We start from the raw sequence: 72089 nt of genomic DNA on the forward strand, positions 1-72089 counted from the left end.
ATAGCTTTGGCATGTAGAATTAAGGAGAACCCAAAGGGTTTTTACAAATATATTAAGGACAAAAGGGTAACTAGGGAGAGAATAGGGCCCCTCAAAGATTAGCAAGGCAGCTCATGTAAGGAACCACAGTGATGAACCAGCTCATGTAAGGAACCACAGTCCTGGCAGTGATGAACTCTATTGTGCATCAACTGGATCATTGTTTCTAAACAAATCATGTTCATGTTTGTTGGCTTTAAGTTTTGTCTTTGTACAATAGATACAATTGACCACAGTCAGTTCAGGGTTCTCTCATTCTCAAACGCGTTGACTTCAAAAATAACAGACGGCCAGACTGGTTAAGGCAAAGTCTCTGAAAACCTTTAGCATTTGATGTTCACAGATAAATTCCAAAATCCGCAAGATGACTAAAGAAATTGAGGGATTGGTTAAGAAAAAGAAGGAAGCATATGTCACGTATAGACAGAGTAGAACGAGTGAATCCTCAGAGTATAAAGGCAGTAGGAGTATACTTAAGATGGAAATCAGGAGGGCAAAAAGGTGACATGAGATAGCTTTGGCAAATAGAGTTAAGAAGAATCCAAAGGGTTTTTACAAATACATTAAGGACAAAAGGGTAACTGGAGAGAGAAAAGGGTTCCTCAAAGATCAGCAAGGCAGCCTTTGTGTGAAGCCACAAGAGGCGGGGGGAGATACTAAATGAGTATTTTGCATTAGTATTTACAGTGGAAAAGGACATGAAAGGTACAGAATGTAAGGAAATTGATGGTAACATCTTGAAAAATGTCCACATTACAGAGGACAAAGTGCTGGATGTCTTGAAACGTATAAAAGTGGATAAATCCCCAGGACCTCATCAGGTGCACCCTCGAACTCTGTGGGAAGCTACGGAAGTGATTGCTGGGCCTCTTGCTGAGATATTTCGAGTGATAGAGTCATAGAGGTGTACAGCATGGAAAAAGACCCTTCGGTCCAACTCGTCCATGACAACCAGATATCCCAACCTAATACAGTTCCACCTGCCAGCACCTGGACCATCTCCCTCCAAACCGTTCTTATTCATATACCCATCCAGATGCCTTTTAAATGTCATCGATAGTCACAGATGAGGTGCCGGAAGACTGAAGGTTGGCTAATGTGGTGCCACTGTTTAAGAAAGGTGGTAAGGACAAGCCAGGGAACTATAGACCAGTGTGCCTGACGTTGGTGATGGGCAAGTTGTTGGAGGGAATCCTGAGGGACACGATGTAGGTGTATTTGGAAATGCAAGGACTGATTGGGCATTGTTAACATGACTTTGTGCGTGGGAAATGATATCTCACAAACTTGTTTGAGTTTTTGAAGAAGTAACAAAGAGGATTGATGAGGGAAAAGCAGTGGACATGATCTATATGGACTTCAGTAAGGCATTTGACAAGGTTCCCCATGGGAGACTGGTGAGCAACGTTACATTTCATGGAATACAGGGAGAACTCACCATTTGGATACAGAACTGGTTCAAAGGTAGAAGACAGAGGGTGGTGGCGGAGGGTTGGTTTTCAAATTGGAAGCCTGTGACTAGTGGAGTGCCACAAGGATCGGTGCTGGGTCCTCTACTTTTCTTCATTTATATAAATGATTTGGATGTGAGCATAAGATGTATAGTTAGTAAGTTTGCTGATGCCACCAAATTTGGAGCTATAGTGGACAGCGAAGAAGGTTACCTCCGATTACAATGGTATCTTGATCAGATGGGTCAATGGGCTGAGAAGTGGCAGGTGGAGTTTAATTTAAATAAATGTGAGGTGCTTCATTTTGGGAAAGCAAATCTTAGCAGGACTAATACACTTAATGGTAAGGTCCACGGGAGTGTTGCTGAACAAAGAGACCTTGCAGTGCAGATTCATAGCTCCTTGAAAGCGAGTCGCAGGTTGATAGGATAGTGAAGAAGGCATTTGGTATGCTTGGAATACTGTTTGAATACTGCATGCAATTGTGGTCTCCTGCCTATTGGAAAGATGTTGAAAGGATGCAGAAAAGATTTACAAGGATGTTGCCAGTGTTGGAGAATTTGAGCTCTCAGGAGAGGTTGAATAGGCTAGGGCTGTTTTCCCTAGAGCGTCGGAGGCTAAGGGGGTGACCTTAAATGTCTAAAAAATCATGACGGGCATGGATAGGATAAATAGAGAAAGTCTTTTCCCTGGGTTGGTAAAGTCTAGAACTAGAGGGCATAGGCTTAGGTTGAGAAGGGAAGATACAAAAGAGACCTAAGAGGCAACTTTGTCACGCAGAGGGTGGTGTGTGTATGGAATGAGCTGCCAGAGGAACTGGTGGAGGCTGGTACAATTGCAACATTCAAAAGGCATCTGGATGGGTATATGAATAGGAAGGGTTTGGAGGGATATGGGCCAGGTGCCTGCAGGTGAGACTAGATTGGGTTAGGATATCTACTCATCATGGAAAAGTTGGACCGAAGGGTCTGTTTCCATGCTGTACATCTCTATGACTCTAAATAATTCAAAAGATTAGCACTGCTGCATCACAGTACCAGGCCCTGGGTTCGTTTCCCGCCTGTCTGTGTGGAGTTTGTACAATCTCCCCGTGTCTGCGTGGGTTTCCTCCGGGTGCTTTGGATTCCTCCCACGATCCAAAGATGTGCAGGTTAGGTGAATTGGCCATGCTAAATTGCCCACAGTGTTAGGCGTGTTAGTCAGGAGTAAATATAGAGTAGGGGAATGGGTTTGGGTGGGTTTCTCTTCAGAGGGGCGGTGTGGACATGTTGGGCCGAAGGGCCTGTTTCCACACTGTAGAGAATCTAATCTGGAAAAAAATGCAATGTTTGCCTTTATTGTAAACTCAGGAATAAGGTATATTGAATGTTCTCAACAAATAAAATTACTCATCAGGCCTCACATTCCTGTGAGCATAAAGCTTGCTGAAAACCTTTGACTCTGCTGGTACTGGGATAATCCCTTTCAGTATTGGAATTATAGCAATTCCTCTTATTAAGATCTTTGGGACTGCAGTGAATTCATAGACACTCATTTTGCTTCTCTTTCATCATGATAGAATTTACCAAATCTGAGATTCTGGGGATCAGTTTCTATTCTTTCAACTGTTTCAAGCTTTCCTTTTAATTCTATTGGCACGTTGTGAGGAATGATTCACTTTTTTTAAAAATAAGTAGTAATGTTACAGTCAAAACCTGCAAAGCATCCATCGATGTCCTCAAAACACTGGATAATTTGGACCAGGATTTTCTTGCTTCTGATGGAAAAGTGACTTTATTCAGTGTACTTCCTTCACTCCGCGGTTCATCATAGACAATAGGTGCAGGAGTAGGCCATTCTGCTCTTCGAGCCTGCACCACCATTCAATTTAATCATGGCTGATCATCCTTAATCAGTATCCTGTTCCTGCCTTATCTCCATAACCCTTGATTCCACTATCCTTGAAAGCTCTATCCAACTCTTTCTTAAATGAATCCAGAGACTGGGCCTCCACTGCCCTCTGGGGCAGAGCATTCCACACACCCACCACTCTCTGGGTGAAGAAGTTTCTCCTCTTCTCTGTCCTAAATGGTCTACCCCGTATTTTTAAGCTGTGTCCTCTGGTTCGGCACTCACCCATCAGCGGAAACATGTTTCCTGCCTCCAGAATGTCCAATCCTTTAATAATCTTATATGTCTCAATCAGATCCCCTCTCAGTCTTCTAAACTCAAGAGTATACAAACCCAGTCGCTCCAGTCTTTCAGCGTAAGGTAGTCCTGCCATTCCAGGAATTGACCTCATGAACCTACGCTGCACTCCCTCAATAGCCAGAATGTCTTTCCTCAAATTTGGAGACCAGAACTGCACACAATACTCCAGGTGTGGTCTCACCAGGGCCCTGTACAGCTGAAGAAGAACCTCTTTGCTTCTATACTCAATCCCTCTTGTTATGAAGGCCAGCATGCTATTAACCGTCTTCACTACCTGCTGTACCTGCATGCTTACCTTCATTGACTGCTGTACAAGAACACCCAGATCTCTTTGTACTGCCCCTTTACCTAAATTGATTCCATTTAGGTAGTAATCTGCCTTCCTCTTCTTGCCACCAAAGTGGATAACCATTCATTTATCCACATTAAACTGCATCTGCCATGCATCTGACCACTCACCTAACCTGTCCAGGTCACCCTGTAATCTCCTAACATCCACCTCACATTTCACCCTGCCACCCAGCTTAGTATCATTAGCAAATTTGCTAATGTTATTATTAATATCATCTTCTATATCATTAATATATATTGTAAAAAGCTGCAATCCCAGCACTGATCCCTGTGGTACCTCACTGGTCACTGCCTGCCATTCCGAAATGGAGCCGTTTATCACTACTCTTTGTTTCCTGTCAACCAACCAACTTTCAATCCAAGTTAGTACTTTGCCCCCAATACCATGCACCCTAATTTTGCTCACTAACCTCCTATGTGGGAGGTTATCAAAAGCTTTCTGAAAGTCCAGGTACACTACATCTACTGGATCTCCCTCGTCCATCTTCAGAGTTACATCCTCAAAAAATTCCAGAAGATTAGTCAAGCATAATTTCCCCTTCATAAATCCATGCTGACTCTGACCTATCCTGTTACTACTATCCAAATGTGTCGTAATTTCATCCTTTATATAGACTCCAGCATCTTTCCCATCACTGAAGTCAGACTAACTGGTCTATAATTTCCTGCTTTCTCTCTCCCACCTTTCTTAAAAAGTGGTACAACATTAGCCACCCTCTGATCCACAGGAACTGATCCCGAATCTATCGAACTCTGGAAAATAATCACCAACGCATCCACGATTTCTCGAACCACCTCCTTCAGTACCCTGGGATGTAGACCATCAGGCCCCGGGGACTTATCAACCTTTAGACCTAACAGTCTCTCCAACACCAATTCCTGGCAAATATAAATTCCCTTAAGTTCAGGTCCTTCAGCCACTGTTAGCTCAGGGAGATTGATTGTGTCTTCTCCAGTGAACACAGATCTGAAGTACCAATTCAATTCTTCTGCCATTTCTTTGTTCCCCGTAATATATTCCCCTGTTTCTGTCTTCAAGGGCCCAATTTTAATCTTAACCTTTTTTTTGCCTTTCACATACCTAAAAAAGCTTTTACTATCCTCCTTTATATTTTTGGCCAGTTTACCTTCGTACCTCATTTACTGAGATCAGTTGTAACTACACAACCTTTAGAGAGCAGAACCCTCTGTTTCTGTGACACAGAACATTCAATAAACATGTATATCCTTCTGATGGAGGTTGTTCCTAGCTATGAAATCTAATTTTCTCTGTATGCAATTACTTGGTTTCTAAATATCATTCCTCATGAAAGTGTTTTCCTTTAAATTTTCAGGTAAGATTATCTGAGTAGAGTGATGTTAATCCTTCTTATAAATCTAAAAAGTAAGTTTGATATTATAATTTAGAATCTTATTAGTCATGTCCTCCCTCGCTGAAAGGTTGTTTACATTTCTTTGAAAACTATTGATCCTGAAACGTTATGCAATCATATGGTTCTCATGTCTTCTTTGTCATTTTAGAGGTTATGCATGTTTTTGGTGGTTTATTTTAGTTTCATTCAAAATTTGCTCTTGCTGTCATCTGCCAGCACACCGCAGGTGTGGGGAGAGATTGAGAAGGAGTTTCCACCTTAACTTCAAACAGTGCGAGAACTGAACCCGTATTACACTGTTTCACAGATCAATCAGCCACCCAACTGAGCTAAACCGGCCCCATTTCAAATTCGAATGCAAGACCTTTGTTGAACATACGAGATAACACCAGTGTGGCTGATTTAGTTCCGCACAAAAGCTATTGTCATGTAATGAGTAATGTAGCTAGTTAGATGCTTGCATACAAACATGAATATAAGCTTCTTAAATTACAACTGAAAATGTAGCAGACATCATTCGCCATCCATATCATGTACAGTGTTTGTTGGTGAAATATTGGTCATCTTATTTCTGCACAATTCATGCAGACTTTAGCGCTAAATCAGTATTAATTCTGCTTTTAAAACATTTTAACTTACAGACATCTTTTTATCACCATGTTGTGTCTTGTGGTTCCCAAAAAATTGAAACAACCACATTTGCAGGCAAAAATACTGAACTTCCTTAAAATTTATCCCACCATGTGCTGCAGAGTATGGTCCTGGAATGAGATATGTGCAGACGCATATCAAAATAGTTTTTAAATCGAACAATAATTTACTGAATAATTTAACGAAATTGATCAAAGAAAATAACTGAATCCATCGGTGTTATTGCCATTTTTGTTTCAACTCTCAGTCCTACAGAAAGTTAATACTAGATTCCTCGAGACCTGGATCGCTGGCAAACACTAGTTCCTTTCGTGCAAAATCATATCAGCAGCAAGACTAAGTGTGCTTTTAAAATATTGACAGTGGTTCAGAAATGGACCAGCCAGCGGGTTCAGCATTGCAATATTGAAGAACCATGCATGCTGCCGGAACTCCTATCATCTGCTCAATTGTTCCATCGGAGTAAATAGATCGTTGCCCGCTCTCTGCGACTCAGGTTCTGTATTTCCGGTCTGTCGTTTGTGACAGAGGAGATGTTACGTTCATTGATCCGGACACGGGCCTTACTCCAGGTAACCATGGCAGCACGGCAGGAGAACGGGCAGCGAATGTTTCGAGGTGCCAGGCGCTGACGGTTTATCATCTCCCTCGCGCAGGTTCCAGTGGTTCCGCCTTATCCTCGTGCCCCAAGCCCGTGGAGGTTAATGGTGGGGGAGGGGGAGGGGAAGGAGAACATTAATATCAGTTCTTGGTCGTGGTGGGCGTTTAGGAAATGTGGTCAGTTCAGAGGGTTTTAGAGTCAGTTTGTGGGATGGTGGCGAGAAGCACTAGAATGGCGATCGAGCCGACCCGTAAGTCATGGGTAATTCATGTAAAGCAACAGATCTGATTCAGGATGGGATGTTAGCTCCTTGGTGCTAGGGTCAAGGATGTTGTGGTAGAACTGTAGAGCATCATCCCGGGTGCTCGCAGTCTTGGACGATGTTAGTACAAAAGTTAGAAAGAGGACGTGGTCCTGAAGTCAGAATTCATGGAGCTGGTTAGAAACTTATAAAAAAGAACCTCAAAAGTTGTAATCTTTGGATGATACTTGGTGCTTTTGGCAAAGGATCAAACAAATAATGTACTTGAAGAATTGATGTAGGAGGGAGGACTTTAGATTCTTTGAACTTTGTAAGTGGTTCTGGGGGAAATGGGAGCTGTATTTGCCAAGCAGTTTGCTCCTGAACAAAGCCATTGAGAAGAATTTTGTTGTTTCAATTGGGGAGGGTCTCAATATAGCATATGGAATGATATCAGCAGAGTGCAATGAAAAAAACTAATGGATGACATTAGGATAGAGTAATGGGGAAAGTAAATCTAAATTGGAGTTACTCTGCATAGAGTCAGAAAGATGTACAGGAAACAGACCCTTCAGTCCATCTCGTCCAATTGACCAGACATCTCAACATAGATTAGAGTGGTGCTGGAAAAGCATAGCAGGTCAGGCAGCATCCAAGGAGCAGGAAAATTGACGTTTTGGGCAAAATTCCTTCATCAGGAATAAAGGCAGAGAGCCTCTGGGGTGGAGAGATAAATAGAACATAGAACATAGAAGAATACAGCGCAGTACAGGCCCTTGGGCCCTCGATGTTGCGCCGATCCAAGCCCACCTAAACTACACTAACCCACTATCCTCCATATACCTATCCAATGCCCTCTTAAATGCCCATAAAGAGGGAGAGTCCACCACTGTTACTGGCAGAGCATTCCATGAACTAACGACTCGCTGAGTGAAGAACCTACCCCTAACATCAGTCCTATATCTACCCCCCCTTAATTTAAAGCTATGCCCCCTTGTAATACCCGACTCAATACGCGGGAAAAGGTTCATACTGTCGACCCTATCTAACCCCCTAATCATCTTGTACACCTCAATCAAGTCACCCCTAAACCTTCTTTTCTCTAGTGAAAACAGCCCCAAGTGCCTCAGTCTTTCCTCATACGATTTTCCTTCCATACCAGGCAACATCCTGGTAAACCTCCTCTGCACCCGTTCCAATGCCTCCACATCCTTCCTATAGTATGGCGACCAAAACTGCACACAATATTCCAGATGCGGCCGTACCAGAGTCTTATACAACTGCATCATGACCTCAGGACTCCGGAACTCAATTCCTCTACCAATAAAAGCCAGTACGCCATATGCCTTCCTCACCGCACTATTTACCTGGGTGGCAACTTTCAGAGATCTGTGTACATGGACACCAAGATCCCTCTGCTCATCCACACTACCAAGTATCCGACCATTAGCCCAGTACCCCATCTTTTTGTTATTCTTCCCAAAGTGAATCACCTCGCACTTAGCTACATTGAATTCCATCTGCCACCTTTCTGCCCAGCTCTGCAGCTTCTCTATATCCTGCTGTAACCTGCCACATGCTTCCTCACTGTCAACAACTCCTCCGACTTTCGTGTCATCCGCAAACTTGCTCACCCAACCTTCTAACCCCTCTTCCAGGTCATTTATAAAAATGACAAACAGCAATGGTCCCAAAACAGATCCTTGCGGAACACCACTAGTGACGGCACTCCATGAAGAAACTTTGCCATCAACTACTACCCTCTGTCTTCTTCCATCCAGCCAATTCCTAATCCAAACCTCCAACTCACCCTCAATGCCATATCTCCGTATTTTCTGCAGTAGCCTACCATGGGGAACCTTATCAAACGCCTTACTAAAATCCATATATACCACATCTACCGCTTTCCCCTCATCAACCTCCTTCGTCACCTTTTCAAAGAATTCAATAAGGTTTGTGAGGCACGACTTGCCCTTCACAAAGCCATGCTGACTATCCTTGATCACATTATTCCTATCTAGATGTGCATAAATCCTATCCCTTACAATTCTCTCTAAGACTTTGCCCACAACAGAAGTGAGACTCACCGGCCTATAGTTACTAGGGCTATCCCTACTCCCCTTTTTGAACAAGGGAACCACATTTGCTATCCTCCAGTCTTCTGGGACTACTCCTGTAGACAAAGAGGACATAAAAATCAAGGCCAATGGCTCTGCAATCTCCTCCCTTGCTTCCCAGAGAATCCTAGGATAAATGCCATCAGGCCCAGGGGACTTATCTATTTTCACCTTTTCCAGGATTTCCAACACCTCTTCTCTACATACCTCAAAGCCATCCATTCTACTTATTTGTGCCTCAGTATTCTCATCGACAACAATGCCCTGTTCCTGAGTGAATACTGAAGAAAAGTATTCATTCAGTGTCTCTCCAATCTCTTCCGCCTCCACACGCAACTTCCCCCTACTATCCTTGACTGGACCTATTCCTACCCTAGTCATTCTTTTATTCCTAACATACCTATAGAAAGCCTTAGGGTTTTCCCTAATCCTATCTACTAAGGACCTTTCATGTCCCCTCCTTGCTGCTTTTAGCTCTCTCTTCAGGTCCTTCCTGGCTACCCTATAACTCTCAATCGCCCCAATTGAACCTTCACGTCTCATCTTGAGATAGGCCGCCCTCTTCCATTTAACAAGGGATTCCAATTCCTTATTAAACCACGGCTCCCTCGCACGACCCTTTCCTACCTGCCTGACAGGTACATAATTATCAAGGACACTCAATAGTTGCCCCTTGAACAAGTTCCACATATCATTTACACTCTTGCCTTGGAGTCTACTTTTCCAAGCCACACATCCTAAGTCATGCCTCACCGCATCATAATTTCCCTTACCCCAGCTATAATTCTTGCCCTGTAGTACACACTTATCCCTCTCCATCACGAGTGTAAAAATCACCGAATTATGGTCACTATCCCCAAAGTGCTCACCTACCTCTAATTCTAACACCTGGCCTGGTTCGTTACCCAGAACCAAATCCAGTATGGCCTCACCTCTTGTTGGCCTGTCTACATATTGTGTCAGGAAACTCTCCTGCACACATTGAACAAACACTGACCCATCTAACGAACTTGAGCTATAGCTTTCCCAATCAATATCAGGAAAGTTAAAGTCCCCCATAACAACCACCCTATTACTGTCACTCATCTCCTGAATCACCTTCCCAATCCTTTCTTCAATGATTCTAGGACTATTAGGAGGCCTGTAAAAGACTCCTAACAGGGTGACCTCACCTTTCCTATTCCTAACCTCAGCCCAAACTACCTCAGATGGCAAGTCCTCATCCATCGTCCTTTCCACCGCTGTAATACTATCTTTGACAAGCAATGCCACACCTCCCCCTCTTTTACCCCCACCTCTAAACCTACTAAAACATTTAAATCCCGGAACCTGCAACAGCCAATCCTGTCCCTGTTCTAGCCATGTCTCCGTAATAGCCACAACATCGAAGTCCCAGGTACCAACCAACGCTGCAAGTTCACCTACCTTATTTCGTATACTTCTTGCATTGAAGTATACACACTTCAAGCCACTTCCCTGTTTACAGGCACCCTCCTTGGAAATTGATGCCATGTTCCTCACCTCCCTACACTCCAGGCCCTGCACCCTGAAGCTACAATCTGGGTTCCCATGCCCCTGCCGAGTTAGTTTAAACCCCCCCCAAGAGCACTAGCAAACCTCCCCCCAAGGATACTGGTTCCCCTCAGGTTCAGGTGTAGACCATCCTGTTTATAGAGGTCCCACCGTCCCCAGAAAGAACCCCAGTTATCCAAAAACTGGAACCCCTCCCTCCTGCACCATCCCTGAAGCCACGCATTTAATTGTTCTCTCTCCCTATTCCTCGAATCTCTATCACGTGGCACGGGTAACAAACCAGAGACAACAACTCTGTTTGTTCTAACTCCAAGCTTCCAACCTAGCTCCCTGAAAGCCTGTCTAACATCCTCAGCACTCCTACCTATGTCGTTGGTGCCAATGTGGACCACGACTTCGGGTTGCTCCCCCTCCCCCTCCAGGACCCGGAAAACACGATCAGAGACATCACGTACCCTTGCACCTGGGAGGCAACATACCAAACGTGAGTCTCTCTCGTTCCCACAAAACCGCCTATCTGTGCCACGAACTATCGAGTCCCCAATTACTACTGCTCTGCTCTTCTTCACCCTTCCCTTCTGAGTAACGGGGACAGGCTCCGTGCCAGAGACCTGAGCCCCGTTACTTACCCCTGGTAAGTCATCCCCCCCACAAGTATCCAAAACGGTATACTTGTTCTTGAGGGGAATGGCCGCAGGAGGTCCCTGCACTGGCTGCTTCCTCCCAGTCCCCCTCACTGTAACCCATCTATCTGCCATCTTTGGAGTTACTACTTCCCTATAACTCTGATCTATGACCCCCTCTGCCTCCCGAATGATCCGAAGTTCATCCAACTCCAGCTCCAGTTCCCTAACACGGTCTTGGAGGAGCTGGAGATGGGTGCACTTCCTGCAAGTGTAATCGGCAGGGACGTCGATGGCATCCCTCACCTCATACATGTTGCAGGAGGAACATTGCACTGCCTTCACTGCCATCCCTCTAAAGCTAACTGTTTAAACAAAAACTGTGTCTAAATAATACAAGCAAAATTCAGCACTTACCTGCTTGCCACAACAGATGTTATTATTAGGTTAGAGGAGGAGGGCGGGTGGGAGGCACTACCCGTGTAGTGCCTCGGGTTCCTCTCCTTCACGCTTTTAAAGGGGGAAAAAACTAACCCAGCTAAGCTTACACTAACTACACTAAATAGGGGGGGAGGGTGCGGTGGCTGGGGAGATGGGAGCCAAGAGTACAGTAGGTGGATGGAGGTGGGGATGAAGGTGATAGGTCGGAGAGGAGGGTGGAGCAGATAGGTGGGAAGGAAGTTTGGCAGGTAGGACAGGTCATGAGGATGGTGCTGAGCTGGAAGGTTGGAACTGGGGTAAGGTGTGGGGAGGGGAAATAAGGCCTAACCAATGTCCTGTATAGCCACAACATGACCTCTCAAGTCCAATACTCAATGCTCTGACCAAAAAATGAAAGCATACCAAACGCCGCCTTCACTACCCTATCTACCTGCGACTTTACTTCAAGGAACTATGAACCTGCACTCCAAGATCTCTTTGTATTTGAATGCAAACTGGTAAATAAGATCAATGAGTTGAAGCATGGATTGCCAAATTAAAATGTGATGGTGTGGTTATAGTGAGACCTGGTTCAAGGATTAGAAAGACTGGGTGTTAAATATTCCTGGACATAAGATTTTCACGAAAGATAGGAAGGGAAAAAAAAAGGGGGGAGTAGCTGTATTAATTAAGGAGAACATTTCAGTGCTGAAGAATGCAGATGTTTCAGAAAGGTCAAGGAGAGAATTGATTTGGCTAGAGGTAAAGAACAAAATGTATAATTACTTTGCTCAATATATTCTACATGTCAACAATTAGTGGGAGGGATGTAAAAGAAGGAATTTTCAAAATGTTAGAATATCCAAGTTTAAAGGACAGAGAGCAATGAGAGTTCCTAGAGTGTGCTCTCGAAACATTTCTGCCATTTTATGTTTGCAGTTTGAAAGCGAAGGAGGGACTAGATTTGGGAATGAGTTGCGATAAGGAGAATAAGTCCGTGGAGAGAACGTAGAACAGTACCATACAGTACATGTCTTTCAGCCCACAATGTTGTGCCAAGCATTTATCTAAATTGAAGATCAACCCTAACCTACACACCCCTCAATTTGCTGCCGTCCATGTGCTTGTCCAGCAATTGCTGAAATGCCCCTAATGTCTCTGACTCTACTACTGCAACTGGCAGTGCATTCCACACACCCACCACTCTCTGCGTAAAGAACCTACCTCTGACATCTCCCCTACACCTCCCTCCAATCACCTTAAAATTATGACCCCTCGTGACAGCCATTTCTGTCCTGGGGAAAAGTCCCTGGCTATCTATCTATGCCTCTCATTACCTTGTACACCTCTATCAAGTCACCTCTCTTCCTTCTTCTCTCCAGTCTGAAAAGCCCTAGCTCACTCAACCTCTCTTCATAAGACAAGGCCTCCAATCCTGGCAGCATCCTGATAAATCTCCTCTGCACCCTCTCTAAAGTATCTCTATCTTTCCTATAATGAGGCGACCAGAACTGGACACAATATTCCAATGTTGTCTAACCAGGGTTTTGTCGAGCTGCAGCAAAACCTTGCAGCTCTTAAACTCAGTCCTTCTGTAAGTGAAAGCCAAAACACCATACACCTTCTTAACAACCCTATCAACTTGGGTGGCAACTTTGAGGGACCTATGTGCATGGACCCCAAGATCCCGCAGTTTCTCCACACTAGCAAGAATCCTGTCTTTAACCCTGTATTCAGCATTCAAATTTGACTTTCCAAAATGAATCAGTTCGCATTTATCCAGGTTGAACTCCACCTGCCACATCTCAGCCCAGCTCCGCGTCCTGTCAATGTCTTGTTGCCTGCAACAGCCCTCGACACTACCTACAACACCACTGACATTTGTGTCTTCAGCAAGCATATTGATCCACCTTTCCACCACCTCATCCAAGTCAGTTATAAAAACTACAAGAGCAGAGGCCCAAGAACAGATCCCTGCGGGACACCACTGGTCACTGGTCACCGGCCTCCAGGTGGAATACTTTCCATCCACAACCACTCGCTATTTTCTTTTGGCCAGCCAATTCTGTATCCGGACAACCAAATTTCCCTGTATTCCATACCTCCTAACTTTCTGAATGAGCCTACAGTGGGGAGCTAAATCAAATGCCTTACTGAAATCCATTTACACCACATCCACTGCTCAACCTTCATCAACATGTCTCAAAACATCCTCAAAGAACTCAATAAGGCTTGTAAGGCATGATCTACCCCTCAGAAAGCCTTGCTGACTATCATTAATCAAACTATCTTTTTCCAAATAGTCATAAATCCGATCTCTCAGAATCCTTTCCGGTACCTTGCTTACCACAAACTTCAGACTGACTGGACTGTAATTTCCAGGGATTTCCCTATTCCCTTTCTTGAGCAAGCACAACATTCACCTCCCTCCAATCAGCTGGTACTACTCTGTGGAGAGTGAGGAGGCAAAGATTATTGCCAAAGGCACAGCAATCTCATTCCCAGAATAACCTTGGATATATCTGGTCTGGCTCTGGGGATTTATCTATTGTGATGCTTCCCAGAATTTCCAGCACATTGACCTCCTTAGCGTCAATCTGTTCAAGCCTATTAAACTAGTCCGTGGTGTTCTCACTGTGAACAAGGTCCCTCTCTCTCGTGAATACTGAAGCAAAAAACTCATTGAGGGCCTCCCATATCTCTTCAGTCTCCAGGCACAAGTTCCCTCCACTATCCATGATCGGCCCTACCCTCTCTCTGATCATCCTCTTGTTCCTCACGTAGATGTAGAACGCCTTTGGGTTTTCCCTAATCCTTCCCTTCAAGGCTTTTTTGTCATCCTCCTGGCTCTCCATTTTTGAGTTCTTTCCTAGCTACTCTGTAATCTTCTTAAGTTGCGCCAGATCCTTGCTTCCTCAACCTTAAGTAAGCTTCCTTTTTCCTCTTGACTGTTTTCTTGTCATCCAATGCTCCTTCACCTTATCATTCCTTGCCTGTCTCAGTGAGACAAAGTTATCCAACACTTGCAACAATTGCTCCTTAAACAGCCTCCACATTTCAGTTGTGCATTTCCCATAGAACAGTTTTTCCGAATTTATACTCCACAGCTCCTGTCTATTTGCAGTATAATTTCCCCTCCCCCAGTTAAATACTGTTACTATCCCTCTGCATAGCTATGGTAAAGGTGAGGCAGTTGTGGTCACTGTCACTGAAGTTTTCTCCCACCAAGAGAGCTGACACCTGGCTTGTTGCCAAGCACCAAAATCCAGTATCGCCTCCCCCTTAGTCGGCCTATCTACAGAGGACCTAGAATTTCGGATTATCCAAAGAAGATCGCAAGGTCCCGATGCTTGGCTAAACTATGTTATCCGGCATTTGATTATCTGGCATTCAGTTAACCAAGCGAAATACTCTCTACCCATGTCCTTCGGATAACCGAGGTTCCTCTGCAAATATTGAATCAGGAATCCTTCCGAGACACATCTGACAAAATTGGTTCCATCCAGACATTCTGCACTCAGGACGTTCCAATCAATATTGGAGAAGTTGAAGTCACCCATAACAATAAGCCTGTTACATCTGAACCTTTCCAAGATCTGCTGTCCAATCTGTTCTTCCATGTCTATGCTGTTATTGGGAGGTCTATAGAAAACCCCCAATAAAGAACGTTTAGGGGAGAGTGATCACTGCATCAAAAGATTTTTGGTGGCTATAGAAAAGGGCAAAGAACAGTCCAGAATTAGAAAGATTAACTGGGAGTAAGCCAACTTCGTGGGGAAAGAATAGATTTAGGTTAAAGAAATTAAAGGTTGGCAGAAAAAATGGTAGCTGAATAATGAGAGACTTTCAGAGGTGAGGTGTATTGCTTCCAAATAGGAAAGTAGGACACAAATCCAGATCTCCCTAGAATACAGAGGTAAAAACTAAGATAAAGTGTGGCTATGACAGAACCGGGCTAAATTTGGAAGGTTCACAGGTCCCTATAAATAATCATTTCCCTAGATCTACAGGATTGTGCTGTGAAATTTTTTTGGTGAATCTGACAGATTGGTAGTTCGCCATTTTTTTGTGCATAAATGATGAACATTATTGCTTAGCTGTCAGTGACCATTGAATTGAGAGACGTCACCTTGGTACGCTGCTGCAGATCCAAGTATATTCAATTTCCAGCTTAACAGAGCTGTTGAAACAAGTAATTGGAAAGAATTAGATGCTATTTACATAAAAAGAGAAATTAGAGGAGGTTAGCCAAGAGCAAAAAAGCTATTAAATGTTGGTGTTCAAAAATGGCAGATGACTGAATATAAACAACAATGATTTATATTTATACGTAGATCCTTGTAATGAAGCATCCTAAGGTGCTTCATAGGAGCATTCTAACATAAAGTATGACACTAAGCCAGATAACCTCACATTAGGTAAGATCACTTCTCATGCGTTGTCAAAGAGAGAAGTTTTAAGGATCACCTTAAAGGAAGGAATAAAAGTAAAGAGGCTCAGAGGTATTGGGAGGAAATTCCAGAGCTTGTCTCAATCACTCAAGACATGGCCACCAATGGTAAAGCAATTATTACTGAGAATGTACAAGAGGACACAAACAAAAGAACAAAGGTATCTCAGAGGTTTGTTGGCTGAAAGAAATTGGAGGCAGGGAGGGGCAAAATAATTTGAAAGCCAACATGAGAATTTTAAGCCAACAAATAGCCAATCACTGCAGGGCAATAGGGGAACAGAATTTGTTGCAAGTTAATACATTGCTAACTGACCTTACGTTTATGAATGATAGAATATGGAAGATCAACAAGAAGTGATTTAGAATAGTTGAAACCAGAGATAATGAGGACAAAAATGAGAGTTTTAGTTCTGTTGAGGCAGACCGTTAATTCTTAATTTATTGTCATTATAATTTTTTTGTATACTCAAGATAAATTAGCAAATGCTGTCCACTTGTGGAAATACTTCTCATGCTGGACACTTTCTGTTGTGAGCTTTATAAACACAGGATGGTTGGATGCAGTCACTGTCTTATTCTGAACAAGGTCAGATGTCACATAGGTTATAGTCCAACAAATTTATTTGAAATCACAAGCTTTCTGAGTGCTGTCTCTTCATCAGGTGAATGTTCTGAACACCCAAAGCAATATGCTGTTTGATTTAATCTGCCAGTCTTTAGTTTAAATCTACATATCTATTGTCACGTTGGCAAATTACAGTCAAGCCCACAGTGTGGAGCACTTGCATGTACTGAAAGCTAAACATCTTAAAATTCAGGGTCCTGTTCTTTGCAGAGAAAATGCACATGCGATCCTTATTTCAACTCAACAAAATAGATGACAGCCATTCTGTGCTTCATTTCCCAGGACAATGCTGTAACCATAGAATCATACTTCTAGATTCATAGCAGCATACAGCATGGAAACAGGCTCTTTCGTCCAACTGATCCATGCTGACCAGGTTTCCTAAACTGAACTAGTCCCTTTTGCTTGTGTTTGGTCCATATTCTTGTAAACATTTCCTGTCTATGTGCCCGTTCAATGTCTTTTAAATGTGGTAATTGCATCTGTCTCTACCACTTCCTCTGGCAGTTTGTTCCATCTACGCCCCACCTACTATGAAAAGTTGCCCCTCAGGTCCCTTTTAAATCTTCTCCTCTCTCATCTTAAACCACACCAGTGCCCCACAAGGATACGTACTCAGCCCCTTACTGTACTCCCTGTACAGTCATGACTGTGTGGCCAAATTTTGTCTGAACTCCAACTACACTGATGACACCACCGTTGTAGGCTGGATATCAAACAATGACATGACAGAATACAGGAAAGAGAGAGTGTGCTTGGTGGCATGATGTAAACAGAACAATCTCTGCTTCAATATCAGCAAAACTAAAGGGCTGATCATCGCCTTTAGGAAGAAAGGAGGAGAACATGCTCCCATCTACATTAGTGGAGCTGAGGTGGAAATGGTCAAGAGAGTCAAGTTCTTAGGAGTGATAATCACCAATAATCTGTTCTAGACCATCCATGTTGATGTGACAATCAAGAAGGCTCAACAACACCTCTCCTTCCTCAGGAATCTTAAGGAAATTCGGCATGTCCACAAGGATTTTCACCAACTTTTATAGATGCACCATAGAAAGCACCCTTTCTGGATGCATCATGGCTTGGTCGGGTAGCTGCTCTTCCCATGACCGTAAGAAACTACAGAGAGTTGTGAACGCAGCCCAGTCCATCTTGCAAGCCACCCTTCCATTCATTGACTCCATCTACATTTTTTGCTGTCTCGGAAAGGCAGCCAGTATCTTCAAAGATCCCTCCCACCCTGTTAAGCAAAGTTGTTTAGGTAAAACAGGAAGGTTTTGTTTCTAAGAAAAATGGAAATTGATTTTGGTGGAGATGGACAATGGGGGTAGTTGTCAGGTGTTCATTGTCCAGAAAAGATTCAACAAATGATTGTTGCACAGTAGATGGCCAATCCTAAAAGTAAGAATTATCAACAAGTGCTCTGAGTCAAAGAAGGGGGAGCATGTTAGATGGATGGTGGACTAGAATAGATGAGGGAAGACGCTGGGAGTATCTTCTTTTGCATCACCAACTAATGTATCATACCTAAGCAGCTACACCTTAAACTCAATAAGCTATCTGAAAATTTCTTGAGAATAGTCAACTGCCTACATGGGTAACTGTGGTCCTGAACTTCCCAAATCCAACAGTGAAGGATCATGACGTGAAACAATTTCTCTATTTTCACACATGATTTCTGACCTGAATTTACAGCATTTTCTATTTTTATTCAGTTTCTAGGTCTTACCACTATCACTTCAGCCTTCAGACCTTTAAGCTCCATTCCTAGTCACTTCCCAACCCAAAACCACATTGAGCTCAGTTTCTGATCAAATACCCACCTTCACTGGGTTTTTGATCTCGTGTCTCAATTCTGAGGTCCCATGCAAAGACTTTGGAGCATAATTCCTCCAACATAATCAAAATAACTTCATAGGAACAAACTGAAAGAGGTTTTCTAAAGGTTTCATGAACTGGATTATCATTTTAGGAAAAGGTGTGAAATATGCTGATGGATGCCCTATGAAGCATTTCGATGCAAAACGTGACAGAGATAGCAAGAAAGCAAAAGGAAATCCTGCTAGGAATGCAGGTAGCTTCAGGACATGTGCACGATTTATGAAACTTATTCTGGAATAAAGTGACCCACATATGCTTAGATTATCCACTGCGCCTGAAATTGGTGATTAAGAGCTGTGCCCCATCGTACACATTGTCTTACTTATAGGGTGAATGCTTCTATTTCATTTGAGAGTAAGTGGCAAATGATACGACGTCCACGAATGTATTACTCATATCCAGGAGTAAAAATTGACAATAAATTTTTTCTGAGCTTTACCTGATTATCTTCATCATGGTAAATTTTAACTGAAAGGATGGAGTGAGTGTCTTTGGGCGGATACAGAGATTTACCAGAATGGTTCCTTCAATAAAGAATTTTAGCTCTAAGGTTGGTTAAAAAAGCTGGGTTATTAAAGTGCTCCTGTAGTTTACTGTAGTCTTTCTCAGTTGTGACTTCCCCCGCCTGTTGAAATCAGGGTTGACTCTTCGTTTTTTTTTCCTGAGTCCGAGATGTTCTTTTGTTCAGTTTGCACCTGATATTTACAATAGGTCTGACTAGCCCTAGTAGGCCTGCAAATGATTATTACAATATTTGTAAAGAATTTGTTCATGAAGAAATACTGAGAGAGAGAGTTTTTTTTCTAATTTCTCCTTAATGGCAGATTCTTTGGATTGAAAAACAACTTTCAATCTCCTTGATAACTGAGATGCCTGTTTAAGGGCTGCAATTATTCAATGACCTTGTTGCATTCTCAGACACCTTTGTCAATCACATCTGCTCACTGGCATTGATTCGTTGATCTGTGATAATCTGACATTGGATCACCTCTGGTCAACAGCTGATCTCTCAATTACAGTCATTTATCAATATCATGATATACAGTCTTTCTTAGGCTGTTGGTTGTACAGTATGAGATAGGTCTGATCAGTTAATACAGAGGATTGGTTTGTAATCATTAAGAAAAGAAATTTATCGAAACTAAGCTGCTAGTTGTATTATCAAAGTGTGCTTTTCTGGTCTTGTGTTTTTAATCATGCAATAAATGTTTCTAGCATTCTATGGTAGAAGTTAAAATCACCAGAGACAAAGAAGATTTGTAAAAATCGAGAGAACTGCAGATGTTGGAAATCAGAGACAAAAACGGAAATTACTGGAAAAACTCAGCAGATCTGGCAGCACCTGTGGAGAGAAATCAGTGTTAAAGTTTTCGGTCTGTAGTTTTGAAGAAGTGTCACTGAATTGTTAACTCTGATTTTTGGGCTTTAAATAAGTGACTAGGCTATGACCAGAGTAAAACGGGATTAATCGGAAACTCAACTGGACTTCCCACATAAAAACACTGTCTACATCACGTTGCTCAGTGGCAGCAGTGTGTAATATTCAAAAGGTGCAAGCAGAAATCCACCAAAGGTTCTTAAACAGCACCTTCCAAACCCACGACCACTTCCTTTTGGAAGGACAAGGGCAGCAGATATTTGGGAACACCACCACCTTTAAATTCCTCTCCAAGCCACTCACCACACTGTCTTGGAAATATATCGCCATTCCTTCACTGTTACTGGGTAATATCCTGGAATTCACTCTCGAGTGGCATTTTGGGTCTATATGAACCAAATGGACTGCAACAATTCAAGAAGGCAGCTCACTATCTCAAGAACCTCCAACGATGGTTATAAATGCTGGTCCAGCCAGTGACTTGTCTGTGAATGAGCAAAATAAATTTTGCTCCAATTATTTTGAATGTGCTGATAACCCTGCTAAGACTTGGAATTATTAACCTTCAGACAAATAGAGTCTTCATTACTTGTTACTGTTAACAGCTGTTAGTAATTATTTTACCTCAATAAATAATAGTTAACAAATTATTGCAGAAACTAAAACAGACTTGATGAATTGACAGAATTTTAGAACTCTGATAACTTGAAATGAAGTACAGTATTATAACTAGTGATAGGTTGAATGCATAAATTTTTAAAAATCCTTTATACAGGTAACCTCTGCTTTTCGAATGTTCGCTTTTACACCAATTCGCTTTTACAAAATGCCAATTTTAGTACCTGTTTTCGCCAACTAAAAGAGGATTCTTGCTTTATCAACAAAGCGTGCGCAGCGAGAATGGCTCTGTCAAGCGCTTTACCTGGGAACTACACTCAGCATAAAGTGGCCATAGCTTTGAACGGTGTCTGCTAGCATCTGTGCTTTCTCTCGATTTATTTTGTGCATCCATTAGCAAGATGTGTTCTAAGGATTCAGAAAAGCTTAAGAGAGCTCATAAGACTGTTACGCTTAGCGTAAAACTGGGTATAATGACGCATTTCAATCGTGGTCAATGAAATAAAGACATTGTGTATGCATTTAACCTGCTTGTGTCCACCATTTGTAGTATTTGCACCCAGAGAAAAAGAATCTTGAAAGCTGCCGAAGTTACCATTGGTCCTGCTAAGTAGCAAAGATGGTCTGTTTTAGTGGCATCAGTAATAAATAAAATGGAAAGTCTGTTGCTTGACTGGATTGATGGGTGGTGTTCCATTAAGTTACCTTATACTTAAGGAGGAATCAGTCTTAATAAGCTGAAACACAAAACACTGGGTGATGGTGATAAAAGTGTTGCGAAAGTGGAATTTAAAGGTCATAGGTGGTTTGATCAGTTTTGTTAATGTTAGTTTAGGTGTTATGTGTTATTTGGTATGATTTGGTAGGTTATTTTTTGGGTCGGGGAACATTCAAAAATTTTTCCCATTTAATCCCTCAAAGAATTCTAATAAATTTGTCAGGTATGGTTTCCCCTTTGTGAAGCCATGCTGACTCTGCTTGATCATATTATTCTGAATGCTTAGTTACATCTTTTGGTAGAGGGCATAGATTTAGAGTGAGAGAGAAAAGCTATAAAAGGGACCTAAGAGGCAACATTTTCACATAAAGGGTGGTGCGTGTATGGATTGAGTGCCACAGGAAGTGGTGGAGGTGGGTACAATTACAACATTTAAAAGGCATCTGGATGGGTATATGAATAGGAAGGGTTTAGAGGGATATGGGCCACATGCTGGCAAATGGGAATAGATTAATGTAGGATAATTTGGTCGGCATAGACTAGTTGGGTCTGTCTCTGTGCTGTATAGCTCTATGACTCTAAATTAATGGTAATGGCTTCTTCACTTAACACCATTTTGGCTAATGAACGTTTTCATAGGAACTCTCAACTTTTGGATAGCTGGGAAAGCATGTAATAATACTTTAACCTTCTCACTTGGGGTATCCTAGTTATGACAGTTCCTGTCCCTTGTTATCAACTGGCAGTTGAGCTTGAAGAAAGAAAATTCATCTGTGAAAGACTTCCTTAGGCTATATTTGTGCCTCCTGGAGAAACAGTAGTGGCTTCAGTGAATTTGGCATCGATCTAGCTTACTAATATGAGTCAGGAGGAGTGTCATAGAAGCTTTATGCTGCTTGATTAGAAACAGTAAATTGCCAAATCAGTCAAACACTGACTTACATTTCATGAATTTTCACCAGTGTTGTTTTTTGTTTGGTAATTGGTATTTTATAGACTATATGATAGCAATTGCTAATTGAAATCTTTTTTTTAGAATATTTAGTGATCTGGATAAGAAAATGATCGCTGGGCTGCAGATTTCAGGTTCTTTTGAAGAAGCATGTAAATAACAGCCAAGTCCTTTCCTATATGAGGATGTAAAAGTCAGAGGGATAATCAAAAACTGCCTGAAGAGTAATGAATATAGATGAGAAATATTGGAAGGATATTCGATGGAGCATAAAGAATAGTATGAAATGCTTGGCCCTGTTCCTGGACTAGAAATCCTATGTAATTATTTCAATAACTGCCTAGTTAATCACTAGCTTTGGCTGAAGCCATATATAATAGGATGTTCAGCATTCTCTCTGTCAACTCTCTGGCAGTTCTTCACCAGTTTAAGGAAATATGCCTGGCCCTAAATGTTTATAATAGCTTCAGAATGTACTCGTTGGAATTAAAAGCAGAATGGAAGCAAATTGTTTTATTGTTCTGTTCAAAAAAGAGCCACAAAAACAAATGAATTTACTGATTAACTGTGCTAGTATCACATTGATAATGTTGAATATAATAACTTCATAAAAATGCTGATTTAATTTCTATTGTTCGAAGGAGAAACAAAGTTGAAACTTTTCATCTTACACTCATCAGGACTGAAACTCGAGACACACAGCAGTGTGGATGACTTGTAACCGTACTTTGGGCAATGAGAAATGGTCAATAAATAGCATCCACAATGAAAGGAAAATGCCATTTTTTGCAGTATAGGAAGAGGGTGCTAATTGGCTGGACCATGGTTAGTCTGGAGGTACAGTAGGATCTATTCAGATATCTGTTAGCTGGTTGATTGACCCAATCTAGCCATATACACTCTGGTCAGGGCATTGTCATGCGTAAGGCAGCAGAGACTGTCAATCTCCAAAACTCTTTCTCAATTAAAAAGTGTACACCATATGCACAGAATAAGTGTGAATGTATGTAGTTTCTAGCACAAGCAAATAAAATGCATTGCAAACCCAACTGATGATATCAAGTTGGCTTCTACTGTATATCTTAACACCGCCTGAATTATTTAGTCAATATTCACCAATAGCGAATTATATCTGCTGCCGGAACCAGTGTTGCCCACGTTTGAGCAGGATTAAAATGCTGGTTGCTATGAACTGTAAAGTGGTATGATCTGCCAGTCATTGAGACACATGGCCTACATACATTGGCACAGTCTGGTCTGAGTAAATCACGAGCTAAGATTGACAGTTAAGATGTTCATCCGTAGCTCTGTGCCAACCAATCAGCACCATTTTCTCGTGCTGTATAAATAATTTTTCCCTTTCAAAGTTTGGTTTCTTGCATTCCAGTCCTGCTGAATTCTAAACAAGAAGCTTCAACCTTGTGCCTCTTCTTAGCAATGTTTTAGTTATTTTTTCAATTTGTTGATTTGATGCTGTGCAGCATAGTATTTTGTACAGAAGGATAAAATAAAAGAATTATCTGAACAGCATTCATTTGTGGAAAGCTCCTTCTGGCTTGATGTGATATTTCTTTTGTTCTTTGATTTTTGGAAAGTTGTTTATTTGGTATATTTTTGTGGTTTAGGAAGGGGATACTGTTGTGCTAAGTATATTTCAAATATTCATTAACAGTTGACTGGAAGAAACAAATGGCCCTGAGTTTGACAAAACTGTTTTCTTGAGCCCGTTGATGGCTTAACAAAGAAAGGTATTGGGAATCCGTACAGATTAAAAAGGTCTTGAGATACTGTCATTAGGCCAGCTGAATGTGTTGATTTCAACCATACAGCAATCATGTTGCTGCAAATTGGTTTCAGTAACTCTACGGAAAACCCTATGAATTTCATTGTACGGTGACCATTGATGTAAAAGAAGTGGACTCTCAGCTATAATCAAAGTCAGCTTGGCAACTGAGGTGGCCACACAGTCAAAAATAAGTTTGTAACCACTCCCTAAGCAGAACCACACCAACAGTTTAGCCATTTAAGTAAGTTAATAGAGGGACATTGATGTAAATCGTGTTCTACTACCACTTGAGTCAATATATTTAGGACAAAATTAGATGGCTTTTATTATTATTGAAGTAGTTTCTCATTTTCTATTTGAATTTTACTTCAGCATTCCAGAAGAGGAATACCACAGACCTGGTTAGTAACGACACAGCATCGATGGGCATCGAACCTTCCTATGAACACAGTTGTGCTGTTTGTACCACAGCAGGAAGCATGGGTGGTAGAAAGAATGGGTCGTTTTCATAGAATACTGGATCCAGTAAGTAGTATCTTTGTTTATTTTCAACAATGAATGTTAAGAAGGTGTTTTGCAGTTACCATGGGTTGTAGCTATGATTCTTGACTTTAAATATCAAGTTTGTTGTCTTTCTCATATATTTTCGGAAATTATTATTAAGTGAAACCATTTCCCTGTTCATACTACTGTAAATGTGTCTGCTAATGACATGCATGATGTTCAGTCGTGGCAATTTTTCCATATTGCTTACCTCAGTGGTTTGTAGTAGATAGCATGCCTTGGAGCTGCCTGACTCTGTAAAGCATAGAATCAGCTTGGCAGTACTTTGAGCTGATCTGCAAATCAAACTTTAAAGGTTGCGTAGCTACAGGTTGACTCCAAAGTTTTTCTAGCATTCTGGCTAAATATTACTCAGCATGGAGGTGTTAAAAAATTCAGACCTTGATTTTTCATTCTTCAGAAAACCTGCTAGTGGGAGAAATCCTAAATAGTGCAAGGCACAAACTTACATATCAACCATATTTATTTACTCTTTTTTTCCAGATGGGGCTGGAAAAGTATTTTGAATAGAAAATAATTGAACCTAGACTTCACAAAACGTAATGAGCCCTTTTTAACAGTTACTATCTCATGGAGATTTGCATTTGATGATTCAATTTATTGTGCTGTGCAATTTTAACTATATTTTTACAAGATCTACTGACCTGTAGAATATATTGGAAAAATTTGACTGCTGCTTGGTAGAGTTATCATTTATCAGGATTTTTTTTGTTTGAATGCATTAGGAATTTGTTTTTCATAAAAACCATACGAATCTTGAACAGGAGTTGGCTGTTTTCCCTTTTGTAATTCATTTGTGGGATGTTGGCATCACTGGCTGGCCAGCATTTTTATTGTCCATCACTAGTTGTCCTGAGAGGTGGTGGTGAACTGCCTTCTTGAACCACTGCAGTCCACGTGTTGCAGGTTGACCCTGAATGCTCTTGGTGGGTGGCAAATCCAGGATTTTGACCAGTGATAGTGAAGAAACAATGATATATTTCTAACTCAAGATGATGAGTGGCTTGAAGAGCAACTTTCAGGTGGTTGTGTTTTCATTTATCTGCCAGGGCTGATCCATGGCTTGATGGTAATGGTTGCGGATTGTGCTGGAATACAATTCAGATGTTGGTGGCTCACAGCACTTCATAGATGCCTTGTCCTGAGTTGGTAGATCTGTCCTCAGTCTGTCGCATTTCGCATTATGATAGCACTACAGAACACATTGGAGGTATTCTCAATGTGAAGGCGGGCTTTCATCTCACAAGAAATGTATAGTGGTCACTCTTACTGAGACTGTCATGATCAGATGAATTTGCAGCAGGGAGATCGTCAGCTTTCGGACCTGGTCAGCTTGACCAGTAATGCTGCCGAGCCATTCTTGGTGGTGGGCATTGAAATTTCCCCATCTAGAGTACATTTTGCACCCTTGCCAGCCTCTGTGCTTCCTCCAAGTGTTGCTTAACATTGAAAAGTACTGATTCATCAGTGGAGAGAGGACTGCATTTGGTAATCAGCAGGAGGATTTCTTGACCATGTTTATCCCGAAGCCATGAGACTTCATGGGGTCCGGGGTCAATGTTGAAGACTGTCAGAGGAACTTCCTCCCATAGTGCCTATAGTTAAGACCAATGGACATAGGAGTGGAAGTAAGGCTATTCGGCCCATCAAGAACACTCCGCCATTTAATCATGGCAGATGGGCATTTCAACTTCACTTACCCACACTCTCCCTGTAGCCCTTAATTCCTAGCAAGATCAAGAGTTCATCGATCTCTGATTTGAAGACGTTTAATGTTCCACCTCCATTGCGCACCATGGCAATAAATTCCACAATAGTAAGTCCTATCCTGCCAGTAGGGCAGGACATAGTCAGGGGTGTTGATGGTGGTGCCTGGGACATTGTTTGTCAGGAATGACTCTGCGAGTATGACTATGTCAGGCTGTTTCTTGATGAGGCTGAGACAGCTCTCCCAATTTTGACAACACACCCCAGCTGTTAGTAAGGAGAACTTTTCAGGGTTGACAGGACTTTTTCTGCTGTTGTCTTCTCCTGTGCACAGGTCGATGCCATGTGGTCTGTTCAGTTTCATTACTTTCTTGAGACTTTGTAGCGATTGATACAATTGAGTGACTACCTCGGCCATTTCAAAGAGCAGTTGAGAGTCAACAACATGACTGTGGCTCTGGAGTCGCTTGTAAGTCAGACCAAGTGAGGATGGCAGATTTATTTCCTTGAAGGACATCAGTGAGCCTGTCTGACTATCGATAAGGGTTTCATGGTCATCAGGACCTTCTGAATTTCAGATACTTTTTTTCTTGAATTCAAATTCCATTCTTGGTGGAATTAGGATTGATTGAGTTTCTGGATTAATAGTCTAGTGATAATACCATCAGGCCATTGCTTCCCCTTGAGTCTGCTCCTATATTTGGTAGAGTCATGATTAATCTGGTTGTGACCTCTATTTGCCTGTGCTGGAAATATGATTTTGGTTTCTCACTATAATCCCTGCAAATAGTCTCCAAGACATTCATCATCCTGACTTGAAAATATATCACCGTTCCTTCACTATCACTGGGTCAAATCCTGGAATGCCTTCCATAATGGCATTGTGTATCAACCCACAGCAGGTGGACTGCAGCGATGCAAGAAGGCAGCTCACCACCCCCGTCTCAAAGGCAAATAAGGACAGGCAATAAATGCTGGCCAGTCAGTGATGCCCACATCCCACAAAATGAGTGAAAAAACAAAGCATCAGTCACAAATGATATTAAAAATTTAGATCTAATATTCAAACTTGTTCTATTGGTTATGACTTTGAATTAAGACTAAGCTTTTTCTGTCATCCTTGGGCTTTTTTAATGACACCAGCAAACATATTCTATCTATTTGTCTCAAATTAATATTGTTGTTTTACATAGGGCTTGAATTTCTTGATTCCAGTTGTTGATCGGATAAGATATGTGCAGAGCTTAAAGGAGATAGTTATTGATATTCCAGAACAATCTGCTGTTTCATTAGGTAAGTGCTATAATATGTTTGGGATAAATATTTAATTTTGAGTTTTCTTCACAAAATTGTCAGAATTTGCATGTTATATACTTTCGACAGCAAATGCAATACTTGTGTAGTGTGAAGTAATTGGAACTGTGGCATGTTTTTGTGTAACTCACCATCAGTCAATATGCTTATTCATCAAATATGTTAATCCTTTTGGGTGAGGTTGCTGTGGTAACTACTTGTCTGGGTGCTTCAGTTTCTTACATTAAAGCTCAGGATTCAGTTTTCAGAGAAGCAGCTCGCTGACTGTATGACATAACCAATTTATTTCTAGATCAAAATGTGAAGATACATCAATGATGACAAGAATTTTGGAATTGTGTACTGCGAGACAGAGAATCAGCTAATCACATTCCTGCGTCTGTGGGCATTAAGTTGCCACACCTGACTACTTAATCAGGGATAATTCCAAATGCAGTATATTGTACAGGCGTAGCATCTTTAAAATAATAAAACATTCCAAGGCACTTTGCAAGAGTATTGTGAAGCAAAATTTGACATTGAGCTGTGTAAAACAGTATTAGGGTAGATGGTCAAAGACATCAGTTTTCAGGAGCGTTTTTAAATAGGACACAAGTGTAGAGAGGAAATTCAAGGGCAGCTAAAGGGGTGGCCATCAGTGGTTGTGCAATTAAAGAAAAGGTTGTTCAAGAGGTCTAAATAAGTGGTACTGATATCTTGAAGGGTTATTGGGGTTGGACGAGCTTACAAAGATAGGTGGTAGGGATGAAGCCATCAAGGGATTTGAAAACAAGGATGAGGATTGCAAAATCACTGTTCAGTCAAGGCATCGGAAGGGAATTAGTTGTTTTTTGTAAAAATCAAACAATATGTAGGATTACAGGTAGAAGTGCAATTCTCTTGCATATGTGAGATATTCATTTAAGACCAAATGGCCTCCTTCAGCACTAATAATTTTGTGGTTAAGGTGCAGCTTAACTTGGAGCTAACATCGGAGTGAGTGTTTGGATCATGAGTGTATGTGTCGAAAGTTTCAACACAGACAGCAGAATTTTAAAAAGTTTATGAAGAATAAAACTTTAGTCAAATGATGTTTGGAATAAAGGTAAGCTTAGAGGTAATTAAGAAATGGCTAGGGGTTCTACAACCGATGAATTAATAGTGCATTACAGCTTGGTGTTGCCAACTGTATGTGTAAACTATGGTGTTTGCTTAAAAGACGTTATCATAGTGTTAGCAGATCAATGAGAAGTGGGAGAGGTAAAATATAGATGCTGGAAGACACCAGGAAAAATGATGCAGGAGCAGAAATCATTGCTGCAGTAAAATAGGTAAGAATGGAACTAAGTGATTGCATTCCCATTTAGCTGGATAACAATAGAGAGGTTTTGGAGGAAGATGATTTGGTCAAACATGTCAAAGCCTGCAAACAGGTCAGGAAGGATGGTTTGCATTTGTCACAATCACACTAGATGTTATTTGTGACGGATGACAGCTGTTTCAGCACCACGTCAGGGTAACAACCTGTTGGCAAAATTGGCAAGGACAATTTTGCATTGACAAAATTTCAGCTGCATAGGCAATTCACATGTTTTCATGGAGTCATAGAAACCTGTAACCCAGTAGAAGTCCTTGCTTGTGCTGACTGTTTGAAAGAGCTGTCCAGTTTAGTCCCGCACCCCAGATTTTTCCTTCTAATTAGTCCATCTCAAGTACATTTCCAATGACCTTTCAAAACATCCTCTGCAATCTGATTCCACCACTCTTTCAAATAGTATGCCCAGAACTTTGCAATCTTTGTATGAAGAAAATGTCTCCATTTCCCCTCAAGTTCTTTTTTCAAAGATGTTGTTTGATTATTGTAAATCTATAACCTCTGTTTCTCAACTGCTTGCCTTTCACCTTCTCTGTCCTTGGGTGACTTTCCAATCTCTCCATTTAATTGAAATCCCTGTTCCTGGTTTCTTTGGTTTAACCTGCTCTACACCCACTCCAAGACCCAGAAGCATAATGCCCATAATTACAGGCAGTACTCCAGCTGAGGCCTAACCAGAAATGTATAAAGACTTAACATGACTTCCTTGTGTTTGTGTTCAATGCCCCTATTTAGAAAGCAAAGTATTTCATGAAGTTCTAATCAGCTGGTGATTCCAATTCCAAATATTTATGAACAAGTATCCCAGTCCCTCTATTCTATCATCCCCCTCAAAATTATATAAATTAGATAAAACTGCCTCTGCATATCGTTACTCCCAAGTTACATAGTTTATACATAAGCTGCATTAAATTACATCCGGCATGTGCCTGCCCATTTCACTGGTCTATCCTGCTAACTATCTTGAGTATTATTAAGTTTTACATTGGACACAAACCTACAAATTGTGCTCAGTACCGAAGTCCAAAACAACCATATTTTCGCTAACAGCTGTAGGACTATTACAGACCACTCACTATATCCACCTGTAAAGTCAGGTAATCTTCCTCTTCACCTCCACTGTCCTGTAACCAATTATTACAGGGATGGACATCAAGAAATTTTGAGTTTTAAATTAATAGATTTTAAAGTTTAAAGATTTTGTTTTTATATATACAATCACCCATGATCCTTTTAATCACGACTGCATTCATAGATTAATAGTTGTGAAATACCCTGGTTTAGTTTTGGGCAACAAATAAGATACTAATCAGTACCATTAGTAGCATTAACAAATGTGTTGAATAAACTGTGTGAAATTAACACCTCTTCAATTACCGTTACAGATAACGTAACTTTGCAGATTGATGGTGTACTATATTTACGAATAGTTGACCCATACAAGGTAGGGGAAGTGATGCTTGTAATATTTTGTCATTGTTTGCAAACTATCTCTTTTGATAAACTTGGCTGTTTTTATAAATTTTGGTATCCTTGCACATTTGTGTCATAGAAGTAACTAGTTAGTATTTGTGTTAAAACATAAAATGAATCCAGAAACTAAGAATTAGGAATATGGAAGTTGGATAGAATTAATGACTAAATAAGAGAATTTAGAATACAAAAGAAAGTTATTCAGAAACATAAAATCAAACTAAGAATTTGTACAAATATTTAAAAAGGAAAAGGGTGACTAAAACATGTATGGATTCGAGAGAGAGTGTCTGGGGAATTCCTTAAGGAAATCAAAAAATGGCAGAAGCATTGAATAGGTATTTTGTGTTTGCTTTCACTATAGAAGATTTAGAAAACTTGCCAAAGAATCTTGAAGATCAAGGCAACAGGGAGGAACTTAAAATAATCACCATCACCCAGAAAAAGGTACTGGAAGGGGCGGCTCAGTGGCTAGCACTGCTGCCTCACGGCACCAGGGACCCAGGTTCGATTCCAGCCCCGGGCGACGGTCTGTGTGGAGTTTGCACGTCCTCCCTGTGTCTGCGTGGGTTTCCTCTGGGTGCTCTGGTTTCCTCCCACAGTCCAAAGATGTGCAGATCAGGTGAATTGGCCACGCTAAATTCCCCATAGCATTAGTGCATTAATCAGAGGAAATGGGTCTGGGTGGGTTGCTCTTCGGAGGGACTGTGTGGACTTGTGGGCTGAAGGGTCTCTCCCCAACACTGTAGAGGAATCTAATCTAATCTAATCTAAGAACTATTAAACTTCCCAGCACCTGATCATCTGCATTTCCAAGCTCTGCAAAGGAGTAGTTACAAAAATAACAAAGCAAAGTTCCTTAGAATCAGGAAGGGTCCAAATGAATTGCAAAGTAATAAAGCCGACACCTTAAATCAAGAAAGAAAGTCGACGCAAGCTATCGGCCAACTATCCTAACATCTGGGACGGTGGTCTAGCTAGAATCTATTATTAAGGGGGGTTCCAGCGAGAATATTGGAAAATGAAAATATGATCAGGCAGTCGTCATAGTTTTGTGAAAAGGCAATTGTATTTAACTAACTTTTTTGAGGAAATGACAAATAAAGGAAACCTATTAATCTAGTGCATTTAATTTCCGAAAGGCATTTGACATTTGTAAAGGCCTCTTCTGGAGTACTATGTCCAGTTGTGGTCTCCCTGTTATAGGAAGGATATTATTAAAGCTGGGGAGAGTTCAGAAGAGATGTACCAGGATGTTGCCAGGAATAGAAGGTTTGAGTTATGAGGAGAAGCTGGATAGGCTCATATTTTTTCACTGGATCGTAGGAGGTTGAGAGGTGACCTTATAGAGGTTTATAAAATAATGAGGGGTATAGATGAGGTGAATGGCAGGTGTCTTTTCTCTCTGGTGGGCGATTTCAAGACTATTGGGCATATTTTTAAGGTAAGAGGAGAAAGATTTAATAAAGTCATAAGGGGCAGTTTTTTAACACAGTGTGTTTGTGTGTGAAATGAACATCCAGATGAAGTAGTGGCTACAGGTGCAGTTACAATGTTTAAAAGACTTTAGATAAGTGCATGAATAAGAAATATTTGAAGAGATATGGGCCAAGAGCAGACAGGTGGGACTAGTTTAGTTTGGGATTATGGTTGGCATGGACTGGTTGGGCCAAAGAGTCTGTTTCTGTACGTTTTGATTCTTTGACAAGATATCAGAATCAAAAATTACTACACATTACATCACATCCTAGCACATTGTCATGGCTAAAGGATAGTTGGCAAACAGGAAACAAAGATTAGCGTTAACTGGATCATTTTTGAATGAGGAAGCTGTAAGTAGTGGATTGCCAAAAGGATTATTGCAGGAGGGTCAACTATTTACAGTCCACTTATGGCTTGGACAAAGGATTTAAATGTAAGATAATTAATTTGTTGACAACAACTAGATGGGTAGAAAACTAGATGGGGCGGCACAGCGGCTCAGTGGTTAGCACTGCTGCCTCACAGCACCAGGGTACCAGGTTCAAGTCCAGCATCGGGTGACTGTCTGTGTGGAGTTTGCACATTCTCCCTGTGTCTGCGTGGGTTTCCTCCGGGTGCTCTGGTTTCCTCCCACAGTCCAAAGATGTACAGATCAGGTGAATTGGCCATGCTAAATTGCCCCATAGTGTTAGGTCAATTAGTCAGAGGGAAATGGGTCAGTGTGGACTGGTTGGGTCGAAGGGCTTGTTTCCACAGTGTAGAGAACCTAATCTAATCTAAAATTATGTTATCAAGAGGAGGCACAAGTGTGATGGGAAAACAGCATTGATACACATTAAGACCCATCATGAAGGCTGACTATGAGAGGTTATGGGAATATTCAGTCAAGAAATGTTGAGGATTTCAGCCGGACATGAGTGAGGAAGTGTTGGTGTCGGGTTATGCCTTAGAATTGCAAAAATAGACAGTCTTAGTGAAGGAGCAGCTACCATGTGTGTCCAGAGGTTCTTTCGATGCTTGGCTACAGGTAATGACTTTCCATTCTGTGTTGGATAATGAGGGACCAGTCTGATAATTTAGAAACAATGGAAGAATCAACAAAGGTGAAGATGAGGAAGAATTAGGTATTATTAGAGTCATTACAGCGCAGAGGAGGCCATTCAGCTTAATAGGCTACACTAATACTCATGATGCCGGTGTTGGACTGGGGTGGACAAAGTTAAAAATCACACAACACCAGGTTATAGTCCAACAGGTTTAATTGGAAGCACTAGCTTTCGGAGCGCCGCTCCTTCATCAGGTGGTCTCCTTGTTATAGGAAGGATATTATTAAAGTTGGGGAGAGTTCATATCCAGCTTCTCCTCATAACTCAAACCTTCTATTCCTGGCAACATCCTGGTACATCTCTTCTGAACTCTCCCCAGCTTTAATAATATCCTTCCTATTACAAGGAGACTACCTGATGAAGGAGCAGTGCTCCAAAAGCTAGTGCTTCCAATTAAACCTGTTGGACTATAACCTGGTGTTGTGTGATTTTTAACTTTGCACACTGTGCAACCTCAACTTCCACCCAAACTTTTAATTAAAATCTCTCACTTATGGAATCATTCTGGTAAATCTCCTCTACACCATCTCAAACTGTGGTGACCAGAACTAGATGTAGGATGCCAGTTGTAGTCTTAAGAGCTTTGTACAGATTCTGCTTTTGTACTCTGCCTCTATTTATGAGGCTCAAGATCTGACATGTTTCTTTTCAAATATGTAGTGATGAATTGATGTGGATAATGAAAATTTTAATTTTTCTCTTCTTCTTTCAGGCAAGCTATGGAGTTGAAGATCCTGAGTATGCGGTAACTCAGCTGGCCCAAACAACCATGAGATCTGAACTTGGGAAGCTCACATTGGACAGTGTTTTTAGGGTAAAGTAATTTGAAATTCAGTGTGTCCAATGCTTTTTCAAGATTATGAAAGCAAAATATTGTGAATGCAGAAAATCCGAAACAGAAGTACAAATGCTGGAAATTCTTGGTAGATCTCCGAGCATCCAGTGACCAAGAAACTATGAGCATTTCATTGAAATACAAAAGCTGATGGTTGGTTTTAAAGTTGTATTTTTGCTGTTTTATTTATTTCATTGTTAACTATTCAAATATTTGATTTGAAAAAGGAAGGCAAAGTATACAAATTAGAACACTAGATAGAAAAGCTGTTTTTATGCAGTGCTCAGGAGGGATGTCCAAGAAGTTAACCTAACAAAGGTGAAATCTTAAACCAGAACAGAAGTTACTGGAAAAGATCAGCAGGTCTGGCAGCATCTGTGAAGGAAAATTAAAGTTAATGTTTCCAGTCCGGTGATCCTTCCTCAGACTTGATGGTAGCTAGGAAAATGTTGATTTATATTGTAGAAGATAGGGTGGGGGGGGAGGGGTAAAAATTAAATGAGGTGGGGATAGAGCCCAAAGAGAGCCTATTCAACTGTTTTCTCTCTCTTTTCTTCTGTTTTTGTTCCTGATTTATAGCATCCGCATTTAATTTTTTAAAAAAATTTATTGAAAAATTTTTCTTTACAAAATTAGAAAGCTACATAAATATGAAAATATAGCATCATAACATCAAAAACAACAATAACCCATGAACCAACTACTAAACTACTCTACAAAAGAAGTCAAAACTACATTTATTACGATCAATCAATAAATAACTAACACCGCTCAGCGTAACAAGACCATCGCTTTCAATCTTTGAAAGCATCAATTATTAAGCCCATATCTGTTCAAAATTCTTCCTCCAATGGTATTAAGTTTATCAGACCAAACCATCATGCCTAGCCAAAAGCCCTAATCAAAATGGCAGGCAGATCTGCTTCCAAATAATTCAAAAAGGGCTGCCATGTCTTGTAAATGTTGTCCATTTTCTGGTGCACCATATTTGTAAGAAAGTCTAAAGGATGTGTTCCATAATTAATTTATGCCACCCCGACAGACCCAGGGGGTTTTAAGATACCCAGCACATCAGAATATTCTTCCTCACACAAAAAGTGAGAATGTTACAAAGCTTTTTCCCATGTATATCTAAGGGAGGTAAATTCGGCAAACCCAGGAACAAAGAGACAGAGTCCACCTTGACTTCTGTCCCCAAGACCCTCTCTATTACTCCTGCCGCAGTGTTCCAATGGCACGGAACCTGTGGCAGGACCACAGAAAATAAGTGAGGGTACCTGTGTTTATTTTACAATTGGGGCACATTGAAGATGCTCCCTGCTTAAATTTTGCTAGACGATCTGGGGCCAGATGAGCCCTATGAAGGATTTTTAACTGCATAGCATGGGTCCTATTACATATCGAAATCCTCCTCACATTCTCACAAATGTCCTCCCATATTTCTGAAGTGATCTCAACTCCTAACTCTCTATTCCAGACCTCACATAGAGCTCGGTATCACCCGAGGAACTACCCCCTCCCCCCCCCCCCCACCCCCAACAGATAATAGACATAGACATTACTCACTGAAAGAGTGCTCTTAGCCTGAAGAGCCCTCTTTTCTGTATCAGGTCTATAACCCTCAGTCAAGAGTGTGGTCTCCTTTCGGATAAAATCTCTAATTTGAAAGAAACAGAAGAAGTCCCTACTCGACAGTTGATATTCCCGAGTTATTTGATCAAATGACATCAACATTTCACCCTCAAACAGATCACCCAAACAAGAGACTCTCCTATCCACCCAAAATTTAAACCCGGGATCCATCGACCCTGGCCAGAAACCCGGCATGCCAACTATGGGAGTAAGTAAAGATGTTTTAGACATATTACCCTCCATCTACCTCATTGCCATCCATGCTTTGACTGTGTTTGTATCTATTGGATTATAGTAATGTTCAGCACCTGTCCTCATTTTGTTTAAAAACAACAGGTTGATAAGAGGAGGTGTTGTCTGGGAAGCCTCAATGTCCAAACATATTGACACCATGTCCCCACAGGCCCAGTCACTTACAAAAGTTAGGAGGGATCTCAGTTGATATCTTCTAATGTCCAGGGGCTCCACTCCCCCCTGTCCCTGGGGCAGTTGCAGTTTTGCAGGCTTAATAAGGGGCCGCTTGTAGCGCCAAATAAAAGAACTAAACCAGTCATTCAATTTCCAAAATGTTTGCCCAGGAAAGAACAAAGGGAGCATCCGCAAAGGATACAATTAGCAAGGAAGAAAATTCATGTTAATAAGAGCAACTCGACCCAACCATGATATTGGAAGGGCCCCCCCCGACTTTGAAGGTATTGTTTAATCTTGTCAAACAAATGAACAGCATTAGCCTTGAATAACTGATCAAAGCTCAGGGTAACAGAGAGGCCCAGGTAAAGAAAACCTCCCTGTGCCCACTTAAAGGAGAACCCACTTTCCAAATCAGGTATACCCCGAAGACCCCCCTGATAGGCATAGCCTCCGACTTTGAAAATTGATCTTGTAACCTGAGAAAGAACCAAATGAATTAAACACCCAAATCAAACAGGGCAGTGAGATTGCCAGGTTCGAAAGAAAATAAGAACATCATCCGCAGAGAGTGTAATCTTGTACACCTTCGACCCAGCCTTTGGGCAGCAATATTAGGGACCCCACAAATGGCCTCTGCCAATGGCTCAACCACCAATGTGAAAAGCAAAGATGAAAGGGGACAGCCTTGCCAACTGCCCCTACCAATGTTAAAATTGCCTGACCATATACCACTGGTGAGAACTGCTGCCAGAGGATCACCGTAAAGGACTCTTACCCATCTCTTAAACACTTCCCCAAGGCCAAACTGCTCCAGGGTATAAAAGAGATACGGCCATTCCACCCAATCAAATGCCTTCTCCGCATCCAAAGAGACCACTAACCCTTGAACCAATTGTTGCTGGCACATTTGAATCATGTTAAGCAACCTCCTAACATTATTAGAGGATCTGTGACCCTTTTTAAAGCCTGTCCAATCTTCTTTAACAATAGAGGGCAACACCCCTTCCAACCTCAATGCCAAAGTCTGAGTCAAAGTTTTATAATCAGAATTTAAGAGCGGGATAGGTCTATAAGAAGCACAGTGCTCTCGGGCCTTCTTGAGGATAAGAGAAATACTAGCCTCTCTCAAGGATGGCGGAAAGCAATCATGACTGTATAAATATTTGTACATGTCTAGCATCGGCCCTGACAGTATGTTTACAAATTCTTTATAAAACTCACTGGGAAGACCACCAAGGCTGGCGCATTTCCGCTTTGAAGTTGCCTCACTGCCTCCTGTATCTCTTGTCCTGTTTAATGGAGCACTAAGAAGAGATGCCTGCTGAGCAGACAGCCTAGGAAGGTCCAAGTTCCTAAAAAAAGACTTCATTTTATCCCACCTATCCTCACAACATTCAGACCGATACATTTCAGAATAGAACCTCGGAATCGCCGCATTGATCTTTTTAGCATTGCAAATAAGAGTCCCATTCCCTTCCCTAATAGAAGCAATACATTGGGAGGCATCCTTCTTCCTAACCAGGTCTGCCAAATATTTACCTGGCCTATTATCATGCTCAAACAACCTTTGCTTTGCAAAGGAGAGTTCCTTCCTGGCTGTATACGTAAGCACGGAATTTAAGGCGGATCGAAGGGTGTGATCCGCTGCAGCTTAGTCACTGATGGTCTGCTGTAATGTGCCGTCTGAGTCGCCTTCAGTCGTGCCTCGAGCAGATGCTGCTGCTCTCCCTTCCATCACTTCTAACTGGCTGAATATGAGAGAATTATCCCTCAAGCTTGGGCTTAGCAGTCTCCCAAAGAACGGACAGATTACTAGTTGTACCCAAATTGGTGGCCAAAAATGCTTCAAATTCCCAAGAAAAATACTCAACGAACTCAACATCCTCAGGATGAAGGGACCTGTTCGCCAGTACTGACAGCTCATTGCATTACCCTTCATCTTACCACTAAATATACCGCTGCATGATCAGAGATGGCAATATTCCCAATTGAACAAGATACCGCCAAATCTAGAAGAGTCACAGGAGTTGGGAAAAAAAAATCAATCTTTGTATGGCCTTTATGAGGATGGGAAAAGAATGTAAAGTCCCTACCCACAGGGTGGAGACATCTCCAAACGTCGACCAACTCCAGTTTCACACATAGATCACCTCACTGTTTAGATTGTGGAGAAAGCTTTGGAGTGCCTTTGGGTTTTCTATCGAGCAGAGGATCCATAAGGCAATTAAAGTCCCCTCCCCTATAATAATATGTTGTGATGCAAAGGCCACCAGCTTAGAGCATCAGTCAAAAATTTGAGGGGTTGGGCTGGAGGACGATAGACATCTAAAAGACCATAGGTGAAAGTGAGGACTGCAGATGCTGGAGATCTGAGTCAAGGTTACAGTGGTGCTGGAAAAGCACAGCAGGTCAGGCAGCATCCGAGGAGCAGGAAAATCGACGTTTCAGGCAGGAGCCTTTCATCAGCCCTGACGAAGGGCTCCTGCCCGAAATGTCGATTTTTCTACCATTCAAAAGACCATATTTCTCGTCATATATTAGGGCCTTAAGGATAACAAATGGACCATATTTGCCTTTAACACAATCTATTAAATTGAATGGAAATTCTTCCGGACAAGTATGGTCTGCCCCTTGCTCTTAATTGAATTGAATTTATTGTCACGTATACCGAGGCGCAGTGAAAAGCTTTGTCTTACGAGCAATACACGTAGATCACAGAGTTAAGTAGCATAGATAAGTAAATAATAGGTAAACAGCGGCAAAAACAAAAAACACAGGTACAGGTGAATGCGAAGAGTTTGTGAGTCCATTCACTATTCTAACAACAGTAGGGTAGAAACTGATTTTGAAACCGGCTGGTGCATGTGTTCAGGCTTCTATACCTTCTCCCCGTAGTCAAGGTTGTAGAAAAGCATTGCCAGGGTGGGATGGATCTTTGAGAATGCTGGCGGCCTTTCCTTGACAGAGGGCCTGGTAGATGGAGCCTATAGATGGGAGGTTGGCCTTTGTGATTGTCCGGGCCGAGTTCACCACTCTCTGTAACTGTCTCTGATCTTGAATTGTACAGTTGCCATACCAGGTAGTGATACATCCAGGCAGAATGGTCTCGATGGCGCACCTATAAATGTTGACAAGGGTATTCACCGTCATGCCAAGTTTTCTCAGCTGCCTGAGGAAGAAGAGACATTGTTGGGCCTTTGTAACCAGTACTTCCACATGAGTAGTCCAAGAAAGCTTGTTGTGGATGACCACTCCCAGAAGCTTATCACTCTCCACTCGTTCCACCCCTGTGCTGTTAATGTGTAGGGGTGGCATGAGTAACATCCTGCCAAAAGTCAATAATGAGTTCCTTGGTTTTGCTGGCATTGAGAACTCGGTTGTTCTCAGTGCACCATTTCTCCAGGTCTTCCACCTTCCATCTATAGTCTGTTTCGTCCCCATCTGCGATTCGACAGACTACCATGGTGTCATCAGCAAACTTGTAAATGGCATTCGTCTGGTATTTGGCGACGCAGTCATGGGTATACAGTGAATACAGTAGGTGGTTCCAATGATCCGAGGTGTGGGTCCTTCTCCCGTGCACCAGCTCCTCAGCCATGTGTTCGTCTGCTCTGTCCTCCTGTTCCTGCGCTGGCTTGTGGCACTGGGAGTGTTCCAGATGTTGCTACTCTCGAAGACCCCTTTAAAAGTGAAGTGCTACAAGGATTGGTGCTGGGTCCGCTACTTTTCGTCATTTATGTAAATGATTTGGATGTGAGCATAAGAGGTATAGTTAGTAAATTTACAGATGATACCAAACTTGGAAGTGTAGTGGACAGTGAAGAAGGTTACCTCAGATTACAACAGGATCTTGATGAGATGGACCAATGGGCTGAGAAGTGATCGATGGAGTTTAATTCAGATAAATGCGAGGAACTGCATTTTGGGAAAGCAAATCTTGGCAGGACTTATACACTTAATGGTAAAGTCATAGGGAGTGTTGTTGAACAAAGAGACCTTGGAGTGCAGGTCCATAGCTCCTTGAAAGTGGAATTGCAGGTAGATGGGATAGTGAAGAAGGCATTGGTATGCTTTCCTGTATCAGTCAGAGTATTGTGTACAGGAGTTGGGAGGTCATGTTGTGGCTGTACAGGACATTGGTTAGGCCACTGATGGAATATTGCATGCAATTCTGGTCTTCTTCTTATCTGAAAGATATTGTGAAACTTGAAAGGGTTCAGAAAAAAATTACAAAGATGTTGCCAGGGTTAGAGGATTTGAGCTATGGAGAGAGGCTGAACAGGCTCGGGCGGTTTTCGCTGAAGCGTCGGAGACTGATGGGTGACCTTATAGAGGTTTACAAAATTATGAGGGGCATGGATAGGATAAATAGACGGAGTCTTTTCCCTGGGGTCAGGGAGTCCAGAACTAGAAGGCATAGGTTTAGGGTGAGAGGGGAAAGATATAAAAGAGACCTAAGGGGCAATTTTTTCATGCAGAGGGTGGTATTTGTAGGGAATGAGTTGCCAGAGGAAGTGGTGGAGGCTGGTACAATTGCAACATTTAAGAGTCATTTGGATGGGTATATGAATAGGAAGGGTTTGGAGGAATATGGGCCGGGTGCTGGCAGGTGGGACGAGATTGGATATCTGGTTGGCATGGACGGGTTGAACCTAAGGGTCTGTTTCTGTGCTGTACATCTCTATGACTCTATGAACTACAACACAAAAAGGCACTTAATGGGGGACTCTACCCCCCGCCCGTAGAGGGCTCTTACCTCCCACGTACATCTCCATTTCCCTTTCCGGCTCGAGCTGCGACCCAGACCAAAGCAATAGAAGGAAACAGACAAAATAATGAACACTCTGCCCACCCCCAATTATATACCAATACCGATCCTAATTGGAGAAAAAAAAACACACCAATGACAGCTCCTTTAAGAAACGGGTAACATTACAAGAAACATAGCCAGAGGAAAAAAAAACGAAACATTATTGTCTCGGATATAAATGCATCTGAATTATTTAAAACATTCAAGAAATTTTTCACTTGTTCTGAGGAGTCAAACGACCGCATCGTCTCCTCGTGAGTAACATGAAGCACTGCTGGGTATCTCATTGAATATTAAGTACCAAGGTCCGTTAATTTTCTCTTGACCTCATTGAACAATTTCCTTTTACGGCTCACCACTGCAGAAAAGTCCTGGAAAAACATTATCATAGTTCCCTGATACGTCAGGGCCTGTAGATATTTCCCCATCCTTCTAGAAGATTCCAGGATTCTGTAGCTTTGAAATTGTACCAGGACCAGGCAGGGGCGCCAATCCGGACCAGATCTGTGCACTGTGACCTGGTGAGCTCTGTCACTGTTCACCCGGTCTGCCTTGGCATCCCAGCCAAGAAACTGTGGCAGCCAGTCTTCAAAAAAGCTTGCTCGCTGCCCACCTTCCACTCCCTCTGGCAGCCCAACAGCCTGGATATTTTTCCTCTTCCCTCGATTTTCCAGATCGTCAACCTGTTCAGTCAAGGCCTGGGCCTGGTTTTTGAGGGCCTGGATCCACCCTGACAAGGACTTGACTTTGGTCTCCAACGCAGCGGTCCGCCGCTCAACCTCTTTAACTTGCTTCCCGAGTCCTTCCAACTCCTTCTCATGCTTTTGTAGCATGACCAAAATCGGCTCCAGCCGAGTACAATTGTCTTCCATCAACTCCTTGATCATCCCATGAGTTCTTCAGCGACGTTCTGCGCAGGTGCCTCTTTCTCGACTGCTGAGTGAGCTGCAGCAGTATCCGCAGTCACAGTCGCAGACACTCCAGTGCCTTCTATGAGTGTCCTGTGTGTTGGAGCTTGGCTGTATGCTTTCCTTTCATCATCCTCGCTCGCTCAAAATGAATTTACAGTAGAACCTTGACTGTCCGAACATCAACCATCCAAATCCCGGTCCAACTGAACAAGATCTCAAGGTCCTGCGAAAACGGCACCAGCAATCCAGTATTCAATTATCAGTTAAACGGCATTATGACATGAATTGCCAGATAATTGAGAGGTGAGTTGCCGGATAATCGAGAGACATTCGGACAACCGGCGCTCGTGGATTATCGCTTGTTTATGGCTTCCGAACTCCCCACCTGTCTCGCTCAGATAATCGAGGCTCCACTGCAAATGGACTTAAACAGTTTCACAACCGTTTAATATCAATTTTCTCCAAAAAAGGTAAGGTGGAGGGCTTTAAAAATATCACTGCTGCTGGGATGGGGTGCAGAGCTCACCAAGGTAGATCTGCTCAGATCGCCGCCATCTTGGATCCACCCCACATTCAACTTTTAAAGGTGAAATCTGATTTGATACATCTCCAAGTCTAGTTAGCGTATAAATTGGAGGGGAACTGTGGGAGTTATATTTTACCTGCTGCTGCTTTTGTCATTTATGTCCTGTCTCTAATCAGCTCGAAGCCATGATATTGTTGAGACAGGACCAATTAAACATTTGGACTTTAGGGGTGGAGCAGGTTTGAAAAGCTAATTAGATTTTTGCCCTTTTTATATGTTCATAAGTGTTAAAACTTGTGAATTTCCTGGTAGGTTACTATTCAATTTTTGATATTTGGTTTTGTCTCTTATAATTTAATCAAAGTTGGTGAGTGACATGGTATAATTAAATCTCAATCAGAGTTATTTGAACCTAGTTTCACTATTCTAATTTTAGCGTTATTTTTGGTAAGCCTGAGTTTCAATGCAGGTGGACCATTTTCTCAATCATTAGAAGCACCTATTTGTATTTGTGCAGTCAAACTTTTAAAATTCATAAATTGTAGTAAAGTGGAGGCCTCAAGCTCCTCAAGAAAAAAATATACTTTAAAAGAATTAGCACCTCCATACTAGCAGTACAGAAATTACAGGGTCTAAAAAGATCCATTAATACAGAGTTCTATAAGAAATAGGAGCAGGAATAGGCCACACGGATCTTTGAGTCTGCTGTACTATTCAGGTCGATCAAGTCTGCATTTACAACAACAAATCCACTTTCCGAAACCTATTGCCAAATCTTTTGATTGCCTTAGTGCCCAAGAATCTAATGATCTCTATTTTGAATATATTCATTGACTACAACTCAGTGGGTGAACAATTACAAAGAATCATTGCCCTGAGAGAAGAAATGTTTCTTCATCTCAATTCAAAAGGGCTGACTTGTTATCCTGAGACTGAGCTTTAGTTCAGCACCTATGTTGCCTGTCAAGACCTCTAAGTATTTTATATCTTTCAATGAGATCATTTCTTCTTCTTCTAAATGCCAGGGAATATAAACCTAGTCTACTTGACCTCTCCTTAGAGGTCAACCTTTGCACCCAGGATTCAGCCCATTATGATGCACTTCCTGTAATACAACAATATCTTTCACTAGGTAAGGAGATATATTTGAACAAAGCTCAACTTAATTATAGCCACGTTTAATTAATCCAATGCTTCCTTCCTTACTCTAGCATTTATGGCCTATTTATTTTTGTAATGACTTGATGTATTTGTTTTCCGGTTTAAACACCAACAGACCTCATGAGGCCTATTAAGGATGGACAGTCAATGCTGATCTCACCAGTAAATGGAGGAATGAATGAAAAGAAAATCCTTCAAACAAGTCCTTAACCTCCCATAATAAGAGTTACCAGTCTATTGTCTAGTTGCCCAATCAGATGTTTGCCATCGATAGCATTGCTGAATTAAATATGTCTGTGCTGCTTCACTTTTTAAATTCTGATCCTCAAATTTATGTTGTATTGACTGTCCCAGGACTATATGTCAAGGAAATGCATCTATTGGTCATTTGCTACTATTGATATTTGAATCTCATTGTGTTTTATGTTTGGCAATAATCATTAATCATCAAAAGTTTTGATTCTAACTTAAGATTCCAAGCTAAGATAAATATTGAGGATAATCTATTTCACCGAACTTCCTGATATATAGATGATAGTGGTATTGACTCGTCTCCAGATTATCATTTGAGGATTTTCAAAACTTGATTATCTTTGTTATTGCTCTTCAGGAAAGAGAAGTATTGAATATGAATATGGTGACTCAAATAAATCAAGCAGCCGATACATGGGGAATCCGCTGCCTGAGATATGAGATCAAGGATATCCATGTTCCACCAAAAGTGAAGGAAGCCATGCAAATGCAAGTATGTTTGAATTTTTAAATTTTCTTGAAGGTGCAAAATGTCTTTTTACTCAGTATTTTGTACCTATGAGTGTTTATATTTTTCAGGAACATGGGGTTATAACCATAGTACATACAAGTGGACCCCTGTGTACGAACGTCTAGCTTATGAATGCTTGTACTTATGAATGAGATCATGTAAGGGTTGTATTTATATTAGTTTTTAAAGATCAGTCCTCAAGAGTAATAATATCTGGATCACTCTTGGTGCTACGAGCTAATGAGGGTAGGAATAGGAGGATAGAGCAGATGAATGCATGGCTGAGGAGCTGGCTATGGAAGAAGGATCATTGGAATCCTTTTTGGATCATTGGAATCTCTTCTGGGGTAAAAGTGAACTGTACAAGAAGGATAGATTGCACCTGAATTGGAACGGACTAATATACTGGCAGGAAGATTTGCTAGAGCTGCTCAGGAAAATTTAAACTAGTTAGATGCGGGGGTGGGACCCAGGGAGATAGTGAGGAAAGAGATCAATCTGAGACTGGTACAGTTGAGAAAAGAAGCAAGTCAAACAGTCAGGGCAGGCAGGGACAAAGCAGAGAACAAGGTTGGACTGATAAGTTAAACTGCATTTATTTCAATGCAAGAGAGAAGGCAGATGAACTCAGGGCATGGTTAGGAACATGGGACTGAGACATTATAGCAATTACAGAAACATGGATCAGGATGGGCAGGACTGGCAGCTTAATGTTCCAGGATACAAATGCTACAGGAAGGATAGAAAGGGAAGCAAGAGCAGAGGGGTGTGGTGTTTTTGGAAAGGGATAGCATTACAGCTGTACTGAGGGAGGATTTTCTCGGAAATACATCCAGGGAAGTTGTTTGGGTGGCATTAAGAAATAAGAAAAGGATGATCACCTTATTGGGATTGTATTATAGATCCTCCAATAGTCATAAGGAAATTGAGCAACAAATTTGTTAGGGATTTTAACTTTCCAAACATAGACTGGGACTGCGAAATCATGAAGGGTTTAGATGGAGAGGAATTTGTTAAGTGTGTACAAGAAAACTTTCTGATTCAGTTTGTGGATGTACCTACTTGAGAAGGTGCAAAATTTGACCTACTCTTGAGAAATAATGCAGGGCAGGTGACTGAGGTGTCCATGGGAGACCACTTTGGGGCCAGCGATCATAATTCAATTATATTTAAAATAGTGATGGAGGAGGATAGACCAGATTGAAAAGTTGAAGTTCTAAATTGGAGAAAGGCCAATTTTGATGGTATTGGACAAGAACTTTCAAAAGCTGATTGGGGGCAGATGTTCGCAGGTAAAGGGGTGGCTGGAAAATGGGAAGCCTTCAGAAATAACAAGAATCCAGAGAAAGTATATTCCTGTTAGGGTGAAGGTAGGTGTAGGGAATGCTGGATGACTAAAGAAATTGAGGGTTTGGTTAAGAAAAAGAAGAAAGCATATGTCAGTGTTGCTTAACAAAGAGACCTTGGAGTGCAGGTTCATAGCTCCTTGAAAGTGCAGTTGCAGGTAGATAGGATAGTGAAGAAGGTGTTTGGTATGCTTTCCTTTATTGGTCAGAGTATTGAGGACAGGATTTGGGAGTACATGGGTTCAGGCCCTGATGAAGAGCTTTTGCCCGAAACGTCGATGTTCCTACTCCTTGGATGCTGCCTGACCTGCTGTGCTTTTCCAGCAACACACTCTCAACTCTGATCTCCAGCATCTGCAGACCTCACTGTCTCCACAGGAGTTGGGAGGTCATGTGGCTGTATAGGACGTTGGTTAGGCCATTTTTGGAATATTGCGTGCAGTTCTGGTCTCCTTCCTGTCGGAAACTTGAAAGGGTTCAGAAAAAATTTACAAGAATGTTTCCAGGGTTGGAAGATTTAAGCTATGGTGAGAGGCTGAATAGGCTGGCACTGTTTTCCCTGGAATTTCAAAGGCTGAGGGGTGACCTCGAAAAGGTTTATAAAATTATGAGGAGCATGGATAGGATAAATAGACAGTCTTTTCCCTGGGGTGGGGGAATCCAGAATTAGAGGGCATAGGTTTAGGGTGAGAGGGGAAAGATATAAAAGGGACCCATGGGGCAATTTTTTCATGCAGAGGGTGGTGCATGTATGGAATGAGCTGCCAGAGGAAGTGGTGGAGGCTAGTACAATTGCAACATTTTAAAGTTATCTGGATAGGTATATGGATGGGAAGGGTTTAGAGGCATATGGGCCAAGTGCTGGCAGGTGAGACTAGATTAGGTTGGGATACCTGGTCGGCATTGACAAGTTGGACCAAAGGGTCTGTTTCCATGCTGTACATCTCTATGACTCTACTAGCTTTATTTAACTTCCACAGAAACGATTTAGAAATTTGGGTTCTGTTACTCAAAAATGACATTCCCTTAAATATGAAATACATTCATGAAAGGTTCATAAATTAAAAAAAACAATTTTCTTCACTCTCAATTGAAAATCAATTTCTATCTTCATCAAAACTTTTCCCTGTGCGAGCTACTGTTTCACAGCAGAGAAATTAACTGGTAACCTACATCCATTGTCTGTCACAATGACCCACCCACAAGCCAGCCACAGGAAGATTATAGAAACCAGGGTGATGTCCCCACCAAAGCTTGCTTTGTTCCTTCCTGATGAGGAAACATCCACAATTGTTGTTTTTATTGATGGTGTAGTCTTTTGTCTTAACTACTTTGTTCAGTGATGATGACGTGAATTATACATTCTGGATGCAACTCACTTGTGTGCCACTCGATGTGCATGCAGTTTATCACTGTTGCATATGCCAGGTTATTATATGTATGCTGTATTTGTGTTCAGAGCAACTTTAGTATATGTTCTTTTTTGTTTTGTGTAATTATTTTTGTAGCAATATGTAAAGGTCTCAGCCAACTCTTTCTGGCTTGAAAACACAAAGAGAATGTGATTTATTATTGAATTGCATCATTTCAGGTTGAAGCTGAAAGAAGAAAACGTGCCACTGTGTTGGAATCTGAAGGGGCGAGAGAAGCAGAAATCAATATAGCTGAAGGGAAAAAACGATCTCGTATTCTGGCTTCTGAGGCAACAAAAGCAGAAAATATTAACCAAGCTGCAGGTTGGATGGATGTTCATTGCTAAAAATGCATTTTCCTTCTTTTGCTTGAAAAGATCTCACATTTGCTTTGCAACTTCTTTCATTTAGATTTACATAGTAAATTGCATATTCTGAGTTAGATAGCTAAACACATCCGAAATATTGTTAAAGAATACATTTTGGAATACATTTTGGTGTGATGCAACAATGTCCAGTTCATGGATTTTAATCACACATCCCACTTGTGTCAGAACTGTGAGATTATGTTTTTTCCCTGCAATTCACTGTTAGAGACTACTGTGACGTTAAGGTTTTTTTAGTCTGTTAATTGGTCCATTAGGTTCAGGCACAATCCAGAAGGAGTAAAAATGCTTGTACCTGCAATCTTGTTCCAAAATTAGGGATTAGTTTAGTTTGGTTGTCTGAAAATGTTGAAAAAAAGGAGAGGAACATTGTTCAGATATATCTCGAGTGAACAGTTATTTCAACTGTGGTGTACAGCTACTGAAAACTCTTTACTGATTTTGGCACCATTTAATGATCTGTAGTTTTTGTAATGATCTATTTGGAGATCTTAAATGGATAATCTAATTCAACCAGTGCCCACAGTAGTTACCATAAGAGATAAAGCAGCAGAATTAGACCATTGGCCCATCAAGTCTGCTATACTGTTCATTTTTGGCTGATGTATTTCTCAACTCCATTCTTCTGCCTGCTCCCTGTAACTATTAATCTTCTTACCAATCAAGTACATATCCATCTGTATCTTAAAGACACTCAATGACTTGCCCGCTGCTGTCTTCTGTGGCAGTGAGTTCTACAGATTCATATTTGCCTGACTGAAGAAATTCACTTCTGAAGAGATTTTTCTCGACTCTGAGACTGTGCACTCAGGTCCTAGTCTGCCTCAACTGCACCTCCTATGACAAGCCCTTCATTCCTGGGATCATTCTTGTACACCTCCTAAAAATCCCTTCCAAAGCCAGCACATCCATCTTTCGCTCAAAGTATTCCAAAAACGCTCTGATCCACAGCCTTATACAGCATGAGCAGTACACCCCTGCTCTTCTATTCTAGCCCTCTTGAAATGAATGCTGACATATTTGCCTTCCTAACTGCCAACTGAACCTATATGTTAATCTAAAGAGAATCCTGAACTGTATTCCCAACTCCTTTTGTGCTTCAGAATACTGACGCCTTTCTCCATTTAGAAAATAGTCTAAGCTTCTAATATTCCAACCGAGTGCATGACCTCACACTTTCCCACATTGTATTTCATCTGCTTTGCCTACTTTCCCAGTCTGTCCAAGTCCTTGCAGCCACCTTGCTTCCTCAACATTACCTGTTCTTCTGTCTATCTATCTTGGTGTCATCTACAAACCTACCAGCAATGCCCTCATTTCCTTTGTCCACATCATAAATGTACAACATGAATAGTTGTGGTCTCAACATCGACTCTTGTAGAACTCCACTAGTTACCAAATGCCATCCTGAAAAGGAGCACTTTATCCCCACTTTCTGCCTTCTGCCAGTCAGCCAATCTCTATTCTTTTGCACTACCTTGCCCTTAACACCATGTGCTTTTATTTCCCGGGCTTCTGTGTGGAACCTTGTCAAAATTCTTCTGGCAATCCAAATAGGTCACATCCACTAGCTCTCCTTTCTATAACAGATTTGTTAGGCATAACCTCCCCCTGACCAGCATACAGTTTCCTGTCTTCTGCCTCCTTCCTTTCTTAAACAGGGGTGTTACATTAGCCACTTTCCAATGCTTTGGTACCCTCTCTGATTTCAATGATTCCTGATAGATCTCTGTTCAGTATCCTCGGCTATTTCCTTCAGATCTCTGGGGTGGAGTCTATCGGTCCAAGTGATTAATCTCTTTTCAGTTTCCCTTAACTCCTACCTCAACTCCTAGTGATGGACACCACACTTATCTCTGCCTCCTGATTGTCTTGAAGTTTTAGTAAACAACTGATGTCTTACACTGTGAAGATTGATCCAAAGTACCTATTCATTAGGTACTTTTCCGAACGAAAAGTACCTAATTTCCTCTGCCTTCTTTGTTTTCCATCACTACTTCTCCATCCTAATTTTTCAGCAGTCCAGTGCCCACTCTTGCCCTGTCTTCCTTTTATCGAGCTAAAACAAACTCATGCAATCCTACAATATTAGCAGGCTTATCCTCATCTTGCATCTTCTTCCCCTTATTGTTTTTTCAATTGTCCTATACTGGTTTTAAAGGTTTATCAATCCTTTGGCTTCCCACTAATCTTTACTATGTTGTACGCTTTTTCTTTTGCTTTAATGCTGTCCCCAACTTCCCTTGTCAGCCACGGTTGTCTCATCCTCCCCTTAGTATGTTTCTTCAGGTGAATTTCCTTAGTTAACCCCCAGAAACTCCTGCCATTGTAGCTGCGCCATCTTCCCTGCTAGGCTCCCCTTCCAATCAACTCTGGCCAGCTCACCCTTCATGTCTTTGCAATTATCTTTACTCAATTGTAATACTGTTACATCTGATTCCCACTTCTTGCCCTCAAACTTCAGTGTGAATTCCATTATATTGTGGTCACTGCCTCATAGGGATACCTTCACTTTAAGTTCCCAATCAGGTCTACCTCATTACACATCACCAAATCCAGAATTGCCTGTTACGTAGTGGGCTTTCCCACAAACTGCTCCAAAAACATTTCATAGACATTCCACGAATTCCTTTTTGGAATCCACTACCAGTTTTCCCATCTACCTGCATGTTGAAGTCTCAAATGATTACTTCTATCTCCTGATTTATTTACTGTCCCAAATCTGTCTACTGCCAAAGATCAGCACATAATTCCCATCAGGTATTTTGTTTCCTCCATGGTTCCTCAACTTTTCCTCCACCGATTCTGTGCCTTTTGACGATATAGTGCTGCTAAATTAAAATTATCAATTTAATTTAATTATCATTTTAATTTAATTTCTTAGTAACAGGACAATTCTCCCCTCCCCCAACTCTTGTCCTTTTGATAAGACATGCATCCTTGGATATTTAGTTTCCAGCTCCAATCCCCTTGCAGCCACATCTTTGTGATGCCCACAAAATCATACTTCCCAATTTCAATCGTGCTACAAGCTTATTTACCTTGTTTCATATGATGCCTGCATTTAAGTACAAGATCCTCAGTCCTGCATTGACCATCATCCTTCTCATCGTTATCCCTTTATCTGCTATGCCTGAAGTTAAGTTCCTGATCTTTTTCACACTGTACTCATGTTCTGGAAACTTTAAACGCGTCTCCTGAACCTTTTCCACTTTTAACTAGATTAAAGACCTTGTGACCACCTTAGTTAACATTTCTGTGAGGATCCTGGTCCCACATCAGTTCAGGAGGAGCCCGTCCCGATGAAGTAGTTCCACCTTGTCCGAATACCCCGTGACAATTCCCAAAAAACAGAACCCGTCTTTCCCACACCACTGCTTTAGCCATATGTTTACTTCTCTAATCATCATCTCTCTTTTCCAGTTTGTATGTGGTTACAATGATGACAAGCAAAGAATGTTTCAGCAGAAGATGATGCTAAAATATTTGCAAACAGCTTCAGCCAAATGTGCCAATTGAGGCAACTATCCAGGTCCCACCACTGCAAATGCCATTGTTCAGCCAGTTTATTTCTCTCCACATAACATGGACAGAATTTAACAGCTGAAAGTATTGGACTAAGTAAAAGAAATACACCAAGATATCAATAGAAGAGCCATCCCTGAGCTAATTTGTTACAAGTCAAGCTGTGACATTAACAACATGAAAAATTGCCCTTTGCTGAAAACTTAAGAAATAGGGGCAGGAATAGCCTTTCAATCCTTCGAGCCTGTTCCACAATCTAAGCTAATCTTCTACAATGTTGTTCTCCCCTCATTTGATCAAATTTGTGGAATTTCCTACAAAACACCATGTTCCCCACAACTAATTAGGGGACATTTCTGCTTATTCATCACTGGTTGTTGGACAAGCTGTTTGATAATTTAAAGAGATGGTGGTGAGGTTGAGATGGATTTTATCAACATCCAAATATCTTGTACAAAATAAATTTATTGATGGAAGACCAAATGCTCCAAGTGCTGGAAATCTGAAATTAAACAGTATATGCTGAAAATATTCAGCAAATCTGGTAGTATTTGAGGAGCAGGAAACGAACTTTTGTTTCAGATCAATAACAATTCTCCATTCTAACCAAAAGTCATCAACCTGAAACACCGGCTGTTTCTCTGTCCACAGATGCTGTCAGAACTTTTCAATATTTTCAGTATTTTCAATAATTGGTGGCCTAGTCAGCGATGCCCGTATCACAAGTGGATAAAAAGAATTGAGAATTTCTGCTTTTGATTTTTTGACGCTGTGTCACTTTTCAAAGCTGAGAGAGATGGTAGCTGAGAGAGAGAGAATTCAAGTAGCTGAAAGGAATTCAAAGTGAAGTTCAATAGCTAAAAATAATTCTTAGAGCGAGAGAGAATGAATTCCGTTGGCTAAAAATAATTGAGTGACAAGCCATTGCCAGGAGTATATCTGAATATATAGGCCACTGCACCAGCAATTTGCTCTCTTGAATAATATTTGCTGAATTTGCCTTTGTGTGCACTGTTGCCCTGATGTTTTGTGTGGGAATACTTTTTCTGACCTGTGTTTTCTATGCCCCTGTAACATCCCCTAAAATCTTGAACCAAGACTTGATCTCTTTTATTAGACCAAAGAATCACATTCTGGCCAATAGTAATTCTGATTTTAGTAGTGGGGATGAGGACAATGTTCCTTTGAGCTGCACTTGTACGCAGCCATACAGAAATCCACAATATACCAGGTAGGAAACAAACAGTGCGCACACAAGCAAACTTCCCTCTAAAAGGCATGCATCTGCCCACATTCATAGGTGCATAGCTGTCTTAAAAGGAACACAGTGCAACAAATGGGTTACAAACAGCGAACTGAAATTAGTGGGAACATCTAACCGAGTTGGATGGAGGATACTTTCCTGTCTTAATTCAGATCTTATAGTGTCGTAGAACCAATTGTTCTTCAGTTATACCAGTGTTCCTGGGTCACTATATAGACCTTGAATTGGCCTCGGGATGATGCCTGAGATGTCACTGCTTGTTGCAGCAAATTTCTTTTAACAGGATGTGGGAATCTGACTTTCACCCAACTTGAAATCCATGAAGGGTAGGAAGTGGGACTTCATGGGAAAATGTAATTCTGAAGATGCTAAAGGATTGGTAAAGATTTCAACTTCAGTGGGACTAAGCTAAGTTTGGCCATGGACAATGCATCTGAGGTGGAAATAATTGGTCGAGGTAATATTTACAATGTAGGTTTTGAACCTCAGATCTATATCTTTTGGTTCTTGGGCAATCCTTAAATACAAACGTTTTGCTGTCTCTTGTAGCCATTAAAACTAAGAAATTTGAATGGGAAAGGGGCAAGGGTGGCCATTGCTGCAGGAGTGAGGCTTGACAGATTAGTCCTCAGGGATGGGGGAATAGAGTAGCTGACAGTCGGAGGCCAACAGTATCTGCAAGTGACGATATGATCAAGCATGGTTGGGAATGGGTCATGCAGGGTGGAGGTGATTTTTCTTCTGTGGTCAGAAGCAGCCTACCTTCACGGGGTAAGGACCGGGGGGCAAGATGTATCAGGAAATAGATAAGGCATGTCAGAAAGGTAAGGTCACGGTGAACATGGTGGACTTCAATATGCAAATGGATGGGTGAATTATGTTGCCGGTGGATCCAAAGAAAGAGAATTCATGAAATGCTTACGGGATGGCTTTTTGGAACAGCTTGTGAAGGAGCCCACAAGGGAGCAGGCTATTCTGAACTTAGTGCTATGTAACGAGCCAGACTTTATAAAAGATCTTAAAATCAGGGAACACTTAGGATGCAGTGATCATAATATGGTAGAGTTCAGTCTGCAGTTCGAAAGAGAAAAGGTAAAATCGGATGTAATGGTGTTACAGTTAAATAAAGGTAATTACAGGGGCATGAGAGAGGAACTGACAAATATTGACGAGAAGCAGAGTCTAGTGGGGAAGATAGTAGAGCAACAATAGCAGGAGTTTCTGGGTGTAATTGAGGACACAGTGGTACATCCCAAAGATTACCTGGGGGGTAGATAAGACAACCATGGCTGACGAAGGAACTCAGGAAATATATCACAGAAAAACTGTCTAAGAGCAATGGGAAATCAGAAGATTAGGAAGACTACAAAAAACAAACAGAGGATAATAAAGAAAGAAATAAGGAAGGAGAGTATCAAATATGAAGGCAAGCGAGCCAGTAATATTAGAAATGATAGTAAAAGTTTCTTTCAATACATAAGAAACAAACGAGAGGCAAAAGTAGAGATTGGGCTGCTCCACATTGATGCAGGAAGGCTAGTACTGGGAAATAAGGAAATAGCTGAAGAACTTTGTGTCAGTCTTTACAGTGGAAGACATTAGTAATATCTCAACAATTAAGGAGAGTCAATGGGCAGAGTTGAGTATGGTGGCCATTACAAAGGAGAAAGTACTTGATAAGCTAAAAGGTCTAAACATTGATAAATATCCTGGCCCAGATGGGCTACATCCTCGAGTTCTGAGGGACGTGGCTAAAGAAGTAGCAGAGGCGTTGGTTGTAATCTTTCAAAAATCACTGGAGTCAGGGAAAGTCCCAGATGATTGGAAAATTGCTATTGTAACCCCCTCCTTGTCCAAGAAAGGATCAAGACAAAAGATGGAAAATTATAGGTCAATTAGCCTAACCTCGGATGTAAGTAAAATTCAAGAATCTATCGGTAAGGATGAGATTTCTAAATTCTTGGAAGTGCAGGGTCGAATTAGAACAAGTCAGCATGGATTTAGTAAGGGGAGGTCATGCCTGACAAACGTGTTAGAATTCTTTGAAAAGCTAACAGATAGGTTAGACCAGGGAAACTCAGTGGATGTTATCTACGTAGACTTCCAAAAGGCCTTTGATAAGGTGCCTCATGGGAGGCTGCTGAAAAAGGTGAGGGCCCATGGTGCTCAAGGTGAGCTACTGACATAGATTGAAGATTGGCTGTCTGACTGAAGGCAAAGAGTTGGGATAAAAGATTCATTTTCGGAATGGCAGGTGGTAACAAGTGGTGTCCCGCAGAGTTCAGTGTTGGGGCTGCAGCTGTTCACTTGATATATAAATGATCTGGATGAAGAGACTGGGGGCGTTCTGGTGAAGTTCGCTGATGATATGAAATTAGGTGGACAGGCAGGTAGTTCTGAGAGGTGGGAAGGCTACAGAAAGATTTAGACAGTTTCGCAGAATGGTCCAAGAAATGGCTAATGAAATTCAAAATGTGAGCAAATATGAGGTCTTGCACTTTGGAAAAAAGAATACAGGCATGGACTATTTTCTAAATGGAGAGAAAATTCGTAAAGCCAAAGTACAAAGGCATCTGGGAGTGCTAGTACAGGATTCTCTAAAGGTTGATTTGCAGGTTGAGTTTGTGGTTAAGAAAGCAAATGTAATGTTGTCATTTATTTCAAGGGGGTTGGAATGTAAAAGCAGTGATGTGCTACTGAGACTTTATAAAGCTCTAGTTAGGCCCCATTTAGAATACTGTGTCCAGTTTTGGGCCCCACACCTAAGGGAGGACATACCGGCATTGGAGCGTGTCCAGCAGAGATTCACACAGGTGATCCTGGAATGGTAGGCCTAACATTCAATGAATGGCTGAGGATCCTGGGATTGTATTCATTAGAGTTTAGAAGGTTGAGGGGAGATCTAATTGAAACTTACAAGATAATGCATGACTTAGAAAGGGTGGGCGCTGGGAAGTTGTTTCCGTCAGGAGGGGATACTCAGGTTCATGGGCACAACCTTAGAATTAGAGGGGGTCAATTTAGAACAGAAATGAGGAGACAAAAGGGTAACTAGGGAGAGAATAGGGCCCCTCAAAGATCAGCAAGGCAGCCGCAGAAAATGGGGGAGATACTAAATGAGTATTTTGCATCAGTATTTACTGTGGAAAAGGATATGGAAAATATAGACTGTAGGGAAATAGATGGTGACATCTTGCAAAATGTCCAGATTACAGAGGAGAAAGTGCTGGATGTCTTGAAACGGATAAAAGTCGATAAATCCACAGGACCTGATCAGGTGTACCCGAGAACTCTGTGGGAAGTTAGAGAGGTGATTGCTGGACCTCTTGCTGAGATATTTGTATCATCGATAGTCACAGGTGAGGTGCCGGACAACTGGAAGTTGGTAAATGTGGTGCCACTGTTTAAGAAGGGTGGCAAGGGCAAGCCAGGGAACTATAGACCGGTGAGCCTGACCTCAGTGGTGAGCAAGTTGTTGGAGGGAATCCTGAGGGACAGGATGTACATGTATTTGGAAAGGCAAGGACTGATTCAGGATAGTCAACATGGCTTTGTGCGTGGGAAATCATGTCTCACAAACTTGATTGATTTTTTTGAAAAAGTAACAAAGAAGATTGATGAGGGCAGAGCAGTAGATGTGATCTATGTAGACTTCAGTAAGGCGTTCGACAAGGTTCCCCATGGGAGATTGATTAGCAAGGTTAGACCTCATGGAATACAGGGAGAACTAGCCATTTGGATACAGAACTGGCTCAAAGGTAGAAGACAGTGGGTGGTGGTGGAGGGTTGTTTTTCAGACTGGAGGCCTGTGACCAGTGGAGTGCCACAAGGATCGGTGCTGGGTCCTCTACTTTTTCTCATTTACATAAATGATTTGGATGCGAACATAAGTAGTACAGTTAGTAAGTTTGCAGATGACACCAAAATTGGAGGTGTAGTGGATAACGAAGAGGGTTACCTCAGATTACAACAGGATCTTGACCAGATGGGCCAATGGGCTGAGAAGTGGCAGATGGAGTTTAATTCAGATAAATGCGAGGTGCTGCATTTTGGAAAGCAAATCTTAGCAGGGCTTATACACTTAATGGTAAGGTCCTAGGGAGTGTTGCTGAACAAAGAGACTTTGGAGAGCAGGTTCATGGCTCCTTGAAAGAGGAGTCGCAGGTAGATAAGATAGTGAAGAAGGCGTTTGGTATGCTTTCCTTTATTGGTCAGAATATTGAGTACAGGAGTCGGGAGGTCATATTCTGGCTGTACAGGGCATTGGTTAGGCCACTGTTGGAATATTGCGTGCAATTCTGGTCTCCTTCCTATCGGAAAGATGTTGTGCAACTTGAAAGGGTTCAGAAAAGATTTACAAGGATGTTGCCAGGGTTGGAGGATTTGAGCTATAGGGAGAGGCTGAACAGGTTGGGACTGTTTTCCCTGGAGCGTCGGAGGCTGAGGGGTGACCTTATAGAGGTTTACAAAATTATGAGGGGCATGGATAGGGTAAATAGACAAAGTCTTTTCCCTGGGGTCGGGGAGTCCAGAAGTAGAGGGCATAGGTTTAGGGTGAGAGGAGAAAGATATAAAAGAGACCTAAGGGGCAACTTTTTCACGCAGAGGGTGGTACGTGTATGGAATGAGCTGCCAGAGGAAGTGGTGGAGGCTGGTACAATTGCAACATTTAAAAGGCATTTGGATGGGTATATGACTAGGAAGGGTTTGAAGGGATATGGGCTCGATGCTGGCAGGTGGGACTAGATTGGGTTGGGATATCTGGTTGGCATGGACAGGTTGGACCGAAGGGTCTGTTTCCACGCTGTACATCTCTATGACTCGAAGACATTTCTTCAGCCATAGAGTGGTGGGCCGGTGGAATTCATTGGCATGGAGCGCATTGGAGGCTGGGACATTAAATATTTTCAAGGCAGAGATTGATAAATTCTTAATCTTTCAAGGAATTAAGGGATATAGGAAGAGTGGAGTAAGTGGCGTTGAAATGCCCATCAGCCATTATTGAATGGTGAAGTGGACTTGTTGGGCCAAATGGCCTTACTTCCACTCCTATTTCTTATGGTCTTATAGTCTTCTTATGGACCTGAAAATTGGAGCTGAGTTGTTTGCTCCAACTATATGTGGTGCTTCTGACTTCAATGTTTTATGCATGCCTTTCACTGTTTCATTTAACTAACTGTTCATAGGTGAAGCAAATGCAGTCATAGCAAAAGCAAAGGCAAAAGCAGAAGCCATTCAAATGCTCTCTGAAGTACTCAGTCAACAGGTATGGAAAAGTGAATCCACAGAGGTGAATTACATTAAAATATTTTACCTTTAAATAGAATGAAGAAATAGTAAGAACGTGTACTTTTTTCCCTTTCCTGTGACTAACAGTGTGGAAGCCAAGCAGCCTCATTGAGTGTAGCTGAGCAGTATGTATCTGCCTTTAGTAACCTGGCCAAAGAATCCAATACCATTCTTCTTCCTGCAAATACAGGTGACATCAGTAGCATGGTGACACAGGTAAGGTCGATATTCAAAATTAAATACTTAGAACACAAATCAAACACCCTAGTCTGGGTGAATTTCTGATTGCATATTAAATTTTGCTATTTTATTCATAAAAGTACTTGTATGGCATTACACTGATGTTGATTTTCTGTTTTGCAAATTTTATTTTCTAAGGAGTGACTAAGTCTTTTCATTTTGTGGCTTGGTTAGTTTGGATATGACTTGTTGCTCAAGTAAGTTTTGAGCATTTGTTGGTGAAGGTGATAACTTAGAGCTCTGTCTTGTTTTGAATCAGAAAATTAATCAAATACTGCAATATTTTAAAATAGAATTTTGGTAGCTGTTACAGATTTTAATTTAATAACCTCTGACTGGACATAAATTGCTTTTGTGTCTTTGAGTTTTTTTATGCTATGCTCATCAAACGGCAGATTTATGTGGACAACTTAATGAGTGTTCATTGACAATTCCCTGTAGATAATAACAATACCTAATATAGATTACTTGGTTGTCAGAAGGACATAAAATTAATCACTCTGAATAGGCTGGGGCTATTTTCCCTGCAGCGTTGAAGGTTGAGGGGTGACCTTATAGAAGTTTATAAAGTCATTAGGAGTATGGATAGGGTAAATATACAAGGTCTTTTCCCAATGTGGGAGAGTCCAAAACTAGAGGGCATAGGTTTAAGGCAAGAGGGGAAAAATTTAAAAGGGACCCTAAGGGGCAACTTTTTCACACAGAGACTGCCGCATGTATGGAATGAGCTGCCAGAGGAAGTGGTGAAGGCTGGTTCAATTACAGTATTGAAAAGGCATCTGGATGGGTACTTGAATAAGGAGGGTTTAGAGGGCTAAAGGCAGCAAAGGGGGACTAGATTTATTTAGGATATCTGGATGGTATGGAACAGTTGGATCAAAGGGTCTGTTTCCATGCTGTACAGTTCTATGACTCTGCGACACTGTGGTTCTAGACTTTCCCACAAAGGGAAACAATTAGGGAGGTGATGGCTTCGCTGGACAGAGACCCAAATAATGTTCTGGGGACCTGTGTTCAAATCTAGCTATGGCAGATGGTGGAATTTGAATTCAGGAAAAATCTGGAATTAAGATTCTGATGATGATCATGAGTCCATTGTCAATTGTTGGAAAACCTCATCTGGTTCACTAATGTCCTTTAGGGGAGGAAACTGTCATCCTTACCTGGTCTGGCTTACATGAGCGTCCAGACCTACAACAATATGGTTGACACTTAACAGCCATTTGGGATGGGCAAGAAATTCTGACCTGGAAACAGTGATGTCCCATCCCATGAATGAGTTTAAAAAACCTTTCCTCATCTACCCTATCAAGTCCCTGAAGAATCTTGTACATTTTGATAAGGTCTCCTGTCATTTTTTGAAACTCCAGTGAGTACTGACTGACCCTACTCAACCTCCCTTCGTAAGATAGTCCTTTCAAATTCAGGAATAACTAGTGAATCTTCTCTGACTGCCTCCAAAGCCAATATATCTTTCCTCAGATGAGAGAACCAAAATTGTTCATTGTATTCCAGCTGTGATGTGACTCATCCCTTGTACAGTTGTAGCAATTTTTGTATTCCATTCCCTTTGAAATAAAGGCCAACATTCCATTTGCTTTCCTGATTCACGGCTGAATGTCTTTGCTAGTTTTTTTGTGATTTATACATAAGGGCTTGCTTACTGCACTGTTAGCTATCTGCAATCTTTATTCATTTAAATAATATTCAGTTCCTGTATTATTTCCGTATTCTGTGCAAAATCACACATTTTCCAGTAGCATAGTTATCATTCTTTACTTGTGATGCCAAAGGAGATGAACGCTGTTTTATTCTTGACACCACACCTGAACCTAAACAAGTCAAGGACACTGTTCAGTGAGGGTCACTAAAGAGCAAGCCGGCCCTCTCCAATTTCATTGCGCAGAGAATATCGAAACCCATTGCTACCCAAGACAGTTGATAACACACCAATGCCGAATGTGAAATATTTTTACATCTTTGATTCAAAATTCACATTCTGAGCAATTGGAAGTTCTTAGAGTTCTTTTTTTAAAAAAGTAAATGACTTGCCACTAGATTCTATATTCTTCTCAGTATAATTTGTAAATTTTTCCTTAAAAAATACATCCATGAACTCCAGATTGTTTGTTTTTTTTCTCCCCTGCAGAAAGGTTCTGTATGCCAACAAGCTTTCCCACTCATCTGATTTATATCTGTTCGATAACTCTTTATATTTGGTTTAGAACTTGACAAACTTCAGTGCTTTACTGTGCTTAACATTTTCTGCAGAAAGAGGAAACCTTCGATAATAGTGGTTTTCTGTTAGCCACTATGTGAAGGAGGGCAGGATTAAAATGGGATGACAGGAATGCACTGATATGATGATTCAGCCCATATTCAGAATTATGAATCATGGGGGTGGGAAGACAGGGTGGTGTTATCCATTTCTAGGAGTATCTATTTTTCATTATTATTTGGTAAAATTCTGGTGTTAATGATTGTATCAGCCAAGTGAATTACTCTATATCATTCCTATCTGAAAATTACTGAATTTAATGCTAATGTGGTTTTTTCAGTTGTTGTATGTTATCTGTGAAATCACTACTTTGACTGTGTTGAACACTAAAATATCTTCATACTATGTGTCACAGGCCATGGGAATTTACCATACCCTGACTAATAAACCAGAAGCAACAAAGGAAGAACTGACAACGGATGCATTTAATGCTGACCAATCACCACCAATGATTGGTGAAAGTCAAACATTCCCTTCACAGAATGAAGTTCTGAAGTCAAAAATAATATGAAATTTTTACTGAATGACGGATGAAAAGCCCAGCTGCAGAATGTGCCAGATTCTGAGTGTTTTGAAATTTGCAATGAGAATGTGTCATGCTCATTGCACACTTTTATACTTTTGGGTGAATTAATTTTGTTGGATGACTGTAGCTTATTTTCCACCTGTACAACTGCATCATGGTTATAAAAAAGGTATTTTTGAACTAATGGGATCAGTAAGTTAAATTCTTTGAAAGAGAAAATAAATATTTAATTATTTCCTTTCCTTGTCCCAAAATGTTTCATTATTTCAGTTTTTTTGGCTAAATAGGATCTAGTTCTCCTCTTGCTTGTTATTGGAAAAGCCTGAGTAGGCAAGTTATTCTGCTCGCAGGACCACAAGAGCTGTAAACTTTAGCAACATACGTCACCTCTGTGGAAAGAGAAGTAAATTAGCGAAAGGCAAAGATTTAATGGAGGCTGCTGCATAGTAACCAATGTTGTAATTGGGTGGTATAATTATAACAAAATTATGCAATTAAAAGAAAAAGAAAAAATGTCGTTTTGGAATCTGTTCTTGTGACTCCTGTTTTCAAAGGAAAGAAATGAATGACATTTCAGAAACAACACAAAACACAAAATTCATGCAAACAATATTTCACAGTGGGTTTGATTTGTGCTGACAATGAGGTAATTTAAACCAGTCTGACTGTCCAAATTTTACAATGTATTTTTTACTCTAGAAATAGACTTGCTGTTAGGTGGTGCCACAGTGATATAACTGCCTTGATGCCTGTGAGTCATGCCCTAGCATGTTTAGAGTTTCTGTTGTTTTGTTGGAAAATAACGTCCTTCTTCACTCAAAGGTTTGGGCATCAAAGAAGCCTGCAAACTGACCTTCTGTTCACTTTTGTGGCAGGAGAGTGAAGTGGAGGGAGGATTTTTTTCTCTCTGTTAGGAAGAATTGGTTTACTATATTGTCTTTATTTGCTTCTTGTTGAAATGAGAAACTTTTATTGTTCTAAGTACAATATTATTTATTTATCATTTCAGATGTTTTCATGAGTCCAAAGATGTGCTGGTTAGGTGAATTGGCCATGCTAAATTGCCCGTAGTGTTAGGTGCATTAGTCAGAGGTAAATGTAGGGGAATGGGTCTGGGTGGGTTGCTTTTCGGAGGGTCATTGTGGACTTGTTGGGCAGAAGGGACTGTTTCCACACTGTAGTGAATCTAATCTAATCATAAATTGTGTTGCAATATTCCTGATTGTGACATTCAGCAAATATAATGCAAATGAACATTTATGCAAACACAAATTAATACACTGTTACTGATATTCTCGAAGAGCACTACACAAAAGCATAGCCCTTACTTTAATGCCAAGCCAAAGAGTTTACCACTCATTTATATTTGAGATACTGTCTAAATTTGTCCTGCCAAACTAACCTGCATTAACCAGTTAAGATTTATATTAGCATTTGCACCACTAATCTTCCATCAAATTCTGCACAAGCTATTGAGAATGAATTGAATATTTTTCTCACCAATTGTCAAAGATATCAGACAAGAAACCTTTTGAATCTTAGTGGAATTTAAGCTTGAATATCAAGAATTAAAATAATTAGTTGAATGAGTTGATTGCAAAGTAAATAATAGATTACAAGGAATTATGTGTCTTATCACCATTAAATTATGGCTGGATATGATTGGTGTCAGATTGATATAATTTGAGATTAGTATAGTCTAAACTCTTCAGATGGTTGACAAGCTAATATTAAAGAACCAACTTATTGAATAGATCAAAGTTAATGCACTTGTAGTCAACCGTGTTTTCAGATGAATATAAGAAATTCCTTTCAGTTGAACTATTCCTGTAGTGTTGCTCTGAAATATCAAATTGAAAGAATATTTTTATAGAGTGGGTTTCACAGCCTCAGGTTGCCAATGTGATTTTCAAACTATAAAATGCATTTAAAGTCAGCACTAAAAGGTAGGAAACACTACAACCATTTTGAGCAAAGCAATGTGATGATAATGTCTTTTAAGATCATATCTTTAGTGATGCTCATTGTAGGATAAATATTCATTGGAATATCTAAGAGATCTTCTTTGGAATAGTGCTGTGGGGATCTTTTATCCCTGTAAAAGAGCAGATAAGACTTTGGTTTAATGTCTTATCAGAAAAACAGCAGATCTTTGCGTGGCACAGTGGCTCAGTGGTTAGCACTGCTGCCTCACAGCACCAGGGATCCAAGTTTAATTCCAGCCTCAGGTGACTGGCTGTGTGGAGTTTGCACATTCTACCTATCTCTGCGTGGATTTTCTCCAGGTGCTCCAGTTTCCTCCCACAGTCCAAAGGTGTGCAGGTTAGGGAGATTGGCTATGCTAAATTGCCCATAGTATCCAGGGATGTGTAGGTTAGGTGGATTAGCCATGGAAAATGCAGGGTAACAGAGATAACGGTAGAGGGCTGAATCTGGATGTGATGCTGTTTGGAGAGTTGGTGTGGACTTGCTGCGCTGAATGGCCTTTTTCCACACTAGGGATTCTACTATTCTATGATATCTGGCAATGACACACTCCCTCAGTACTGCAAAGCCTCAAGTAGGATTCAAATGCACTACCTTCTGATCCAGAGGTGAGGGAACTACCAATTAAGGTTGAAACTTTATTGCTGGAACAGCACAGCAGGTCAGGCAGCATCCAGGGAACAGGAGATTCGACGTTTCGGGCACAGGCCCTTCTTCAGGAATGAGCAGAGAGTGTTCAGCAGGAGAAGATAAAAGGTAGGGAGGAGGGACTTGGAGGAGGGGAGTTGGAAATGTGATAGGTGGAAAGAGGTCAAGGTGAGGGTGATAGGTCGGAGTAGGGTGGAGGCGGAGAGGTCAAGAAGAAGACTGCAGGTCAGGAAGGCGGTGCCGGGCTGGAAGGATCCGGCTGAGACAAGGTGGGGGGAGGGGGGATGAAGAAACTGGTGAAGTCCAAGTTCATCCCCTGCGGTTGGAGGGTTCCCAGTCGGAAGATAAGACGCTCCTCCTCCGACCGTCGGGTTGTTGTGGTTTGGCGGTGGATGAGTCCAATGACCTGCATATCCTCGGTGGAGTGGGAGGGGGAGTTGAAATGCTGTGCCACAGGTTGGTTGGGTTGGTTCGTCCGGGTGGCCCAGAGGTGCTCCCTGAATCGCTCCGCAAGTAGGCGGCCTGTCTCCCCAATATAGAGGAGGCCACACCGGCTGCAGCGGATGCAGTAGATGATGTGGGTGGAGGTGCAGGTGAATCTGTGGCGGATATGGAAGTTTCCCTTGGGGCCTTGGAGAGAAGTGAGGGGGGAGGTGTGGGCGCAAGTGTTGCACCTCCTGCGGTTGCAAGGGAAGGTGCCGGGAGTGGTGGTTGGGTCGGTGGGGGGTGTGGATCTGACTAGGGAGTCGCGGAGGGAGTGGTCTCTACGGAAAGCTGATAGGGGAGGGGAGGGAAATATATCCTTGGTGCTGGGGTCTGTTTGGAGGTGGCGGAAGTGACGGCGGATGATGCGCTGTACATGGAGATTGGTGGGGTGGTAGGTGAGGACCAGTGGGGTTCTGTCCTGGTGGCGGTTGGAGGGGCGGGGCTCAAGGGCGGAGGAGCGGGAAGTGGAGGAGATGCGGTGGAGGGCACCGTCGACCACGTCGGGGGGGAAATTGCGGTCCTTGAAGAAGGAGGCCATCTGTGTTGTACGTATTTTGAACTGGTCCTCCTGGGAGCAGATGCGGCGGAGACTAAGGAATTGGGAGAATGGGATGGCGTTTTTACAGGGGGCAGGATGGGAGGAGGTGTAGTCCAGGTAGCTGTGGGAGTCGGTAGGTTTGTAGTAGATGTCCGTGTTGATTCGGTCGCCTGAGATAGAAACAGAAAGGTCTAGGAAGGGGAGGGAGGAGTCCGAGACTGTCCAGGTGAATTTGAGGTCGGGGTGGAAGGTGTTGGTGTAGTGGATGAACTGTTCAACCTCCTCGTGGGAGCACGAGGTAGCGCCGATACAGTCATCAATGTAGCGAAGAAAAAGATGGGGGGTGGGGCCAGTGTAGTTGCGGAAGATGGATTGTTCCACATACCCTACGAAGAGGCAGGCATAGCTGGGGCCCATGCGGGTGCCCATGGCTACTCCTTTTGTTTGGAGAAAGTGGGAGGATTGGAAAGAAAAGTTGTTCAGGGTGAGGACCAGTTCGGTCAGTCGAAGGAGGGTGTCGGTGGAAGGGTACTGGGTGGTACGGCGGGAAAGGAAGAAGCGGAGTGCTTTGAGTCCTTCGTGATGGGGGATGGAGGTGTACAGGGACTGGATGTCCATGGTGAAGATGAGGCGTTGGGGACCGGGGAACGGAAATCCTGGAGGAGGTGGAGGGCGTGGGTGGTGTCACGAACGTAGGTGGGGAGTTCTTGGACTAATGGGGACAGGACCGTGTCGAGGTATGCCGAGATGAGTTCGGTTGGGCAGGAGCAGGCTGAGACGATGGGTCGTCCGGGGCAGTCAGGTTTGTGGATTTTGGGCAGGAGGTAGAAACGGGCGGTTCGGGGTTGTGGGACTATGAGGTTGGAGGCGGTGGATGGGAGGTCCCCTGAGGTGATGAGGTTATGGACGGTCTGGGAGATGATGGTTTGGTGGTGGGGGGTGGGGTCATGGTCAAGGGGACGGTAGGAGGAGGTATCTGCGAACTACCAATTAAACCACCATTAACAAACTATAAAAGTGTTATCCATTCCTCTAAGCTGCTCTTCTCCTGAGTAAATTTCTGCACTTGTAACTGAATCTTAAATAATTTCAGGAAAGCTTGCAAATCTAATTGGCAAACATATATCTGTGGGGTCCAGTGTTACACCTGAGATGGGAAGAGTACACTGTTGCTGTCCTCCCAATGTGTTATTTTAACATAAACTATTTTTTTAAAATTATCTGTTTTCTCGATATTAGATTTGAAATTGAAAGGTCAAAAAGATCTTAGGAAGGGTAAACTGACCCAAAACGTTATCTCTGATTTCTCTCCACAGATGATACAGTGATTAAACAGACACAGTCTCCAAATGACTGAGCTCCTGCCCTCTCTCTCTCTCTCTCTCTCTCTCCACACTTTCCCTGGAATTCTACAGAGGGGTGTACCCTAAAGCCCCCCCACAAGCACTTCCCAGGAATAATCTCTCCAACATTGTTCTGTGCAGGGCAAACAGGGAACCTGTCAAAAATTTGCAGTAAAACGTTGTGTGTCTGTGCACTATTTGGAGACTTATCCTACAAATGTGGCAACAACAGCAGCAGCAGTCTTGTTGTTGATGTGCAGTCCAGATGCCCCGGAGAGGGGTTGGGGTGGAGAGGAGCTGTGTTGGGGGCAGGGGCTTGCGTACTTTGTGCTGGGGTGCAGACGTGGGAACCGGGGCACCTTTGATCACCATCACTTTATCTTCTAACGGGCATAACCTGGTCTTGTCAACTCTGTAGCCCAAGTAGGTCATTGTGGTGCCTGGAACATATTTTCCCTTCTTAGGCATATGTCCAGCTTCATGAAGGACAGCCCCTGGCCAGCTTTGCGAAGAAATCCTCTATGCAAAGGATTGGGTATTTATCCAGCTGCAAAAAGCAGTTTGACATTTGTTTAATAGATAATAGACAATAGGTGCAGGAGTAGGCCATTCTGCCCTTCGAGCCAGCACCACCATTCATTATGATCATGGCTGATCATCCTCAATCAGTATCCTGTTCCTGCCTTATCCCCAAAACCCTTGATTCCACTTTCCTTAGGAGCTCTATCCAACTCTTTCTTGAAAGTATCCAGAGACTTGGCCTCCACAGCCTTCTGGGGCAGAGCATTCCATATACCCACCACTCTCTGGGTGAAGAAGTTTCTCCTCAGCTCTGTTCTATATGGCCTACCCCTTATTTTTAAACTGTGTCCTCTGGTTTGGGACTCACCCATCAGCGGAAACATGCTTCCTGCCTCCAGAGTGTCCAATCCTTTAATAATCTTATACGTCTCAAACAGATCCCCTCTCAGCCTTCTAAGCTCAAGCATATACAAGCCCAGTCGCTCCAATCTTTCAACGTAAGATAATCCCGCCATTCCGGGAATTGACCTCATGAATCTACGCTGCACTCTCTCAATAGCCAGAATGTCTTTCCTCAAATTTGGAGACCAAAACTGCGCACAATATTCCAGATGCGGTCTCACCAGGGCCCAGTACAGCTGCAGAAGGACCTCTTTGCTTCTATACTCAATTCATCTTGTTATGAAGGCCAGCATGCTATTAGCTTTCTTCACTGCCTACTGTACCTGCATGCTTGCTTTCATTGACTGATGTACAAGAATACCTAGATCTCATTGTACTGTCCCTTTACCTAACTTGACTCCATTTAGGTAGTAATCTGCCTTCCTGTTCTTGCCACCAAAGTGGATAGCCACACACTTATCCACATTAAACTGCATCTGCCATGCATCCGTCCACTCACCTAGCCTGTCCAGGTCACCCTGTATTCTCCTAACATCCTCCTCACATTTCGCCCTGCCGCCCAGCTTTGTGTCATCAGCAAATTTGCTAATATTACTCTTAGTACCTTCATCTATATCTTTAATGTACATTGTAAAAAGCTGCGGTCCCAGCACTGATCCCTGCGGCACACCACTGGTCACCGCCTGCCATTCCGAAAGGGAGCCATTTATCACTACTCTTTGTTTCCTATCAGCCAACCAATTTTCAATCCATGTCAGTATTTTGCCCCTAATGCCATGTGCCCTAATTTTGCTCACTAACCACCTATGTGGAACTTTATCAAAGGCTTTCTGAAAGTCCAGGTATACTACATCCACTGGATCTACCTTGTCCATCTTCAGAGTTCCATCCTCAAAAAATTCCAAAAGATTAGTCAAACATGATTTCCCCTTCATAAATCCATGCTGACTCTGACCTATCCTGTTACTGCTATCCAGATGTGACGTAATTTCGTCTTTTATAATTGACTCCAGCATTTTTCCCACCACTGAGGTCAGACTAACTGGTCTATAATTCTCTGTTTTCTCTCTCCCTCCTTTCTTAAAAAGTGGGACAACATTAGCCACCCTCCAATCCGCAGGAACTGATCCTGAATCTATGGAACATTGGAAAATGATTACCAATGCATCCACGATTTCTAGAGCCACCTCCTTCAGTACCCTGGGATGTAGACCGTCAGGTCCTGGGGACTTATCAGCCTTCAGACCTAACAGTGTCTCCAACACCATTTCCTGCCTAATATAAATTACCTTCAGTTCAGGTCCTTCAGCCACTATTACATCTGGGAGATGGCTCGTGTCTTCCCCAGTGAAGACAGATCTAAAGTACCAATTCAACCCTTCTGCCATTTCTTTGTTCCCCGTAATAAATTCACCCGTTTCTGTCTTCAAAGGCTCAATTTTAGTCTGAACCATTTTTTTTTTCTTTTCACATACCTAAAATCGCCTTTACTATCCTCCTTTATATTTTTGGCCAGTTTACCTTCATACCTTATTTTTTCTTTGCGTATTTCCTTTTTAGTTATCCTCTGTTGTTCTTTAAAAACTTCTCAGTCCTCCAATTTCCCACTCATCTTTGCTACATTATACTTTTTCCCTTTTGTCTTTATATGGTCCTTAACTTCCCTCGTCAGCCACGGCCACCCCTGCCTCCCCTTAGGAGCTTTCTTCCTTTTTGGAATGAACTGATCCTGTACCTTCTGCATTATATCCAGAAATACCTGCCATTGTTGTTCCACTGCCGTCCCTACTAGGGTATTGCACCATTGAACTTTGGCCAGCTCCTCCCTCATAGCTCCATACATCCCCTTATTCAACTGAAATATTGTCACTTCCAATTCTACCCTCTCCCTTTCAAACTGCAGATTGAAGCTTATTGTATTGTGGTCACTGCCTCCTAATGGCTCCTTTACTTTGAGGTCCCTGATCAAATCCGGTTCATTGCACAACACCAGATCCAGAATTGCTTTCTCCCTGGTAGGCTCCAGCAGAAGCTGTTCGAAGAATCCATCTTGGAGGCACTCCACAAACTCCCTTTCTTGGGGTCCAGTATCGTCCTGATTCTCCCAGTCTACCTGCATGTTGAAATCCCCCATAACCACTGTAGTAATATCTTTGCAACAGGCCAATTTCAGCTCCTTATTCAACTTACACACTACATCCAGGCTGCTGTTTGGGGGCCTGTAGATAACTCCCACTCGGGTCTTTCTACCCTTAGAATTTCTGAACTCTATCCATACTGTCTCTACATCCCCTGATTCTATGTCCCCCCGCGCAAGGGACTGAATATCATTCCTTACCAACAGGGCCACTACCTTCTCTGCCAATCAGTCTGTCCTTACGATAGCACGTATAGCCTTGAATATTCATTTCCCAGGCCCTGTCCACTTGAAGCCACGTCTCAGTTATCCCCACAACATCGTAACTGCCAATTTCCAAATGAGCCTCAAGCTCATCCACCTTATTTCTAATGCTTCGTGCATTCATATATAATATTTTTAATGTGTTACTCCCCTCACCCTTCCTATCAATCCCTATTTCACTTGACCTTACGGCATGATCCTTTTTTGAGTTTTCTACTCCATTGATTCCGTTGTCTTTCTTGACTTCTCTTGTTCTAACTTTCCCTTTAACCTCCTTCTTAAACTTCCAGTTTGTTCCCACAAAGGTAAGCTGACCCATTAGGCTCCAAAATTGATACAACCCTACTGCCCATTCAGCACACTGCACTGGTTTGATGATTCTTTCTCTTTTCGGTCTTCTGATTTCTGCCTTTACTTTTTCCCATAAAGGAATTGGCACTAAGCAGGCCTTGCAAAATCATGGAATTACTTCCTGGTCAACTTCCTGGCTCCTTTGATTGTCCCCAGACCTTCCTGAAAGGCTTGTGTGTTTAATTAGGCAACAAATTTCTAATGAAAAATGTTGAGCCAATCTAGGTGAACCTTTCTTAATGAATTTTGCCTCATCAAGCTTGGGCCCGAGACTTTTATGACAATCAGTGGTAACCGAACCAGCTGCTTCTCATAAGAGACCAGGACCGAAGTTATACCCTTAATCTGTAAAGGTTCCCTAGTATAGGTTCTCAGTCTAGCTGGGAATTTTGTTAAAGACTGGTTCTGCAGTCATTGAAATGGCCAGGTGACCATTAACCAGATATTTATTTTCATTGGTTCTGATTTAGATGTTGCTAAGCAATTTAACTGTTCCAAACCAAATTTAGGTGGACTTTGCAGGGTGTGCACCCATGGATACTGGCTCACGAGTTCTCTTACTCAATTTAGATCAAGTAGCACTCCTTTACTGTCTGGAGTCCACACACTGGCACTGACGACAATGGCTTGCCAGCCTGGATCCTGTAGAAAATTTTAACTGTCCATGGCTTGGGGTTTTGCTGTGGGCTGACCAAGAGTTCCCCTATTCAGGACATGTCCTGAGTGCGGCTATACAATTTCCTTCACTCAAGTGGTGTTCCCCGAGTTCAGTCGGACTGGGGAGGGTGTCCACTTCCAACAGAATACCCTGCAACTTATATGCTCCACTTGCTGCATTTTCCAATGATAAAACTAGCTCTCATGCCTGTTTGAAGTTCAGTTGGGCTTCAGCTCGTAGATGCTTTTGCATGGTTACATCATTAATCCCACATACCAACCAGTCTCTCAGCACCTCGTTAAGGGTAAACGAAAGTCACATGGCCCTGCCAATATTCTTATCCTCATCAAAAATCGCAATACGGATTCCTCTAATTCTCGAATTGCGCAGTAGAAATGATGGCATCTTAGAATTAGAGGAGACTTGGGGTCATAATATTTCCTAACTAAATCTGTCAACTCTTGGAAGGTGCCTCAGGGAAAGTTAGGCTCCTAATAACTGAAAAAGCTGTGCCATCGCCCACCCCACAAGAATTACTCATTGCTTTTCATCTGCCACAATGTCATTTGCTCAGAAAAAACCCCACACTCTTTCTATATACTGGGCCCAGTCTTCAAAAGTAAGGTTGTATGAGTCAAGCTTATCAAATAATGGCATGATGCCAGAAATGTTTCCCCAAAACAAGGATGACTGTTGCGAGCGAGTTACTTCAGGAATGTGACTTACTCTCATTGCCACTGAAATAATCCCCCAGATGCCAGTAGCCTGTCACCAAGTCAGCCTTCATTTACATGTGGAAAGTCCATGACATTGGTCCAGCTCCCTCAGAGCCAGCTCTCTGAAGGTCTGACATTCTTTTTTTTTCTTAACCCCCACACTACCACCTAAGTGCGGTAGTGCTTATTTTTTCCCCAGCACCCATGGTGTGTGTGTGCAGGTGTGAGACACAGTGAAAGACACAAAGTGCACGAATCTTTATTCAAATTCCACCACCAGGAAGATAGGAAAACACCTGGGTAGCCAGTGACAAACACTGCCCTTCACATCAAAGGGCAGTGCTGTGTGATCAAAACAGTGAAGGGGAGGGTAGGGACGACATTCTTCTTTTTTTTTTACTGCCCTTCACACCAAAACATTCCTCCTTTTTTTTTTGAGACACAGTGGAAGACACAAAGTGCACCAATCTTTATTCAATTTCCACCACCAGGAAGATAGGAAAACACCCGGGTGGCCAGTGACAAACACTGCCCTTTCTCCTGTTTTTTTTTTCTTCTTTTTTTCTTTTTTTTTATTTTAACCCCCACACTACCACCTAAGTGCGGTAGTGCTTATTTTATCCCCAGCACCCATGGTGTGTGTGTGCAGGTGTGAGACACAGTGGAAGACACAAAGTGCACCAATCTTTATTCAATTTCCACCACCAGGAAGATAGGAAAACACCTGGGTAGCCAGTGACAAACACTGCCCTTCACATCAAAGGGCAGTGCTGTGTGATCAAAACAGTGAAGGGGAGGGTAGGGACGACATTCTTCTTTTTATTTTTTTATTTTTTTATTTTTTTTCTTTTTCTTTTTTTCTTCTTTTTCTTTCCTTTTTTTAGTGCTTATTTTATCCCCAGCACCCATGGTGTGTGTGTGCAGGTGTGAGACACAGTGGAAGACACAAAGTGCACCAATCTTTATTCAATTTCCACCACCAGGAAGATAGGAAAACACCCGGGTGGCCAGTGACAAACACTGCCCTTCACATCAAAGGGCAGTGCTGTGTGATCAAAACAGTGAAGGGGAGGGTAGGGACGACATTCTTCTTTTTATGTATCAGCCAGGGCTTCCTGATTGGACAAGATTAACAGCCCCAATCAGGGACCTCATATTCTATGACATACAGCTGGCTGACATAATTAGAATCACTACAAAAACAGAGCTGGGAGGGAAGAAATAATTCTCAGAGAGTCATTACAATAAGTTGATTGGTTGTTGAGCTGTGTTTCAACTCCAGGGATTTAAAAAAGAACATAAATGTCCAATCCACCACAGTGAAAGTAAGAAATAATAGGCAGAGTGACATATGACTTGTAGCAAAGAATTTCTACTTTCTGCTCATCTCCAATTTTTAATGAATAGTACAAGATTCATATCAATGTTCCAATGCATATAATAACTTTAAAATTATTGAATTAAACTCTTATTTAAATAGAAACAAGGTGCAAGATAATGAAAAAAATAGATTTGACACTCAGTCAAAATGCTCTACCAGTGCAAGCATGATAGGCCGAATAAAGTCATAGAGATGAACAACATGGAAACAGATCCTTCGGTCCAACCTGTCTATGCTCACCAGATATCCCAACCCAATCTAGTCCCACCTGCCAGCACCCGGTCCATATCCCTCCAAACCCCTCTTATTCATATACCCATCCAAATTCCTCTTAAATGTTG

The 72089-nt window shown here is 41.9% G+C and overlaps 1 protein-coding gene across 1 annotated transcript; it reads left to right on the plus strand.

Moving 5' to 3' along the window:
* The first annotated feature begins 6538 nt into the window (after positions 1-6538).
* stoml2 (stomatin (EPB72)-like 2) lies at positions 6539-60554 on the plus strand. The gene is made up of 10 exons (XM_043687913.2): positions 6539-6627; positions 24374-24526; positions 27466-27565; positions 30326-30384; positions 33714-33815; positions 43898-44032; positions 46988-47132; positions 57170-57249; positions 57360-57488; positions 60146-60554. Exons 1-10 carry the CDS (start codon positions 6589-6591, stop codon positions 60299-60301), a joined length of 1098 nt encoding a protein of 365 aa, XP_043543848.1. The 5' UTR covers positions 6539-6588; the 3' UTR covers positions 60302-60554.
* Positions 60555-72089: the final 11535 nt, after the last annotated feature.

The sequence above is a fragment of the Chiloscyllium plagiosum genome, unplaced genomic scaffold (assembly GCF_037043375.1).
Source record: "Chiloscyllium plagiosum isolate Xiang-an unplaced genomic scaffold, Cpla_swu_hap1 HiC_scaffold_1, whole genome shotgun sequence".
NCBI lineage: Eukaryota > Metazoa > Chordata > Chondrichthyes > Orectolobiformes > Hemiscylliidae > Chiloscyllium > Chiloscyllium plagiosum.

Bases quoted from the DNA above. Each gene is read 5' to 3' on its own strand.
- stoml2 (XM_043687913.2), top strand. From the start codon at position 6,589: ATGTTACGTTCATTGATCCGGACACGGGCCTTACTCCAG. The intron at 44,033-46,987 runs GTATGTTTGAAT...GCATCATTTCAG, and splicing joins AGGAAGCCATGCAAATGCAA to GTTGAAGCTGAAAGAAGAAA. The intron at 57,489-60,145 runs GTAAGGTCGATA...TATGTGTCACAG, and splicing joins TCAGTAGCATGGTGACACAG to GCCATGGGAATTTACCATAC.